This window comes from Mangifera indica, chromosome 4 (assembly GCF_011075055.1).
Source record: "Mangifera indica cultivar Alphonso chromosome 4, CATAS_Mindica_2.1, whole genome shotgun sequence".
NCBI lineage: Eukaryota > Viridiplantae > Streptophyta > Magnoliopsida > Sapindales > Anacardiaceae > Mangifera > Mangifera indica.
In genome coordinates, this window is record NC_058140.1 from 9,337,749 (window position 1) to 9,395,353 (window position 57,605).

A 57,605-nucleotide genomic window follows, 5' to 3' on the forward strand; every position below is an offset into this window, starting at 1 on the left:
AAATCCCAAAACTTTGATTTATGTAGAAATGTAGTTTTAGGTTACCTAATCCTACTCCCGTGCTCATAACACATGATACTTAAATACATAATTGACATACAACATCATCAGATAACATGGTTTACTAAAAACATCGTTAACACCCAAAGTTTGCATATTCTTCAAGATCTCTATACTAACATGTGATTATCCATTACACTAATCACATAACATATGAAATTATTGATGTCGATATATCAATATTTATTTAACATGCTACTGTTCCTCTAATTCTAAAGGTTACACATCAAAACATACGCAATATCTCATTCATGAACTAAGACATCATTATTATTGATCAAAATGAAATTCAAACCCATATAACAACAAATAACATATAATTCAACATAAATCCTCAAATTAACACTAATAATATCAAAATCTTCACTACCAAATTTCTAGCATCAATATCAATTTCATAAAAAAAAATTATTCATGAACACATAATCTAGAAAACCATACTTACCTCTCTTCAAGCGGTGTAAAAAGATACTCACATGACAAGGATTTCCCTAGACAAACTTCTAATGGCTTCTCTTTGGCTATCACTTCACTTGGCTCACTATTACGTTCCTCAATTTTATAAGAATATGATGTGAATATAATCCAATACGTGTTTGGATTCATTTTTATTTTCACTATAATTAGTGTGAACAATTCTTGAGAATATTTTTCTATATTAAAAGAGTGAATTTACATCAATATTTATATAAAATTCTAAATCCTACTCTAGGAAAGATTATATGTACTTTCCTAGTTTACAAAGATACAATCTCCTTAACTATTTGCTTCCTAATTTAAAGATACAACTCATATACAGCTCAACACTCCCCCTTAATCTGGAGCATACAAATCATATGCACCAAGCTTGTTACAAATGAATTCAATACGAGGACTCTTAAGAGACTTAGTAAGGATATATGCAAGTTGATCATTGGAGCTGACATGGTTGGTAGTTATACACTTTGATAGAATCTTTTCTCAAATAAAATAACAATCTATTTCTATATGTTTTGTTCTTTCATGGAATATTGGATTAGAAGCAATATGAAATGTTGTCTGGTTATCACAAAGAAGCTTCATCTGTGATATATATGCAAATTTTAACTCTTGAATCAGTTGTTTCAACCATACAAGCTCATAGGTAGCCAATGTCATAGCATAATATTCTACCTCTACACTAGATCTAGCCACAACATCTTGCTTTTTACTTTTCCATGAAACCAAGTTACCACCAACAAGAATACAATATCCTAAAGTAGAGCGTCTATCAGACGGAGATCCTGCCCAATCAATATCAGAATATCTAACAATCTGAGTATGACCTTTGTCTTCATAGAGTAGTCTTTTTTCCTGGTGCTCTCTTAATATACCTTAGGATCTGAATAGTTGTATCCCAATGGGAATCACACAAAGATTAGAGGAATTGACTGACAATACTAACTGGAAAAGAAATATCTAGTCTTATGATAGTGAGATAGTTAAGTATGCCTACTAACCTCTAATATTTCTCAAGGTCTGTAAGTGGCTCTTCTTGTCCTGGCACAAGTCTAGTATTAAGGTCTATAGGAGAATCAATAGGTTTACAATCCAATATCTCTGTCTCCTCCAAGATATCCAAGGCATACTTACTCTGAAAGATAATAATACTTGTCTTAGACTGAGCAATTTCTATCCCAAGAAAGTATTTAAGTGTTCCCAAATTCTTGGTCTGGAAATGATTAAATAGATGATGTTTTGATTGATCGATACCCTCCTGATCATCACCAGTGATAACAATGTGATCAATATAAACAACCAGATAAATGCACTTTCCTTGTGACGTGTGTCGATAAAATACAGAATGATCCGACTCACATCAAGTCATACCAAATTCTTGAATAACTGTACTAAAGTGTCCAAACTAGACACGTGGAGATTGTTTTAGACTGTATAGTAAACATCAAAGTTTACAAACCAAATCAGACTCCCCTTGAGCAACAAAACCAGGTGGTTGCTCCATATATATCTTCTCTTGAAGCTCACCATGATTAAAGACATTTTTTATGTCTAACTGAAACAAGGGCTAATGACGTATAGCAACCACATATAAGAATAACCGAACAGAGGACATCTTGACCACTGGAGAGAATGTGTCACATAATCCAAACCATAGACTTGAGTATAACCTTCAGTAACTAACCAGACCTTGAGATGATCAATAGTACCATGACTGTATAAATCCAACGACAACTAATAGTGGAGTGACCTAGAGGTAATTTAACCAATTCCCAAGTACCATTATGATGTAATGTAGTCATTTCATCCACCATTGCTTGCCTCCAACGAAGATTAGAAAAAGCCTCACTAACAGATTTAGGAACTGAAATGGAGAACAAAGAGGACATAAAGGCATAATATGATGAGGATAGATGATGATAACTAAGAAAAGTATAAATAGGATTAGGGTTACGAGATGATCTTACAACTTAATAGATGACAATAGGAAATTAGTCATCAAGAGGTAGGACCTCAGTCGGGTTAGATGTAAGAGCAGAAAGTGAGTCAACAAGAGTTGGTGGAGCAACAAAAATGATATTAGTACCTGCAGAAGAGTCAACGATTGAGGAAATAGGTTCCAAATTTTGTGGGAAAACTATAGGACATACATCGAAAGTAGGAATAAAAATAGGTAATAGAAGACTCTCAGTGACATGGGATTGGATTTCAGATGAAGAGAAGTAAAGAGAGAATTCGAAAAAAGTAACATTAGTGGATATAAAGTAACGACGTGTCGTAGGAGAGTAACATTTGTAACCTTTCTGGAGACGAGGGTAACCAAGAAATATACATTTGATAAACCAAGCAGATAATTTATCAAGACTTGGGGAAAGGTTATGGACAAAACATGTGCAACCAAAGACACGTGGAGGAATAGTGTATAAAGGGCCAGTAGGGAAGAAGATTGAATACAAAATTTGATTGTGTAATACTGATGAAGGCATCCGATTAATAAGATAGCAAGTAGTAAGAACTGCATCAACCCAAAAATGTATACAAGCATGTGAATGTAATAATAATGTACAAGCTGTTTCAATAAGATGTCTATTTTTGTGCTTAGCAATCCTATTTTGTTGTAGGGTATAAGCACAAGAAGACTGATGAAGAATTCCTTGTGAAGACATGAAATTTGTGAAATGAGTGGAAAAATATTCACTTGTATTATCACCACGTAATATGCATATAAAGGAATTAAATTGTGTTTTAACTTCGACAAAAAATGATTAAAAATGAGAAAATAACTCAGACCGATTTTTCATTAAAAATATTCATATGCAACGTGAATAATTATCAATGAATGTCATAAATTATTGAAAATTTAAAGTAGACTTGACTCAACAAGGACCCCACACATTTAAGTGAATTAACTCAAATAGAGACGAAACTCGATTATTGACACGTATTGGGAAAGAACTACGAGACTACTTCCCAAGTTAACAAGACTCACACTCAAGAGATGACAAACTAGATAAACTAGGGACCATCTCCTAAAGCTTGGATAAACAAAGATGCCCCAAACGATTTTGGAGAAGAGTTGGAAACTCAATAGTGGTGCAAGCAATGGAAGAGGGAAGCAACAAGTGATAGAGCCCTTATGACTTACGTCATGTGCCAATCGTCTTACTCGAACTTCAATCTTGTATAACAAAGACATCATTAGTAAATGTAATGGAATAATTCAAAGCTCGTGTTAATTTACTAACTGAAACGAGATTAAATAGGCAATTAGGAAGATAATGTGACAGAAGAAAAGGATTTGGAAGGATTAAAATATGAAAATAAACTAGAGTTACTAGAAATATGATTTGAGGCACCTGAATCTAGGACCTAAGGTTTTAGAGTGGAGGATTATGATAAACAAGTGATCGAGTTACTAGACTATACGAAGGAAACAACAGAGGATTGAAATGACTGTTTCGTCGCTTGGTACTAAAGGTATTCTTCATAATCAGCTTAAGTGAGAGTAACTGACTAAGGAATTGATTGAGACTGTCTTGTTGAAATTTCTGGATGATGATCAAGAGGAGTTGATTGAGGGATAGATTGTGTAACATTGACATTGTGTGTAGGTCTCCCATGTAACTTATAACATTTTTCTTGAGTATGTCCCTATCTGTTACAATAACTGCATTTTGGATGACCATTTCTACTCCCACGGTCATCTGACTCTCTAGAGTGATTTGGAGATCAAGAGACTAAGGTAGCAAAGTCAATAACTGAGGGTCCTGTGGTAGAGAAAACTATGAACAGACAAGCAAATACATCACCTAAGGTTAGAATGGTTGTACTTCCCAAGATTTGATCTCTAATAGGAACAAGGTCATGATTGATTGCAGTGAGAGTCAAGACCATAAAAAACTTGTTGCGTTGTTTCAAATCCTCGACTACAGTCTTCCCAGTAGGTAGAATAACATTAAATTCAGCTTTTAAAGATGACATTCGTTCTAGGAAGTCTGGTATACTCATATCTTGTTATTTCAGATTAACCATACTCGAGACAACCAAATATAATCTTTGAATATCATTAGTGTAGAGTAATTTAGCTTGATTCCAGATATCAACACATGTTCTATAGGCCTTGTAAATAGGATAAAGAGATAGATCAATAGATTGCCACAACAAACTACACAATAACGTATCAGTTTTGACCCAACTAGCTTTATCAATCTTAGTTTCTTTTAAATTAGTAGCTCTAACGGTCAAATGGTCTTCTAAACCTTGTCTTGTGAACCATAATTCTACAGATGTAACCCATAATGTGTAATTAACACTTCCTAATAACGTTTCAGTTGTAATAATAGGAAGGGAGAGAAATGGAGTAAATGTACCTGATTTTGAAGATCTTTCACTAGTCATTAATAAGAAATAGCAAATCAGCATTGTTTGATTTTTCTGGCAACGACGACGATAACGGATGGCGAAGAGACAATGTGATGATTACTTATCGGAGTCTTCTGAGTTCAATAGTATAGGTGGTGTAGGCTAACATGCACCAGAAAAGCAGATTGAAGATAGTGATCCGAGACGGAGACAACTAGTGTGTGCAACCGATTTTGGTGATCAATAACGATAGAGTCACCACAAACTGACTCGTCGGAGTCTTCTGAGTAGACTAGAAGAGTCAGTGTTGATACACGCTTATCAGAGAAGCAAATCGATGATAGAGGCTACCGAGAAGTCTAATGGAGCGTGACAGCGCGTGTGTCGATAGATGACAACTCTCTTTTCAGGGTATTGACGACGAAGTTGTTTCAATCACAATGATGTAGACATGGCCACCGAAAAATAACAGAAGTACAGTGGTCAGAAAAAACGTCAAAAAATGACGTAAACTTCATCAGAAAATAAATCAAGATTATTGAAAAAAAATCTTAGAAGCCTAATATTGGCTTTGATACCATGTGAACAATTCTTGAGAATATTTTTCTATATTGAAAAAATGAATTTACGTCAATATTTATATGAAATTTTAAATCCTACTTTAGGAAAGATTATATGTACTTTCCTAGTTTACAAAGATATAATCTCCCTAATTATTTGCTTCCTAATTTAAAGATACAACTCAACAATTAGCAATATACATGCATGTATTGTTCATACACAATTGTGTATGCCATTACACAAAAAATGAAAGTTTTTGAAATCTCTATGGAACTGCTCCTTATCCAAAATTCAAACATGCTGACGATGCAAAGGTATTATTGTTCACACACGACTGTGCATGCTTTCTAAACTTAGCCAAAATTACGCAGAATGCATGGGAGAAAATCGTTTTGCCCTTTGCCATAACATACATGAGCATGTGGTAACCACACATTGCTATGTATTGTAAGTTCTATCAACATATTAATTACACATAAATGGATACAAGCAAGACTGAAATATCCTTAGACATACATGTGGATGCTATAGTACTTATTTACTAGCCTAAAACCTTAATCTCTATGTCTCATAGGTATTGAATAATCTCAAATCTTAGTAGAATACTTGATCTCCTAAAACACTTTCGAACTTATCTCAAGTCCAATCTATTCTTTACCTAGGATTTTCTCTCTCTTTGATCATATCTATTTTCTCCCTTAAGCATCAAATAGACCTTCTCATTAATTCAATACAACAAAAAAAAAAAAATTGGGTTAGGTTTATGATTTTCAATACAAAAAATTGGGTAAGTCTTCTCTTTTCTTATCCCAAATTCTTGGTTGTTGAAAGTTCTTCTCAAGATTATTGGATTTCTCCTCTTCTTCATTTGGTTCTTCCACCTCCCACAACCTTTTTCTCTTAGCTATTTTAGTGAAAGAAAAACTTGTGGTAGTCCCGGTTTAATTAGGAGAGAAGAGTAAGCAACCCCATTTGTTTCAGACTCTTTCAATTTCTTTCTTCTTTTTCCTTCTTTTTTTTCCTTTAGCAATTTAAGCATGTGTAGGCCATCAAACCCAAAATTGGGCACCATATTTGCTTTAAACCATATTGAAATTTCATTTTTGATTTTAACTTAAATTCAATTTAGATCTGATTTAAACCTAAAATTAAAATTTTTGAGAAAGGACACTAATAGCCCTAGGGCATACTTGAGAGGGTTACATGGTGCTCCCTCGTAACAATCTAAAAATGACTCCCTTACATGCCTTATTACTTACCTCTATCTACAAACCAATAAAAAGAAATACGTGAGTAAAAAGACTTAGTAAGTCAATGACCTCTCAACTAGACCTGACAATGCGTATTTTCAGATCGTGTTTGTATCATGTCAATTCAAGTTTTGGGTTGAAGATCTTAAACCCTAACCTGACCTGAAATAAAATTGTGTCGAAATTTTTCAACCCTAAGTCGAACCAAAATATTTTTGTATTGACCTAAACCCACCCAAAATAACCTAAACTATGTAATATGTAAAGTTATATCAAAACAAAACAAATAACGATATGATTTATAGCAAAACAATACATTTTGTCAAATGTCAAGAAATAACACAATTTGTTATAAAATAATATCTAAAAAGACATACTTACCAAATTAAAATACACAAAAAATATTTTGATATGAAACGACATTTTATCAAAACAAAATTGTTTTATTTCAAGTTAATAATAATAATTTGCTTATTATCCCTTGATATGATCAATTATAGAATTATGGGTGTGCATGATCCAATTTGGTTTAGATTGAGAGCTTTTTTAAACCAAACTAAAAAAACAGTTTAAAAAATTTTCAAACTAAACCAAACCATATTAGGTTTAAAACCAAATTGAAAAAATATTGTTTGATTTGGTCTATATTACGGTTTGAACCTATTAAAATCATTAATTTATAAATATTTATTATTTTATAGAATTAATTGAATTATAGTTTTTTAGAACATAATATTAACATGTAAAATAAATATGAAATATATATATAATATACATGTAAAGAAAGTGATAAAAGAAATATGACAAAAAAATTGTACACCTAATTGCTTATTAAAAAATTTAATCAAATATAATTATATATATGTAATTAAAAAAATACAGTTTACAGTTTGGTTTTGTTTGGTTTGGTTTGAAAATCGCCTATACAATAGCACAAAGTGAAAACTATTTTTCCAAAATTTATCAACCTAAACCAAACCATTTTACAAACTAAACCATAATTTTTAAATAAATTAGTTCTATTTTACAGTTTGAACCAAATTATGCATACCTTTATTCATGATAAAAAAATAAAATATTATAATTAAGAATCCAAATAAGTTTATAACTTCAACTTTAAAATAATGTAATTGATAATCAACGAGATTAATAAACACTTGTTAAATATTTAAATTTAATTTTCAATCTATATGATGAATGTGACTGCCATAAATATTAAAATTAGTAAAAAATATATAACACATCAAACATAATAAGTTCAAATAAATAATACTTATAACACACAAAAAAAAAAAAACTACAAATAGTTCTTTATAATTTTGCCAAAAACAGTTATTAAATTAAAATGAATGTCTTCGAGTGATACGAATTTAGTGTTTGGTGATACAATGTTGATTCAAATTAAAGATTGAGATTTTGTGGATTGAAACACTTTCTATCAAATGAAAAAGATAAAGGATATTAGAGGTTTTTATCGTTATGATGTTATGTAATATTTTGTTTAAAATATTTGGGTTAGTTCAGATCGATCTAGGCTGGCTCTGGCTCGACCCATCTGGCTAATGGGTCGGGCCAGGCCGGGCCCGAGGTCTAAACAGTAATGGGCGTTCGAGTTGGGTTGGCCCATTGATATATAAAGGCCCAAGGCCTAGCCCATATAATAATGGGTCTTAATTGGGTCGGGCTATTTAATCAATTTTTTTAATTTTTAATTAAAATTTTTAAACACAAATTATTTTTCAATTATTAAAACCGAGAACAGTATCTCAAATATTTTATTTATAATCTCTTACTTGTGGCGGAGGAATACCGTAATTACATGATGAAAAATATTATAAATTGATAACATAGTATAAATAAATTAATTTACATATTGTATAAATTACAAAACATAAATAAAATATATCTACTATATAACATTTATCTACTCATATTCTATATCTAAATGTCTGAATTCTTAAAAGATAAAGAATTATTATTTGTGAATTCAGATATTTTATAATATTTTGTAATGATAAAATTAAAATAAAAATGAAATTATAAATATAAAGAATTATTATTTACGAATTCAGATATTTTTTGAAAAAAAGTTAATGAGGGAAAATGAGATTGAAAATATAATCAAATAATTGAGATTGAGAGATTAAAAGATTTGTAAACGAAAGTGAAAATAAAGGAAAATAGAATGGATTTATATAAAAAAATTAATTAATTAAAAAATTTAAAAAAAAATTAAGCAGAGGCCAACAGTTTTTGCCACAAAAGGCAGAAGCAGATTTTGCCTCTACCTTGGCAGAAGCTTGCTTCAGCCACAGGGCAAAAGCTTTGCTTCTCCAAGGCTAAAGTAAAAAAAAAAAAATATTTTTTTATTTTTATTTTTTATATACAGTATTGGACCGAGCTGGGCCAGCCAATGAGCTCAATATTAAATCCCTAAACCCAGCTCGATAGGCCCATAAGCCTAGCCCGACACGTTGTAATGTTGGGTCGGGTCTTCTCGTATTGGACTTTTTTTTGTGCTTTGGGTCGGGCCTCCATTTAGCCCAACCCAATTGACGTGTCTACCTGAACTTGACCCGAACTACTTTTTGAGTAAAAAATCATAACTTTAACTTAATTTTTTTTGTGTCATGTTATGTCAAGTTAACAAGTCATGTCAAATTTTATCAAATCTACTCTTGACACCTTGAATACACTTATAAACTGATAAACCTAGTGATTTATTTGTGAATCTAGATGTACTCATAACTTAGCACTCTAGTGCCATGACATAGGCTATCCACATAGGTTACTAAAGTCTAAGCTAAAATCAACATATCTGATGCTCTAGTGAGAATATAAGACACTTGTGTGTCACTTGATGTCGTGCCTTGCACACGTGCCATATGACTTATTAGGCTAGCTAACTGGAACACCCTGGTCACATGAAAAAAAATCTAGTAGTAGCCCATTCCTTGATCACATAAGCTAATCGAAATGTTGTTTAAACCATCTTGAGATGCCCCCTGCCATGGGTACATATGTGATGCATATCACTAACCATATGAGAAATAATTAAAAAGCTATAATCCCTTACTATGCCACCTAAGTTGAGCTAAGTAGCTATGTGTCTTGACATTGAGTACATGATGCATCTCATGGGTATCTAATACTATTGTGTTCACGTATCTTGTCACTTTTGCACACAACTGATGATAAACTAGATGTGAACCACTTCCTTAACTTTTTCTGATTTTTAACCTAGATTCAATTCGATCAAGGTCACATGTCGTCTCCTACATAGTCGAACATTCTTTCTAACTATAACTATCTTGTCTTTCTTATTAGGGTCTTTTATTTTTTCCTTTTTCTTCTTATTATCCTTTATTGTGCTTGAACAAAAGGTAAAATAATCTTTTCAATAATTACTTAGGTGTGTGCCTGCGATGTACCTCTTGTATGCCTCTTTTTAAGCATGACGTCTACTTTTGGAATATCGCACATGGGCGTGTGTTCTATACCGCATGAACATGTATTCCCTTCCTCAAAACAAGCGCACAAAAATTGTGGAATTCTTTATTTTGAACTGATGTCACACGGGTATGTCAAGTAACTTCCTTTACTTTGTGATTTCTTAACAAAACCTTACCCAACCATTATTGTCTATTTTTCTCCTTACTCAACCAAAACAATTACATTCACTAGTATAATGAATCTTACAATATAAATACAAGAAAAAACATTTTCAATTATTAAAATTGAAAAATTGTAAAACAAAATGAGTTCGTACGATTTTTTAAGGGTTGGTGTGATTTTCACGCTATTAGCAGGAAATTTTTGTGTTTGTGTAAAATATCATGCCAACTAGTGAATATGCATAAACCATTCCCTTACATGAAGTATTACTAATAACTCGGTGGAAGTGACTTTCGATAATGATAAAATTCTTGAGCTGGTGAATACTTGGGGCTGATAAAGAAAATATGAAGTTAAATGACCAAAAAAACTGGTGAAATAACCCAAGCTGAAATCAGAGCTGAATGAGGATGTAAGGCAAAGTCTTCCTTAGGAAATAATTACCCAATTAATCAGATGGTAGACGGGGAATATTCAGGTTTTTTCTTCCAGTTCTAAAGTGTGAAGGAGACCTGTGTGGTATGAAGATTATGAAATGAAATAAGGTCATTTAGGAGAATTTGTAAAATGAAGAAAATCCAATTTGTTTCCAACTGTATTGACAAAAATAATTATTTTCCTTCATTGTTTTTCATTAAAGAAGAATTTTCTTTGAGTTTGGCACTGACTCGAAAAGTGCGATCACCAAGCAAATTGAGTTACTTATTAAGGAGGTTTGTATCATTGGTGCTTTCATTGAGAGACTATGAGGAACAAAGAGGTCGTAGAAGCTATGAAGGCAGTGGAAGAGAATTTGAAGCAAGATTTGAATGGACAACTGGCTAAATATACTGCGCTTTTGGAGCAATACATGGTTGCCACCGATCTTTGACTTACCAAGCTTGGGTAGCCATGTCAAGAACTTACGGAGGCAAAACCAGTGTATACGCTTAAATTAGCCAGCAATGGTGGATCTAGCAAAAAGTAATAAGAGAGAACAAGATAACCCGTCAAGAGGATAAGACGATTTCGAATAATGAATTGACTACAATTTTAAAAATGTTGCAAGTCGATGTTCCCCGATTCAAAGGTCACAATGTTGATAATTGGATATATAACGTGGAGAAATTTATCAACTTTCATCAAATCTTGCCTAAACTGCATTTGGAAGTGGTTGCATTTCATCTGGATGGTGAACCAGCTATGTGGTATCAGTGGATGGACGGTAACGGATTTCTTACGAGTTGGCAAGTGTTCTTGGATGAACTAAAGAAATGTTTTGGCGCTTTGGTTTATGACAACCTGTTAGGCCAAATTGCGAAGTTGGTTTAGATAGGTCGAATTACACAATACCCAGCTGAGTTTGAGGAGTTAATGACCGTGATCACTGATGTTTTCGAGTCCATGTTTTTAAATTTTTTTGTGTGGGGGCTCAAACCAGAAATAAAGAGAGAATCACTCATTGTTCCACCAGTGAGCCTTGTAAATGCCATGGAAAAAGCTCAATTATACGAAGAGAGGATTGATGATCAAACTGGAAGGTGAGGAAAGAGGCAAATATTTTGGTGGAAAAGTCGCATTGAAAAAGCCTATTGGAGGATGTGCATTGATGGGATCCATGCTAACCACCGCAGTCCTACTCAACAATCCACTAGGAATTAATCGAAATTCAGTGCCTAAGCTGCCTATCAAGTGCCTCACACTAGCAAAAATTCAGGAGAAAACGGAAAAAAGTGTTTGCTTTAATTGTGATGAGAAGTACCATGTCAACCATTGTTGCAAGAGCCGATTCCTTATCCTAATAGGGAATGATGAGGAATGGCAACTCAACTTAGAAATGGAGGATGAAAAAGTCTAAAACAGGGTGAAGAAGTCTTAGAAGTGAGTTTGAACTCGTTATCAAACTCTACTAATCTAAGGATTTTTAGGATTATGGCTAGGAATATTGTAAATTCATTGGAGGTTTTAATGGACATAGGAAGCAATAATAACTTCATTCAAGAGGCCTTAGTTGAGAAATTGGGATTGCGCAATGAACCATCCAAGCGGTTCAAAGTATAAATGGGTAATGGTCAGTACTTGGTTTATGGAAATATATGTGTTAGGATTTCTCTTGAAATGCAGGGGAACATTTGCCCAGTTGATTTTTATGTATACCCAATATGGGGGTTAGATCTTGTATTAGGAACGCAATGGTTATGCACGTTGGGATCTTGTCTACATGATCATGATAATCCTACCATGAAATTTCAATAGGAGGGAAAAATGATGAATCTAGTAGGGGACAATTCTATTAGAGCTAAATAGGTATCCTACTCTCAACAGAGTGATATGTTACACTTTTGGTCTGTAAGTTCATTATTCACATTAACGACTGTGGGAAAAGAGGAGACTAAGAAATCAAGTTTTGGAGTAGAAGAACTATAAAAAATTACAAGTTCATTGCCGACAAAAGGAAGGTGATCATCGAAATTAATTTTTGAGAAGCCAAAGCAATTCCTACCCATGTGCAATATGGACCATAGAATCCACTTACAACCAAGTTCTACTCCAGTTAATGTACGACCCTATTGATATCCTTATTTTCAAAAAAATGCTATGAAAAAGCTTGTTAAGCAGATGATGGGGTGTGGTTTTATTAGACACAACCATAACCCTTTTTTATTCAACAGTTTTGCTAATGAAAAAAAAAAAGATGACATGTGGAGGTTTTGCATTAATTATCAGGATCTTAACGCATTGAGCATTAAAGATAAATTTTCTATTCCCACAATTGACGAGCTACTGGACGAACTAGGAGGGATGACAATTTTTTTCCAAGCTTTATCTTAAGGTAGGGTATCACCAAATTCAGATAGATTAAAGAAATATTCAAAAAAACAACTTTTAAAATCTATAAATAACACTGCGAATTTGTAATGATGTCTTTTGGGTTTTCTAATGCTCCATCCACATTCTAAATGACCATGAATCAGGTTTTTCACCTTTACTTGAACAGCAATACTTCTTTAGAAAGCTATTGGGGTATGATATCACTTTGAAATGGTATATAAATCAGGTCCTGAGAACTCAGCTGCTGATGCACTTTCAAGACAATTTGAGGGAAAGTCACGGGAAGAAGTCATGAGTTGTATGACATCCATTTCAACATTATGTTCTGATTTTTTACGGGAATTGCCGAAGGAAAATCTTGAGACAGCAGAATTGGAAATACACTAGCAAATAGAGGAAGGCAAGCTGCCAAGTTCAGATTATAAGGCTCAAAGGGGGTTAATGCTTTATAAGGGAAGATATTATTTGAGTGCTAACTCGAAATTGAAAATAGAAATGTTGAAGGAATTTCATGAATACCCTATAGGAGGACATGCAGGGATTGAACACACTTATTTACGACTAGCTACGAATGTTTATTGGCCTGGGATGAAAGCTGCAATCAAAGACTTTTTGAACAAATGTGTTGCCTGTCAAGCAATAAAATACTCTACTGCTGCCTCATATGTTCTACTCCATCCTTTGGAGTTTCCAAATGAGTTTGGGAGGGTTTGGCAATAGACTTCATTGTAAGATTTCCAAATTCTAAAGGATTTACTACTATTCTAGTAGTAATTGATCAGTTGTCTAAATATGCCCATTTTGTATCCTTACCTTCTTATACTGCAACAAAAGTAGCTGAACTTTTTTGCAACATGGTGATTAAGCTACATGGGTTGCCAAGAACTATCATTTCTGATAGGGATCCAATTTTCACAAGCCAATTTTGAAAGAAATTGTTTGGTGCATGAGTACAAGACTCTAAATGAGTTTAGCTTACCATCCCTAAATGAATGGCTAAACTGAATCGTTAAATAGGTGTCTTAAACAATATGTAACGGCGTTCACAGCGGACTTTCCTAAGCAGTCGTCTTCATATTTGGGTTAGGCAAAGTACCATTACAACACTAGCTATCAATTACCTATTGGGATGTCTCCATTTCAAGCTTTGTATGTTACGACTCCTCTATCGATTCCCGCATACATAAAAGGTTCTTCGCCCATACAAACTATTGATGACACCCTTCATAATCGAGATAACCTGTTGCAACAATTAAAAAAACACCTAATGCAAGCTCAAAATCAAATGAAACAATTGGCTAACCGAAAAAGGTGGAAAGTAATTTTCAAGCCAAGAGATCTAGTAATAGTCAAATTACAACCCTATAGGCAATCCTTAATTGCAAAGTGCTTGAACACTCAGTTGTGTCGTCAATACTTTGGACCCTTTCTGATAGTCGCAATAGCTGGTTCGGTGGCTTACACCTTGTAGTTACCTCCCTCTAGAAAGATTCATCCTACATTTCATGTCTCTTTGTTGAAAGCTTTCAAGGGAGATAAACTTGTTAAATGTTATCCTTTACCAGAGTTTAGTATGGAAAACAAGCCAATCATAACACCAATTGCCATTATAGCTACTGGGGTATAGAACGACCAAGGTCATCCAATCAAACAAGTGTTAGTACAATGGTCCCATAATCAGATGGAAGATGCAACTTGGGAGAATCTCGCAGACTTGGCAAGCTTTATCTGATGTTAGACCCCAAGGACGAGGTTATTTTTTATGGGAAGGAAGTGACAGTTTGGTGAAGTGACTTTGGATAATAATAAAATTCGTGAGCAAGTGAATACTTGGGCTGATAAGGAAAATATGGAGTTAAATGCCTAAAAAACTGGTGAAATAACCCGAGCTAAAATGGGAGTTGAAAGATGTAAGGCGGAGTCTTTCTCAGGAAATAATCACCCAATTAATCTCAAGGTAGAGGGGAATATTCAAGCTTCTTCTTCCAGTTCTAGAGTGCGAAGGAGACCGGCATGGTGCAAAAATTATGAAATGAAATAAGGGCAATTGGGTGAATTTGCAAGTTGAAGAAAATCAAATCTGTAATAATCTGTTTCTAGTTGTATTGAGCTATTGACAAAAATAATTATTTTCCTTTATTGTTTTTCATTTGAGTAGGAAATTATATAATCTTGTAACGACCTTGGGGATTTTATGCAAAATTAGAGAATAATCTTCTTTATGAAGTTTGGCACTGACTCGAAGAACAATAACCACATCGACACAAACATGTGCCCTTTAATTATGAACAGTATTATATTTTCATTAGTAAAATAACATAGGAATTGATTATTTAAATTTAATAATCCAAATTCACAGCTTTAATTGACCCCACAAAAGAGTGAATGTTGTCATGAAAGGCCATGAAGAAAATATGCGAGAACAATCAAGTGCAAACCAGCAACAATCATAATTCCAATAAATAATCCTCGTGTATATATTAAAAGCTAAAATACAAAACATTTTAATAAAAAGAATAAATAAGATCTATTGTCTAAAATAGAGTTTGTGCGCTAGTAGTGGAGAGATCCAACCCACCGTATTAATTTATAGAATTTGAATCACAAAATGCTATGTCTTGCCCAGGTTGCTTTGAGAAAAGGGAACAAGCATTACACACCCAATTAAATTTGTTCGTTTTATCATAAGGTCTCCCATTTTGGTGACACTAGAAAAATGGCCAGATGGAATGAAGAAAATCAGGGATTCCCCCAATCTTATACTTATAAAATAATGAAGAAATCAATTGCTTCAATAAATTTTGATTTAAATAGGTTTTAGTGTTTTAAGCATTGAATCAATCACTCAGAAATTGAATGAATGTTTTTGCTTTTTAAAAGTGGATTTTCCACACCGACCCGGTATCGAGAATATATGGAATAAATAAGTAGCACAACCACAACATATATAACATATAGCTATGTCTATACGGAGCAATTATATTTTGTAATATGGAACATGATAGCACCCAAACTAACATGGGTTATTTACCTCATATTTTTCGTTATAATTCTATAAACAAATTTTAACTTATTGATTCATAAATCATATAATTATCACTAGTATCACAGCGATTAATGTTACAAATATGTGATCAATATTATGTATTTACATGAGTTAATTTGTATTTCCTTCTTGGACATATCTCCAAATTAATATCAGGAAACTCCCTTCCTTAAAACTAATCATAGTTTGTAAAATCAGCTAATTGTAAATGAAATGGTCGAATTTAGGATTAAAACTGGAACTTAAAATCATCCCACTATCAAAATATTTTAGTTTTAATTAAGGAAGAGTTTCCTATTATTTGAAATGACATGACAAAGGGAATAATGGGGGAAGCTAACAGGTGCAATTAATTATTAATAAAATTATATACACATAGTTTTAAATACATAGATAATATATCATCATATAATTGGATAATTTTAAATTAAGAATAAACTAATACTCAATTACATAATAACACATAATATTACTCATTAAGTATTAATCTAGCATGTACATGTATAATTACTAAGGATCATTCTTGTTATCAAACTAGTACAATATTATAGGTGATGGAATGAAACAATTGGTGAACCTTTTTATCCTTTTATGTGAGTGTGATGTTAAGAATGGGAAATTTTTAATGTTATAATGCAAATGGTTAATGTTTTTCAAAGATAAAAGGTGATGAAACAAAGTGTAAGTAGCTTTAGTGAGTGTGGTTAGTAGCAACGCCGATTATGGCAGTGATGGCGAGGGAGAATGATGATGGTGGAGTGAAATGATTTTGATGATTGCCTTCGAGGATAATTAGTTATAAAGCAAAAAATTTTTAAATCATACAAAGTAAAACAAAACAACCCAATTAATGACTTATATTAGTTAACTTCTGAAATGTTGGATTTATATATTTATACTTATTCAAATCTGTGTCACATGTCCCACAATCCAAATGTGATGTTAATAAATAATCAAATCTTTTACTTTATTTTGTGCAGGCATGTCGGAAATAATTGCTGAATTTACTTATTTTATTAGAGTTTGGTTTGCCCCATTATTAATTTAGGACAAAACCTGCATCAATGAGATTACTAATTTTCTATTTATTAACAAATCTCAGGTTCAATTAATGGCGATGGAAAGGGAACAAATTAAACTCGCATCACAGTCATCATGGAGAGTGAATTGATATTGGAAATGATTGATTGATTGATTCAAAGATTAAAGGAAAATACAAAAAACTAAAGCTAAAGGAAAGTACTAAGTCATGCTACATTAAGATTCTTTAGAACAGAATAAAAATAATTATTACCTCTGAGTTGTATCATTTCAAGTTTTACATGCATATAAAGAAAATGACAGACATCAACGATACATTTGGGAAAATATCCTCAACCTCCCCTAATAATCATTGACTAACAATCAAAAAAAAAAAATTGACCAAGGTTAAAGTTTTAAATCCGCAAGCATTAAGCTATCCAATAGAAACCCCATCCCTTTGGAGTAGTAGTTGTTGTTGTAGTCATTGATGTTGAAGCCTTCATTATTATTCTCATTTCACCATCGATATCACTTGATATTTCTCATGGTGTTGTTGAAATTCACAACAACGTAATGTTGTCTTATGTTGATGTTAAAACTCACACCAACGAGAAGTACATCGGATCGTGAGTGTGAATTTGATGTAAGGTGTTTACAAGGACTATGGTAGATTAGCATAATATTCATCACTGCTAGGTAAAGGAGAAGATATATTGTTGTCATTTGAAAGATAACAATGCCTATGTAAATTTGTGACAATAGTGGGATTAAGTTGTTGCTCAATCCATGTTATCTATAAATAAAGACTTAACTAATTGTAGATCAATCATAATTTTATTCATTGCCAACATGACATAGAACTTATGAGTCATAGACCATAGAGAGTTGATTATATGATCCAAAAGTTATGGGTGTATAGAGTGAATCACATGTAATTTTTAGAATGGTAACTTAAAGCCCTCTCTCTCTCTCTCTCTCTCTCTCTCTCTTTCTATATATATATATATGATGTTTTGGGACCTAATGAGATTTATTCTTATACTAAGGAACAAATTGTGATAACCCAATAGTAGAAGGATTGAGATGATATGTTTGAGGACTTGACTAGGTTTTACCTACAACAAAATATTTTAGGGTTATTAAACACCGGCTTCATCATTTGGAATAATTATTCTGTAGGTTTTATTCAGATAGATTATAAATGTTATAGCCACACGAGAATGATGTTTTAAATTTCTTATTGAGGTCAAAACCTTACTTATTCACGATCTTTTCCATATAGACACCCTAGTGGACATTCAAATCCCCTCAAAGCTTCATTTTTTTAGTGAATTGATCTGTTGCTACTGTATGGATATAATAAGTATTGTTCTCTTCTTGAAGGGACAACAAATATCATTATTAGAGCTCATATGAAGTAAAGGATTCGTCCATGTGAGTAAGTGTTCCAAACGCATCTCTATGTTACCTTAAATGCATATTACCTCCAACAGTCTAATCTTAAGGTTTTTGGGTGAACTTTATTTATTATTTCTTATAAGTTTGTATGAGGTTTTGATCCCCAAAAGACTAATAGTGGTATTAGAGCTTGTTTATTGGATTTAATATGCATATATTGTGTTCTTGGAATTATTTGATCGATAAATTCTTATAGCATTATTTGATATCTAACATAAAATTGGATGATTGTTAACATATTTGTTGACATGTATTTGAGATTGTTTAATATTTTATTATGTATTGTTATTGATTTTTGCCTCTATTTAGTTATAAATTTTGAAATTCCATTTGATTGAACAACCATTTGATTTCACATCTTCTTATGACATCACATCCACCATGCTTTTTCATGCACGTTAGATGTCTCCTATTGAGATAGATAGGGTGTTCATTGAAAGTGGATTTGAATGTCATAAAATAAAATTGTAAAGAAAATTAAGCATAAAATATAAAAATACTAGATCCAAAAATTCATCCATAGGATCAAGGGAGACATTATACATGTAATAAACATGATTTAGAACCAATATCCACTTTTGAAGGTTCCACTAAGGAAAGATTGACCTTAAATCCATTTACACTATCCTCGTAATGTAACAAGACTCTTACTCTTTCATATAGAGGTGCTAAGACACCAATACAACAATGAAGATGTTAGGGATATTTCACAGGTGCTAGCCTCTGATTTGGGTGAGTGTTTGAATCAATTAATTAAAGAAATCGAGAGAGAAAATTTTTTGCACTTTTTATGGTATGCGACTAAGCTTCTAGGTTTATGAGAATGGTTTCAATATATATATAAGACACACTATAACCCTAATGACATAAATTTCACCCTTTAGCCCTAACTTTTAGCTTATTTATTTGGCCTCCAAATTTTTGGTTTATCTCACTTAGACCCAACAATGTGTCTTGTACTTATTCCTAAATAACAAGTCACATTAATAGAGATCTAATAAATTCACCTTGTTTAGGTAAACCTAATCTATATATAATAAAATATGAACATCTTAATCTGAGTAGACATCCCCTTATTATATATGACATATAAGTTCTCTATTAAGTTGGTAATGAATAAAATTGTAATTAATATATAATAAATCATCCATTTATTCACAAACCATAAGTGATTTATATAAGACATCATGACCACTCAATTCATAGAGACTCAACTTTAAATTGATTTTACCTTTCAACAGCGCGGTTTTGTGAATTCAAATCCTTTCATCATATTGATATCTCATCAAGGCTAAAAGCACTAAAGTAGTGTTTAGCTCAGATTCTCTTGACTTCATGATTTAACTTTTGAAGCAATGACGAAATATTGTTAGACTTGGGCACCAACCTAATCCTACTATGACCATATATTTAATTAGTCGTAGTCATCTATTAATTAGTACCACAAGATATCTTCACTTGTTCACAAAAGTGATGGATCATATGTTGATCTAGCATACTATTGATATATTTTTCAACATAACCAACAATTATTATAGTGATAACCCTTAAAAGAAGCTTATGTTAGACTATTGTCAAACTAGATCGATTAGTGCATGAGATACTCTTGTGATCTTAAGTCTATGGATCATATGTATTACCATCTATTAAAAGATTTGTACCATAAACATTAGGGTTACCATCTATATAGAATCCTCTAGTAGGTTAGTCTAGTGAACATACAGTCAACATGCCCCTATGTGTTACATTAGGTTGACATAAACAACCTTGATATATGAGATTTTTTGCTACCTTTTAGTATGGTCATTCAACACAATGATAGTCTTACCACATAATTTGTGCCCATGATCAAAATAATGTTAAGGCTATGACATTTCTAAATTAGCCACCATACGTGATTATAAGGTCTTCACTATCAAATTAAACATTAATCCTCTTGTCATAATTCAACTTATTTAAAGACATTCATCACACACACACACACACATAGAAATAGATAAAGAATGTCTTTTATTTATTATTAAAACCATGATACATCATTTGAATGAAATTAAAAATTTAGCCTCAACGATTGGTTTTAGAGTACCTACTCTAACATTCATGCCATGTCTTCTAATTTGGCAACAATTTTGCTAAAAAAGGTGTTTCTAGCCTATGTTTTGTCACCATGATATGTTGGAAGTCACATGGAAAGATTGTTCAAAACATGTGGAACTCTCATTATACATGCATAACACTCATTTTGGATTATGAAACACCTATTCTACCTAAAGGGATATCTATTTTGCATGTTGATGTATGATAGAGTCACATGGAGAATGACTTTTCCAAATACCAAATGGCTATTCTACTTATGGAACACTTGTTCCATAAGTTAAGGAACACCAATTCCACCTCTAGGAACCTCTTTCCTTTTGGAATGGGCTTGTTCTTATTTGTGTTCATAATTTTGAAATTTTGGTGAAACAAAAGCAACCATTCCAACAATAGAATAGTGAAATGGGAACCGTTCTGAGAATGGTACACTAATTCTTTGGTCAAACTACAACTATGAATCAACTTGACATGTGGGAAGGACTAAACTACAAAGTTTAATACCTTTAGAGCTATTATGTAAATCTTAAAATCTATAAGGTGCAAAATGATATTTTAATAAGTTGGTAAATAATGAAAATTTTATTTATTTGTAATAGTTTGTTTGCAATGTGCTCTATGGTTGACTATGAATAATGTTGGTATATGAGTCTTAGACCTGTGGTAGATTGTATGTTTTTCATTATTTTAGAAATGAATGTTTGTAACGTTGATAAAATATGATTTACTTGTTTTGTCTTGCTCTCTCTATAGATTTTAGAGCATCGTTAACTGGCAACATCGTGGAATTAAAAATTTAAAAAAAAATCAAAGATCCTAAAGCCCATCTAGGATAACCATTTTAATGCATAAGCTCATGAACATATTAAACACACATAAGGTGTTTAGAAATTATATATGCGTTGTTGGCTCCTCCAAGACTTCACATGGTATCCATACGGAGCATGAATGGAAGGTGATATAGAAAAAAAGTTGTTCAGATTTCTATCGATTGAATCTTAGAAATTAGATCAAGACAATGAAAGCTTGCGTCAACAAGATTCTAGGCGTAAAGATGTGTGTTTAGGATGTATATGTTTTTTATTGTTGTGTTAAAAAATTTGACTCAAACTAAACTCTTTTATTTATAAGGTGTGTATGAATCCTAAGTTAGTTAGGGTTTTAACTACTTAAGTGATAAAGTGTCTAAGAGTTCTTGTTAAATTAAGACTTTTAATTTATTGAAAGTTTTAATGCATAGGAATGTTAATTAAATTAGGATTCCAACTTAACCTAAACTTTCTATCAAACAAGGATTTTGAATTTATTAAAAGTTTTAAAGTATAGGAATCCTAATTAAATTAGGATTCCAACTCAACCTAAACTTTCTAGGATTCTTCAAAGTCTTTGTTTAACTAAAACACCATACCCACGGGTTAACTTAGCCAGTTGACTCGCATCCATCATTTGGCCTTGCTCGATTAGACTTCTAAGTGGGTTCAGTCAAAACCATACAATGCATTTGCACGATGCCATATGGCATTGTACATACCAAATGATTCTAGTCAAAACACATCTATATGTTTCTTTCTTCCCATAATCTTAAGATTATTGTCAAACGATCTTTGCCTATTGGTTCGTATCAACCCCTTAATACGTGTGACCTATAAGTTCTTTACCGAATCAGTAGTTTCTAAATTCAGCTAAAATTTATACATAGACCAATATTGGCCTTTAGCAAAACATCATGACCACCTGGATGATAGAATGTTAGCGAAAATGTTTATAAGTTTTTATAATATCACAGTTACATGCAATTCAATCATTTTGTCAACCGATATCTTTTGAGGTTGAAACATAAAAGTGTGTTTATCTCAATAGTTCCTTGATATAAACTGATACAAATTAATGACTTACACAGATTAGGCTACAGTCTCATCTCACTGTAGTCATAGATTCAAGCAGTCATGAATGTCTTTTAACATTCGGATATGAGATATCTATTCCTATACTTAAGAGTGACGAATCTTTTATTCATCAATTATAATCTTCATGTATCTCACGATATGGTTATTCACTACCTTTTTGATACCCCTATTATGACGATATGTTAGATAACGCCAAAGCACGTTGATCCTTACGCAAGACAATCTGGAAAACTTAAGTCCAAGGATCATATACACTTGTGATGTTTAGAGGATTTGTTCCATATGACCATTCATATAGATATCCTCTGGTGGGATCAGTTTGATGATCATGTCTATAACATGCACGCATGTGTTATACTAAGTCGTTAGTAAATAGCTTTAACACGTAAGAACTATCATCACCTTTTGGTGGGGGTGTTCAACACTATGATAATCTCATCACCATTACATATGCCTTTGGTCATTGTAATGTCGGGATTATGAACATTTCTAGAATGACCATCTAATGTGTTTATATGGTTCCCACGATTAGTTGTTTGATCCTTTCATCACATTTCTAAAAGGTCTTATTATTCACACGATCATATAATAGACAAACATATGAACTAAATAACTATAAATCCTTCTATTAATTAATAAGATAAATTACAATTACAAATGTTAACTCAAATGGTTTTAGGGCATCTACCCTAACACTCTCTTTCTCAATGTACATTTCTTCTCATCTTACTCCATTTAAATATAACTCGAGGTTTCTGATCTTATTATTGTAAAACAAGAATAAGAATTTTATTATTGTTGTAATAAAATTTTAAAATGTGAATTTGTAATATACTTGAAGATAGAGTGACTGAACTCAAAGTAACTTTTAAGTGTCAAGATTTTGGAAAGCATGACCTCTAAGTTGACCTATTAACACCTTTAGGCCTAAGTGTCTTAGTTTTAACAAGAAACTCTTTAGAATTTCACTCCATTAGAATAACTAGTTCTTCAACTGATACAAACACAACCTCTCTCATTGTCTTAGAGCATCCCATTGTAACAAGAACTATGGCTAAAATAATCTCTACTTTACAAGCTCTTACAACCTCTTAATTAATACCTAAATCAAAGAAGTAGTAAATGTGAATAAAACAATAACTAGTCTTCTTGGTATGAAGCAATAAATGAAGAATTTGATGCTCTTGTAAGAAATTAGACTTGGATTTAAATACCTTTGACCTTATAAATACATGTAATAGGACACAAATATGTGTTTAAAACTAAAAGAAATGCTAATGGAAGCCTGAAGAAATTAAAAGCTAAGTTGGTGGCAAAATGTTTTCAAAAATTTTAGAGTATATTATCTAAAAACCTTTAGCCTTATAGTCAAACTAGTAATTATTAGAGTAGTTTTGGCTTTAGCAATTTCTTATAATTGGACTACTCATTAGGTGGATGCTAATAATGCATTTCTAAATAGGGAATGAAATAAGGATGTTTACATGACACAACCATAATGGTTTCTAGACTTTACAAAACCTATTTATATATATGTATGCTTGTAACCTTGAAAATGTCTTATATGGATTAAAGCATGCTCTTGGAGTCTGGTATGAGAAGCTAAAACAAACTTTAATCAATAAAGGCTTTAATAATTTAATGAAAATTTCTAGTTTGTTTTTCTTCGTGAAAAGATGGTTAATAACAATCTACATTTTTATGTATGTTGATAAGAATGAATGGTGTTTATATTCATAACTTAGTTTTGTAGTTTAATTTTGCTTTTCTTTTAAAGATTTGGGATATCTAAATTACTTCTTGGGTTAGAATTGCTAGGGTAGTAACTTAAAACCAATCATCACCATTCTATTTATTGCAATCTTTGACATTTTGATTGATAAAGATGTCATTACATTATCTTTTATTGTCTTTACAAATTAGATAATTGTCCTAAGAATGGTTGAATCATGATGAGAGAATCATTGTGCAACACCTAATTGTGAGAATCATATGTGCACATTAAGGGGTTATTTTTAGAAACTTCTATGGTTTTGATATTACTATGATCAAAGGCACAAATATTAGTGATAGAGCTATCATAGTGTTCAATGACTTTATCGAAAGATGATGACAGATTTCACATGTCAAAATTGTTCGATGATAATTTGATTCAACACATGGGTGCACGTTATACACATGTTTACTAAATAGACCCATAAGATGATTCCATATATATGATTGATCTAGTATCTATGGAATATATTCTCTTAGTGAATGGAGATACATATATCACTAGATTGTCTTATACGAAGATCGATATGGTTTGATAATAGTCTAATATAGTCCATTAAAACATACCTAAAGTTTTATCCACTACTTTAGATAGGATATGGTTCAATGTATAGGTAACAATCTCTAGGGCATGTCCTCAAAAATACATGCTAGATCGGTAAAACTCATCGTATACCTAAACATTTCCATCCAGGTCCTATTCCTCTGTTTAGGTACACCATTATGTTATGGTGTACTTAGAGGAGTGAGTTGAGAAACTATTTTATGTTTTTTCTAAGATTTTTTGAATTTAACACTTAAGTATTCACGGTCACTATGAAGGATTTTAATTTGTTTCCCAAGTTATTTCTCTACCTTATTATTGAATTCTTTAAATTTATCAAAACATTCATACTTGTGTTTCAACAAAAACACATAGCCATATCTATTGAGATCATTAGTAAATATGACGAAATAAGCTTCCCTATATCCAGTATGCATTGTCGTAGGCTTATGCACATCATTGTGAATGATCCCTAGTTGTTTAGTTGTCTTTTCATTGTGTCTAGTGAAGGGTATTTTGGCCATCTTATCCAATAGACATGATTCGCTTTTATCATAAGATTGGAAGTCAAATGATTGCAAGACTGTTTGTTCAAGCAATCTTGATATGCATTTTGGTCCTATGTGGCCTAGCCTATAATGCCATAGTTATGTGATATTCAGTTCATTTGTTTCAAACTTTTATTATTTTTCATATTGAGAATTTCATTATCCAGTTTTAGAATTTACAAACCATTATGCAAATCATTCATTCCATAAAGAATATTATTAAAGTTAATGGTTATAGTACTACTAACAATAAAAAATGAATATCCTTCTTGATTTAAAATAGACAGAAATTAATTTCTAAAAACATATGCAATATAATAGCATTTATTTAATTATAAAACAAGCCTAGTAGGCAATCTTAGATAATAATTCTTATGGCTAATGTAGCAACGCATGCTTCATTTCCAACTCATAGGTTAACCTCTTATTTGGCAAGCAATTTGTTGTGTCATAGTTTCTGCATATCAGAACAAATATGAATACCACATCTCATGTCTATAACCCAATATAAACAAAGAGAATAGTTTATCTCAATGACAAACATGCTTGAAGTAGAGGTTTCAGTTGCCTTCTTCTTCTTGTTTTCTAAAAAGATCTTACAATATCTCCTCCAGTGACCAGTTTTGCCACAATAGAAACAAACAACCTTTCCCTTCCCCATACTATTTATTGGCTAAGTTGAGGTATCTAGTTCCTTCTTTACTTTGAGCTTGGGCTTAGCCTTAGTTTTGCCTTTACCTTAGCTTTGCTTTTGCCTTTAGCCTTAGATCTAGGTGTATGGGTTTCAACCATAAGCACATTAATTGAAGCTACCTTTCGTACCTTCTATTCAACCTGTCTGAACATATGCAATAATTCTTTAAAGTTTTTCTCATTTTTGTTTAGGTTAAAGTTCATGATGAAATTAGCTTACAATTTAGGGAAAGATTTTAGCACTAGGTCAATGGAAAACTTATTATCCATGATGAAGCCCAAGCTCATCAATTGCTCAATATAGCTAATCATCCTGATCATATGAAGGCTAACTTATTCTCCCTCGGAAAGTTTGCAATCAAACAATGCACTTGACATGTCATATCGTTTAGCCCTCACATGAATGGTATATAACACTTGTAAGTGTGCAAGTATGGATGAAGTATTTATTTCCTCATGTTGTTTCTAAAGCTTAAGTGACATGAAAGTTAGCATGAGGCGTTGAACTTCCATAAAGTCATCAAGATACTTATTAAAGGTATTTTTTTCCTCATAGTGGTAATGGAACCAAGCTCACGAGGTAACAACCCCTAAAGGATGTACAACCTTTTTTCCTAACATAGAATAATCTGAAGATTTCTATACCAATTAACAAATTTGTTTCCAATGAGTCTATTTTCTTTTTTAAGAATTGATCGATATGTTGGATTTGACATGATGATAATTTGACCTACAATTTATAGATAAAGATAATTAGTAATTATATTCATAATTAATATTCATTTTAATTATGGACTATTTTCCTTAAACCAATAACTTTCACTATTGTACTCGAAAAGTTCCAATGAACTTTCTAGTGGTCTGAAACCCTATCGCATTAATTCTCCTCCTCGCTTTAGCAAAACAGTTCAAATAATCAAATAGGTCAATTTCAAATGGCCCATGATCTCAAGTTAGGTTTTGGCCCAATAAATCATGTAGCCTTAAATATGACTTTTGGTATCAGTAGGGTGGATCCTACATATCACTTTCCATTGACAAATGCATTCCATACTCATGCCTCTAATATACTTCACCTTCACTTTGGCGAACAAGTAAACTAGTTAAGTCAAACCCAATATGAGCATCTCCTAATTTTTCACCTAGTAGAAGTATACCTTTCGTTTTAGTAAACAAGGTTCCAACGAACAAGGCTTAATTAAGGCATCATATTAAAAGACACTAATTTAATCTTAGATTTAATATTTAAATTGAAGGTTTTTAATTAATTGGTCTCATAAGATTTTATGTCGCATGCTAGATGACATTTGGAAAATTCAATCATCTTAGTACATAGTTATAACTAATGTGAAACCTCTCGAGCCAAGAGAGGTCTGACTGGTCAGCTTAGGTGAATATTTTGTCTTTGTACTTGTCATTTTAGCCTCCAATCTTCAATAAATATATGGCTTTGTTTCTTAGTTATATTATTTTAAAAAAATAAAATAACAACCTAAACAAAAGAAGAAAGAGAATTAAGGTAGAGCACACAGACCTTATTTGAGAATTATAATCCAAAAAAATAAATAAAAACATTCACATCAGTTCATTAGTTGTGTAGTAGGCATTATGCATACATACATCCAATTAAAATTAAATTTTAATTATTAATTAGCCAAGTGTTAAATTACATTTTTATCCTTAAAACTTTGTAAAATAATTGTTCAACCTTAAGACTAAAGAAATTTCAGTTTTGGTTCTAATTCAATGAAACCCGAACCAAAATCTAATTCAAGTCTCAAAAGGCATGTAAGCATCTGGGGAGGCATGTCAAGGGCATGATAGAGGACCATCGTATATAGTTTGCACCAAAAACAATCATGGCTTAGGTAGAAAAACTACCCAGCCATGCACAAGTTCAAGTGGTAGTGAGTGCATTAGTAGCAATGTGTAGCCTGGATAAAATTATCAGACGGGTGTTGTCTAACAATGTACCAATCCATTCCTTAAGAACCGGATAGGGCAGAGGCCACCCTACCACGTCCAAATGGTCAAAGCTTAGGCTACCACCCTCGTTGACCCACGAAACAAGTTCTATCTATGCGTATGTTATAGAGTGGTGCAGCCTTGTCGTGCGCAACACCACCATACAGCTTTGTCATACACAACACCACCTTATTCAATTTTCATTCCAATCGTGCAAGGTGATGCTTTCAACCTTAATTTATGGACTTTCCAATGACGAGAAATCTAGGAGCCTTTGTGCAAAAGCAAGTCAATCATTGTGTGAGCAATAGTGGTGTGTAAATCACATACATGTGACAAATCAACTATCAACCTTAAATTTAATCTTGTATCAACAATTATACTCAAGAAAATTTTAGGAATAATTACTCAATAAATTTAACACATCTTGACATTATTGTTGAACTCAACAAATTGTGCAGCAACACGATTACAAATCAATTTTACTAATTTTAGGGTTTTGATTATTTATCAATTATATACAACAACATATAAAAACAACCAAAACGTGCAGGTATATTTTCAAGAAAGTATGCCAAAACGGTGCCTCTAATACTACTGTAGGTTTTAGGGTACCGTTAATTGGTAGTGTAGCAGAATTAAAATTTTTTTAAAATATCAAAGATCTTAAAACCCATCCATGATACCCATTTTAATACATAAATTCATGAACATGTTAAACACACATAGGGTGTTTAGAAATTATACCTATATTGTTGGCTCTCCAATACTTCACGTGGCAAAGTAAAGATCATTATCAAACCTTCTTGAACACGAATAAGAGGCGATCTAGAAAGAAGACTAGTAGGGTTTCTATCAACTAGACCTTAGAAATTAGATCACGATAATGAAAGCTTGTGTCAACAAGATTCTAGGCATAGAGATATGTGTTTAGAATGTATGTGTTTTTTATTGTTGTTTTAAAAAATTTGACTTAAGCTAAACACCTTTATTTATAAACTGTACATAAATCCTAAGTTAATTAAGACTCTAACTACTTAGGTGATAAAATGTCTAAGAGTTCTTATTAAATTAAGACTTTTAATTTATTGAAAGTTTTAATGTATGGGAATGCAAATTAAATTAGGATTCCAAAACTTTCTATCAAACAAGGACTTTGAATTTGTTGAAAGTTTTAATACATAAGAATCTTAATTAAATTAGGATTCCAGCGTAAACTAAACCTTCTATCGAATAAAGACTTTGAAGAATCCTAATTTAACTAAAACACTTTAGCCATGATTTAACTCAGCTAATTGACTCGTATTAGTCATTTGGCCTTGCTCGATTAGACTCCTAAATGGGTCCAGTAGAAACCATGCAGTGCATTTGCACAATGCCATATGACACCATGCACACCAAATGATTCCAGTCAAAACACATCTATACATTTCACCTTTTCTATGATCACAAGATTATCGTTAAACGATCCTTGCCTTTTAGTTTGTATCAATCCCTTAATGCATATGACCTATAAGCTTTCTATCAAACTGATAATTTCTGAATTCGGGTCAAATCTAGACATGGATCAAGATTAACCTCTAACAAAGCGTCACGACCACCCAGATAATAAAGTGTCAGTAACATTTTTATAAGCTTTTACAACACACAATTATAAGCAATTTAATCATTTTGTCAACCAATATCTCTCAAGTTGAGATATAAAAGTGTGTTTATCTCAGTAGTTCATTGGCATGAGATGATACACATTAATGACTTCTACAAATTAAACTACAACCTCATCCCACTATAGCCACAGATTTAAGTAGTTATGAATGTCTTTCAGCACTCGTATATAAGATATCTTCTTATATGCTTAGGAGTGATGAATCCTTTATTGATTAACTATAGTGTTCATATATCTCATGATATGGTTGTCCACTACCTTTAAAATACCCCTATTGTGACGATATATTGGATAGTGTCAAACCATACTAATTCTTATATAAGACGATCTAGCAACCTTAAGTCAAAAGATCACATGCACTTATGGTGTTCAGAGGATTTGTTTCATAGATGTGACAGTAGCCATCTATATAGATATCCTCTGGTGGGATTAGTCCGATGAACATGTCTATAGCATGTACCCATATGTTGAATCAAACCGTTAACAAATAGTTTTGACATGTGATAATTGTCATCACCTTTCAATGAGATTACCTACCACAATGATAATCTCATCACCATTACATGTCCACTTAGTCATTGCAATGTCTAGATTATGGACATTTTTAGAATGACTATCTAATATGTGCATAGGGTTCCCACGATCAGTCGTTTGATCTTCTCGTCACAATTCTATGATTCTAAAGGGATGCTATTCACATAATCATATGATAGACAAACATATGAATTGAATAGCTATAAATCATTTTATTAATTAATGAGATAAACTATAATTACAAATATCAAATCAAATGGCTCTAAAGTATCTGTCAATGTACATTTTCTACACATCTTACTCCCTGGAAATGTAACTCGAGGTTTCTAATGTTGTTGTTACAAAATGAGAATAAGAATTTTATTATTATTGTATCAAAATTTTAAAATGTTAATTTGTAATGTACTTGAAAATGGAGTGACTAAACTCGAAGTACTTTTTAAGTGTCAAGATTTTAAAGAGCAAGACCTCTAAGTTGACCTACTGAGCCCATTAGGGTTAAAGGTCTCAGTTTTAACAAGAAGCTCTTTAAACTTTCACTCCACTAGAATAGTTAGTTCTTCAAGTAATACAATCACAACTTTTCTCACTATCTCATAACATCCCATTGTAACAAGATCTAAGGCTAAAATACTCTCCACTTTACAAGCTCTTATAACCTCTTAATTAATACTTAAATCAAAGAAGCACTAAATGTGAATGAAACAACAACTAGTCTTCTTGGTATGAACCAATGAAAGAAGAATTCGATGTTCTTGTAAGAAATTAGACTTGGATTTAAATACCTTTGACCTCATAAATGCATGTAATAGGACACAAATAAGTGTTTAAAACTAAACTCAATGTTAATGGAGGCTTGAAGAAATTAAAGCTAGGTAAAATGTTTTCAACACACTTCAAAGTATATTATATAGAAACCTTTAGCCCTATAGTCAAACTAATCATTATTGGAGTAGTTTTGGCTTGAGCAATTTTTTATAATTGGCATATTAATCAAGTGGATGCTAATAATGCATTTCCAAATGGAGAATCAAATATGGATGTTTACATGGCACAACTATAAAGGTTTCTAGACTTTACAAAACCTGTTCATATATATGTATGTATGTAAGCTTGAAAAGGCCTTAAATGGATTAAAGCATGCTCTTAGAGCTTGGTATAGGAAGCTAAAACAAACCTTAATCAATAAACACTTTAATAATTCAATGAAAAATTATAGTTTGTTTTTCTTGTGAAGAGATGGTTAATTACAATCTACATTTTTGTGTATGCTGATAATAATGAATAGTGTTTATATTCATAACTTAATTTCGTAGTTTAATTTCACTTTTCTCTTAAAGATTTGGGATAACTACGTTACTTCTTGGGTTAGAATTGTTAGGGTAGTACCTTAGAATCAATTGTTAGCATTTTGTTTATTGTAATCTTTGACATTTTGATTGATAAAGATGCCATTACATTATCTTTTATTGTCTTTACAAATTAGATAATTGTCTTAAGAATAGTTGAATTATGATAAGGGAATTATTGCATGGCACCTGATCATGAAGACTATATGTGCACATTAAGGGGTTGTTTTTAAAAACTTTGGTAGCTTTGATATTACTATGACCAAAGGCGCATGTATTAGTGATAGAGCTATCATAGTGTTAAACAACTTTTTCGAAAGATGATGACAAAAATCACATGTCAAAATTATTTGGTGACAACTTGGTGCAGTACATAGGTACACATTGTACATATGATCACCGAACAAACCCAAAAGATGATTCTATATGTGTGATTGATCTAATGTCTAAGAAATATATTCTCTTAGTAAACAAAGATACATATGATCCTTAGACTTGAGGTCACCTGACCATCTTATATAAAGATTGATATGGTTTGATAATATTCCAATGTAGTTAATTAATTAGATTGCCAGAAAGATGATAATGATTGTATTGAGATATGTGCAAAGGCTATTGTGGATCAATAGATTATTTGTCACTCATAACCATAAGAATTGATATCTTAATTAGGGTTATCTTACAAATGACAATGATCAATTAAACATATGGCCCTAGTGGATTGAATTGGTGCTCAATCCAATACCATTCGGTCATTAAAAGAATTTCGTCTATGTAAATCGAAAATCCTTGATGGAGATATTTCATCTATTACTTAACCTTGAAAAGATATTGTATGATAAATTAATTGAATTATATGAGTAATCGTGTCACAAATAAGTTAAAAAGTCAAATACTAACACTTCAATAATCATGTGGTTATGATATCTTATTAGAGGTCAATCTTAGTTTGTGTATAAATAGATACCAGATTAGGAGCTTGATACAAATCTTATCACTACTAACTTTGTGAAAAACTTATAGGTTATACACCTAATGAGTTGATCAAACTTTTGAGGCATAAGATTATTTGAGTTGGATCTAGTCTAAATTTTAGATAGAGGATTTTGAGTCTCTAAAAGGTTTTTGGCCCAAAGTGTGTTTTATAACATTGAGAGACTAAATTATGATAATTCTAATATGAATAAGTGTGTCTGATCTGTGTTAGGCTAAATTAAGCTCGGTTTGATTTTTTCATAATTGTACGACTGTACATGTGACTATGGATGCCCACACATGGCACAATGTATGGTTGTACATGTCACAATGTTCACTTGTACATCTTTGTTAGATAAGGATGATCATCCTTATCCATGCCTAAGAATTTGCTTCAATCACGTACTGTACGGTATAGGAAAATCAAGGATGTGCGAGCGTATGAGATGTCTACATATACAAACATATTTTCATATAGTTTCAAACTTTTAAGTTTTCTAGCCACTATTCATATGCAAACAGTACCATGCCTGTACACCGAATATACATTCCTCGTACTCAATGTTCCAACAAATTGTTGAGTGTAATTTTGACCTTTGATCATTTGAGTTTGGTATGGATATCATGTTCCAAGCTTACACTTTCTATGAGAGTGGCTCTAACATCATCCTAGCAATTGTGAAAGACGAAGAAGCCGCTAACACAGGTATATGTTTTGAAAACACCCTATATGTGTTTTCTATATGTTTGTGTTTTAATCTATCTATGAGGAGATCTAAGTGGGGATTTATGGTGATTATATGTTTTATTAAAATGTTTTAATTGCCAATGCTACTGCCTGAAGGCCATAAATCCCAATAAGAAGTTCATAAGACTAATAGTGATTTACTTTAATCCAAGAATGCTTTTGACTTGCTTATAAAGACAAAATGAATGATGCAAAGAGTTTTCCTACACCTAAAATAGATAGAACCAGGTTTTCATAGATGACAATAAGTTTTTGATAATTTAACACTATATAAAAGCATAATAGGTGTTGTTCAATACTTAAGTTAAATAAGACCTCCTATCTCCTACATTGTCAATAACTCAACCAATTTTTGAGGCCCTTTCATAGTTGCAATGACAAGTTTATAAAAGGTCTTAAGGTACATCAAAAGGAACCTTGCAACATGAAACAGTGTTCACACCAACTTCAGTGTATAATATGGAAGCTTACACATATGTTAATTAGATTGGCAGTATAGTAGATAGAAGATCCACTAGTGAATTTTATATCCTTTTGGTAATAATTTAGTTCAGTGGAGCTCTCGAAAGCAAAGAGTGGTGGTGTTCTCTTAAATAAAATCAAAATATAAAGCATTGAGTTAGGTTGCCACAGGTTTCTTAGCTTAGGAATTTACTTGATGAAATTTAGATCTCTTGCTTTGAACAAGCTATTATATGGTATGATAGTCAAAGTGTCAATTCTTTGCTTCAAAATCAGTGTTGCACAATTAAACTAAACATATAGAGTTACATGTACTATATTAGAGAGCAATTGGCTGCAAAAGTAGTTGTTTTTCAATATGTTCATTCTAAATATCAAGTGATGAATATCCTTATAAAGCCATTGGCCACTATAAGATTTGAAATGCTTAAAAGCAAGCTTAATGTCACTAAAATATATGCACAAGATGCTTTCAAATAATGACATCTTTTCTAGCAAAAAGGTTCGGTGTAAAACTTTCGTTTTGTTGTTTGAAAGGTAAAATAATACGCTGTTGAATTTCAAAAGATGTTTCAATTTGTGTGGATTATTTTTCTTTTGGTAAAAGAATCAAAGTGTGAAAAGCTTCACAAAGGATCTTCTTTGTTTGCTCTTGACGAATGTGTTAAGCTTAATAGAAGATTTTTTTTCTAGCACCTAATATTCTTCTTCACTAGCAAAATAAGTTTGAGGGAGGATGTGAAAAATGTTGGATATAGAATGAATTAAAGATAGTTGAGCTTGTTTAGTTTCGTTTAGAGATTAATGCAAAGTTTAAGTGGATCGATTTGAAAATTAGAAAGCCATGACAACAATTAATTGAAAGGTAAGACAACATATTTTTTCGGGATATTAATTAAAATAATCATTTTTTTTTTTTGTCTTTTATACATATAGAGGAACTTTTTTTTAACTATACATATATAACCTAAAATATAAAATATCCAAAATACCCTTAGTATTTGTAATCACTAGTCAAGGCACTTATCCAGCCAACTCATAAACCTCAACCACCCAGTCAACTCATAAAGCAAAATAATTCACCCAGCCAAGGCAAAAATCACTCACTTACCCACCTATCCAACCCATAAAGAAAAACACTCACCCAGCCAAGGCAAATCCACTCATTCACCCACCTAGCCAACTTATAAAAGTCACACATAAAAATTAGTTACCTAACCAAGGAGAAAACTCCCACTACTGCCAAGCAGCCAAGTCACCTTTGGATGAGTTCTACTGGCAAGTTTTCATCATCTTCACGGATTTCGATCTTAAACACCTAAAAAGAGTCAAATGATATGATTATTGGTTTAAAAGTTTAAGATTTGCTCATTTTATTAGGTTGATTTTGGTTTTCTTAGATTTGATTTTATTAGATTGAAATAATGTTTTGCTTGGTAGAAATGGTGTATGTGAGTTGGAAAAATGTTTGAAATGCATAATTTGATGGATTTGTTAGGAAAATATTTTTCGATAGGTGGTTGGCTAGATGTTGGCCAATCGACCAATCATCCAACCAACCAATTTTAAATTTTAAAATTTTTAAAAATTGATTGGCCGAATGGTTCACTGGCCAGTAGGCCAACAACTCGGCCAACCAATATTTTAATTAAAAAAATTGGTTGGTCGGGTGGTTATGCCAACCAACCAATTTTATTTAAAAAACTTTTAATATTAGCCAACCAATTTTAAATTATTAATTATTTTTATTTTAAATTTAATTTTTTAAATTGTTTTTAACTTTGTTTTTCACTACTTCTATAATTTTAATTAGTTAATATTTTATTACTTTGTTTCAGAAATTTCTAATGAACAGATAGGATAGTGAGTATAGGTTTCACCCTGTGCATAAATTCCTAATATTTTATTACTTTGTTTCAAAAATTCCTAGTGAAGGGAAATGTTTTTGACAATTTTTAAGCATGCGAGAATATTGGAATAGCTCGGTATTCATGCACTTGATGTTATTATATTTGATTAGCTGTGGAGATCGTAGAAGAGAGTTATGGTTTCGAGTAAATGGTGTTGATGTTCGGTTTAACCCAATAAAGTTTGCATTGGTGACAAGGCTAATTTTTTGCTATAATACAGATGTGTCATCATATGTACACATTTTAGGGGTCCTTCAATTAAGGCGACAATACTTTCCAAGAGTCATATCAATTAATTATACTAATATGAAAGCAACGATTGAGGCATGTTGTTAGGGCACTAACGATGAGGATAAGGTAAAGCTAGTTGTATTGTATTTTGCATATAATGCTTTAATAGGGGCATACACTAAGAAAGTAATCCAAGATTGGTTCATATATTTAGCAAACGACCATGATGCATTTAGTAGGCACCCATGAGGGACTATTATGTGGAATGCAACAACGGACTCGATTTGGTGAGCGACACACATGAGGTATGAGCACATGATGGATAATTATCCACCGTTCCTTATTGTACCCTCATTTATAATTATTTGACAATAGGATATGCAATGGCCTTCTAGGTAATCATGTTATTTACTTGTTAAGGATTTTTTTTTTTTTGGTGAAAATATAGTTCTAGATTTACAAGGCATTGGGCAACATTGATGACATTTCTGAATTGGGCATTAACCTATAGCATATTGACCAAGTGTCATGTTTTACTTTCCAACATAACATATTGATAGTACTTATATATCTTGAGGCGTGCGTACAGGGAACAAAATTGGACGATTATCTCTACATTCTTTGTTGCACATATCATTCTGCAAGTACAAGAGTTTTTTTAGACGGGGTTTGACTGTAAGTGGTCACCTCTTTTTATCAATCTGATAAGTGACATTTCTGAATTAGGCATTAACCTATACTTTTGCCTATGGAGCACAATTGATAAGATAATAAAACAATACATAATTATTAGTTATATTACATTGGCTTTCATAACATCAATAAACAATTTATTGTATTGTTATGTGTACCAGGTGTACTTTCCCATATGCATTGGAATGACCATTAGGCTTGTGGTGAGTTTAATTTGCATGAATGGTCACTAACGGTGTCTGATTCTGCCAGGTGTACTTTCGTAGCTTAAAAGATGCTATGAAATTTAAGGAGTATATGTGACCATTTAGGACATTGTCGTATATGATGAAGGCAACCGGTTATTGGGAGAAACTGGGTCATACTCCACAGATAAATGAGTTGGTTATCACACATTGTAAGACTGGCGTTCCCCAGCAAAAATCCGATTTGACAGATTGTTGCATCTATATGTTTCATATTATCAAATGTCTTGCACTAAAATGTCCTCTTGACTTTAGTGCGAAAAATTAAGCAACTTTAAGGAGTCAAGTGGCCATAAGTATATTTAACAGATGTGCAATGCGTACAGATTGCAGTGTCTGTATGCTTCATATTATCAAATGTCTTGCACTAAGATGCCCTCTTGACTTTAGTGCAAAACATTATAAAATGCCAATGTATAAATATGGTTATTGTCATCTTTCGTAACAACAATAAATAATCTCCCTAGCTATCCTTTTTCAAATGTGTAGCATCGATACAAATAACAGAACAAAATTGTTGAAATGTTGTATTGAACACCCTAATGCCATGAAAAAAAAAACTTAAATCGGTTACCCTTATCTATATCAATTTGTGTGATTGTGTCAAGGTTACGTAACGTAAGATTATGACAGTACTTCGGTAAGAGCATGAAAAAATCTTCTAATGATCCTCTTAATGCATTTAATGTCTATGTCTTCACAAGTCATGTTTATGTGTATGATATGTCAATCTTATATCTATTGGTCATATTCACGATAATTGGTTAGTAGGTACTGTCAACCACAAATATTGATGTAAAGATCTTTTTCAATGCCCGAGCACCAACTTGTCTATGATAAGGTAATATTTGATCTCTAGACATGTGTGTATTTCATTGAAATGACGTAATTGCCACAATTTAGCCTGTGCCTTCCATTTACAATGCTCATTCAGCCTACCTCTAATTTCCTACCATTTCATTGTTGACTAATAAGCTCTGTATTGAAAACCTTCTTTTAAAGCAAATCTTGCATTTCTTTCTTAGTATTATGATAGCCTATCAATTTGATCCTCGTATTGGGTTGTCTTTCAACACTACCAATTACCTTGTTTTCAACATCCACAACTATAGTTGGGACCCATTGAAATAGATTAGGGACATCTATATTTATCAAGGATGCCTCATGATCAACCCAACTATGACATGTTATGCTAGACTCGCTCCTAACATTATGAAAATTACTTGAACTTCTCTTAATGTCTTCTATATCATGCAACTCAAATTCTTCCCCATGAACTTCATTCATCTCATTAACATCTATAAATCTATAAAAATTTTCCTTAACATCTTCATTCCCATCATAACCATCATCATCATCATCATTGTGATTACCCAATTCTTTATCCTCCGAGACACTTTATTCATGTGCCAATCATATGTTGGATCATCCTGCAATTGTTCTTCTCTAACTTGCTCTTCATCGAGATTACTTATTTCTTCAATTTGACTCTTTGTAATATAAAAATGGGTCGAAACTTTTTTTCTAACTACCATCTTCAGAAATTCAACATCCTTATCATCTTAGAGCTTATACGGGTTTTCAAACACTGTCGAATAATTTTCTGTATATATATGAATATTTGATCGCTTTTAGTTGATTCTCAAACAATAGCATATTTTTTTCAACTAATCCTTCAAAATTAGCTCTTGTATCAACCATTATCATTCTTTCGTTGCCACCAACATGTCATAATATCATTACCTCTGGTAACCCAATATCTTTTAAACTTAGTCATAAATGCAACTTTGGCCATTTTGAAATAAAAATAAATAAAACCTGTAAGATAATTGATTAAAATTAGCAAGGAATATTTATTAAAATTGATTTTAAATAAGAGATTGACTTGGCTTGATTTAAGTAGGAGATTGATTTGGCCGGCCGGCCGACCAACCAAAAAAAAACCTGTATCTCACACACCCAAACAACTTAAGCACAAGAAAACATTTGCAAATCTTGATCTACTTAACTTTTTCGATTATTTATTCAATATTTTATCTAATTTTATTTTGAAATCATAATTTTTATCAAGCAATCTTGAATTATCTACAAATATGCGCTCTAACAAAATTAATAACATAAAAAAGTTGTCAATAATATTTAAAATGTGTAGATCTAAAACTCATTTAGATCTTTTTTGTGTTTAATACGATATTTTAACAATTTTTTTTATTTTTTTTTTGTTGGAATGTTACTGAAAATGAACAACTTTGAACCATTATTGTTTTTTGTCTGAAAACTTTTGTCCCTTGTAAAAGAAAAGTCACACTAAAAAATGGCTATATTTGTATAGTGAAAAAAAAAATTATATATGTATAAAAAACCAAAAAACCAGTTATTCTAATTAATATTCCTATATTTTAAATTATAAATGAGGGAAAAAGAACTAACGGAGTTACGCAGTTACATTTAATGATAACTTTGCCTTTTTGTTAACGAAGACGGCACCGTTCTACTCTCTTTGAAGATTCAGTTTGAAAGGGTTTACTGTTGTCATTCAAACCCATTTTTGGTCAAGAATCAAAGTGACATCAATTATCACCGTGGACATATTACATATGTAAATAAACATTGTCATCAGTGAATAATGAAGTTTTTGAGGTAGATTTGTAAATAAATGACTGCATGCAGTCTGAAGCACAAGACAACTCCGTGATAGGCAAAATAAATATCAAATAACAGGACGAGAGGAAAGAAACAAAATTCAGGATATTGCTAGAAGTTGCATAGATTATATCAATTAAGAGTTGAGATCGGCCGATAGATTAATCAATTCCTTATCATATTCATCAAAAGTATATCGATAACGTCCGGAAATGTTTATAATGATGCAAGTTATTCAGACGGTTTTATAGCTGGTTTTCAACTCCTATCAAGTCACTGCAGACTTAAGACTTCAATCTCAAACTCCAGGACTGAATTAGGTTGAATTCCCCATGCTGGAAATCCACCAGCACCATAAGCATAATCTGGAGAACACTGCAAATTCATACAAGGGGATCAGCAGATATTGAAGAAGATGCAGTACAAGTTACACCAACACAAACGGCTTTTGCAACTAGATGATAATTCTTTCTCAAAGCAAAACAAATGCTAATTAGCATAGCAACAAATTCAAACTATTATTGAAATTATCTAGCAATGAAAGATTCTATGACTGAGAACATAGTCCAGGAAATACTTTGGAAGTAGAGAAGACACTGGCAGTGGAAGAAGAAACAAAAAAGGAACACTGTTGAAGCCAAGACCCAGTATACAAACAAAAATCAGGGCCATGAATCAAATATATTTTGTATCTTTGCAAGCATCCTACAGTTGTAATACCATTGAAGAACTATGTACCCATCTGATAATTATTAGGCAAAAGGTCCAGATGCTGATAGGTTTGGGAAGTACCCACCTACGTAGCATGGCTAAGTATGGGCACCAGTTAATTTGTAACAGAGAAAGCTACACTCGTTGCAAAATTTAGGCTTTGATTTAGCAACAATAATTTTACAAATATGTCATGATGGAAATGAATTCCAAACCAAAAAGAAAATGAAAATCCAACGACTAGATTTAAGGACCGGGGACATCCACAAAATATAATAGGATCAAGTTATCTATTAAAAAAAACTCACTGAATATTTTCTTATCACCTAGCATCATAAACAGCAATGTTCTAAGTACTGCTCCCATATGCTTTCGTTAGTGTTTAAAACCACAGCCATTATATTCATGTATAAAACCAAAGCATAAGAAAAATGAAAATGGTTAAAAGAATGCAAAAGTACCCGCAGACGAGCAACCTCTCCTACTTGCATTCCCATCACACCTTCATCCCATCCTACAAATTAATCAAACACATTCAAAAAGTTCACCAAGTTAATGAAAATAGCATATCAGAGCACCAGCCATTTAGTCTAAAATATCTAAAACTTAATGTTTAGAAAAGAAAAGAAAAAGATAGTTGTGACCATCTTAGAGAAGCACAACTCTTAACTCGGGATATTTTGAAAACAGAAGATATCCTTCAAAAAAAAAAAAAGAAATTGTGTGACCATAGTGCAACTATCAAATATAAATTAGAATAGTCTAAAAAACATTATTTTCATGTAAATTCAAATGTCAAGAAAACATTGGAAGAAGTTGCCAAAATCATCATAAATGTTGATGAAGATTAAAAAAATACTGAAATGGAACTGATGTACGAAAATGTTTCTAACATATGTATTAAAAACAAATTGGAGTACATTAATATTAAGATCCTCTAAAATTTCATAGAGGACAACAAACAGGTCCTTTTCAGTACAAACAAAATGACTGGATCTACAGCAAGATAAATTCCTCAGGTAAAAAAGCTAAAGTTCACAAGAGATTGGTTTCTTGCCTAAGCAAATAATCTGAAAAATGGTATATGCATTAACGAAAAATATACCTCCTAACTCCCTTCTGAAAAGTAACCTCATCTAATGCCACCAAGAAATTCAAATGCAAAGACATAATTGAAGGGAATGATTAAGGCAAACACTACCAGTAGATTCTTCACATATTAAATTTTCTTTGCCATATTTGTAACGCTGATATTATAGAAACATACTGATAACTGATATTGAAAGAAAATGATGCAAGTTTTTAATCTTTAATGGGGAGAATTTAGCACTAATATAGACAAGAAAAAGTAGGCAAAGAATATAACATGAGTTACCTTTTATAACAGAACCTTGGCCAATTTTGAAACTAAAAGGCTGCTGCCCAGGATCCTTAGTGCTGAAATAAAAGAAATTTTGAACATAAGTAATCCAAGTCACAAAGGGTAACCTTGATGATTTGATATTCTGGATGCATTAAAAGTATAATGGAAAAATCCTGACCTCCAGAACTTGTGAGAGAGATCACCATTTTTTCCTGTAGCAAAGTAAACTAATAAGGTGTAGCAAAGACAAGGAAACTGACTAGTCAAAACAGTTCTTTCACTGTCATTTCTAGCTAAGGCTGAAGCTCTCCACCTCACAAAATCCCTCTGCAATCTTTCTGATGATCTAAACTCATTGCAATTTGCAAGGATACCTATGCCTGCCCAGGTTATAACACTAAATGCGTTTTTACAGTCAATTGACATGTAATAAACCCCAGTATATGAACATAAATTAAACGCACCACCATCATTCCAGCTTTATAACATAGCAAGACCGAACTACAATAACACTCAATAAAGCATCTAATATCTTCAAGTTAAAATGAACTAGTTGACAAGTCCCAAATAAAGGCCACTAAAGTTACATTTGGCAAATCTTATCGAAATCTCAAATTTTCAACTCTAAACGAAAAGATCTGGCCTGATATTCTCGCCAAAGTAGTAATAAAGCGAATATTACAAAAATGAATACTGCAAACAAAAAATCGAAATTATTTTAGCCTACTATAGCTTCTTGGCAACCAAACAGAAAGGACTAACCGTAACCGGTGCAGTGAACAGTGACCTTCTGGCCGGCTTTTGGTTTGGGGCCCGTTCCGGGGGTCAAAATTTGCTTCTCTACTCCCATCGCTGTTCTAGGGCTTTAGATTTTATATACTCTTTTTTATTTGGATATATGAAAGTCTGTATTGATAATATATATATATATATATATATATATATATATATATATATATATAGAGAGAGAGAGACACACACACAGAGAGAGATAAGGCAACTATTTGTGAAATTTCTGAAAGTTTAGGAATACAAAATAATTTAACGATCTTTAGGGGCTTTGCACCGGCAGCTAAACCGCTTGCTTGCAATCTCAACTTGCTTTGGCTTGACTCTAATTCAAACATGAGGAATAAATTGGAAACCTTAGCCACATAACATCACCCTTGATATTTGATTTCAGATCTAAACTCCCCCATCTGCTTTCAAATTCAGATATGTTTTCTCATCCAGTTGTTTATTATTCATCGATTTATTTAGAGATTTTAATGGGTATAGGGTTTATCCTTTTATTCAATATGTTAATTTAATGGATTGCATGCACATTGAATGAAATCTATTATATAGTTTCAAGTAGGAATTCATGGAGAATTATTATACATGGTGCATGAACACTTTCAACTTGAAATTGCATGCAAATGTTTATTCAAAATTGATAGAAAACTAGATAGCAAAAAATGAAACTAAGTCCTAGAAAGATCAAATTTGTGATTCAACCAGATTCCACCATGAAATGTAAGAATTCCAATAGATATGAGATTTAATATAATTGAACATACGATTATTGAAAGAAAACACAGCAAATGAATTCTAACATGAATTCATTGCAGTAAAACTCAATCAAATTCCACACATGCGACGAACATGAAACAAAAATTAAATCCCAGAACTGGATAGAAACCATACACGCAGCAAATGAAATTTGTTCAGGTCACTAATCCATTCTCGCAAATTTAAAGAGCAATCAATAGATAGACAATGAAATTATGCAAACTAAGAACATACAATGAAACAAACATGAAATCCAAGAAGTCTAGTAAACTGTAGACTTAAAACAGTCAATGAACAAATAATGAAATCATGCAAAGTTAGAACAAATGATGCAAAAATCAATCTATGCAGACTTAAACAATAGAAAATAAGCAAACTACAACAATGAAATTTGGCAGAGACATCCAAACCCCAACAAAAACATGCAGTCAACATTACCAATGCAAACTATTTGATACAATAAACAAAGTACATCAGAAACCAAGAAAATATTTATTGCAAAAGATAAAAGACCATAAAGGCTAAAATTGGTTTATATTCAAGAGAAAAAAACCAGCCTACTCCATTAGAATAACAGCTTAGTAGTACTAGAAAAAGACAAAAATTACACAAGCATGCAATCATACAAGCAGTGCTAATATTCAATTAATTAGACGAATTATGTTCTTGAGATATACTTTCTCCACCCTTCAACTACCTCGTACAGAATCAGACATCAAATAATCACTAGTTTTAGATACTTGTGAAGAAAGAAACAAATTTTTCAACCTATTGATAATGCATTTCAAAATCAGAAGCTTAAAAAAAAGGGATGAAAATGTCTTCTACTACATGAATACCTAGTTCACATATGTTGCAGTTGGAGGTTGTTTGGAAGAAACAAATTATGCATATTGTCACTTTGCAAAATGAGTTATCATTGTGGGAATTCTCCTTCTCTGTTTATAGAAAAATTGAGAAATTGTTAGGAGGAAAAAGAAACCATAGAATATGTTAAATGAGAAAAGCAATTTGAGAACTACTTTTTCTTTTGCTCTGTTAGCATTGTCAGGAATTTTTTTGCTCAACCTCTAGTTGTGTCCCATTTCATGGCATAGACTGCATCATAGTGTGGACATGTGTTTTCTCTTTCCCTCTTCATTAGGGTCTCTCTTCCTTGCTTTTCTTGGCCTACTAGGTTTGGCACGTCTAGATGGTGGATCCAGCTTATCTTCAATGTTTTCTTTCTAGTTTCTCATATTTGGAACAAGATAGATCATTCCAACATAAGTTTTCATATATGCTGAAATCCTTAGTCTCTTAACAAAGTCTTCAAAAGAGGAATAATTCATATGAAGAATGGAGCATACTACTTGCTAACATGGGACTCCAGAAAGCTGCCACATACCACAATCACATTTTTTTTACAGATCCAATGTATAGCTTCTGTCTGGTATAACAGTCATGTCAATCAGTTCAAACTCCAACAAACTAGCATGTAGAATGCTCACATTTCTTGCTGACTCTATATTTTTATTCAGCTTTTGATAAACCAGGGGAGGCACAGGGTTATCCACTCAGTTTTAGCTTTTAATCTAGTTTGAAGTCTCATTATTATCCTACTCCTATAAAGCTCTAATAGACTATGGATTGACAACTTTCTATCTTTACCTAGCCAACTGTTGAAGGTCTCACTCATATTACTTGTCAAGTGATCTCATTTTGCTTCTGTATCAAAGTTAATTCTAAACCATTGATCAGGTTGTTTTTTAATAATCCACTTATGTACCCTCTTTTTCACCTGTCTAACTTGACCCAAGGCATTTTAGAAATCAATTTTATCTATTGCTTACACACTACCCAAAAGAGGTTTCTAAGGGGTACACCAGAAAATTTTTTCTAAAATAAGCATAAACATGCCTAACACAAAATCTACTTCTTGCACTAGGCTATTGACTATTTAAGACATTGATTAAACCTTTTATCTATCACTATTGGCATATATAGCTACAACAGATAAAATTACTCTCCTAAAAAGTCCTTAAATTACTCTCCTAAAAAGTCCTTTAAGATGACACCAATCCACCCCAACAAAAGGCCTACGTCTCTCCAAAAATTCTTTCTTTTCAGCAACAAAACTAACAAAAAATTTATAAAATCTTGGATTGGTTAGGATTTCCTCTCTTATTACTTTAAAATAACCATTAAACCTAGATTACTAACCAAAAGTATGTCACAATATTTGAACAACTAATTGAAGGAGTCTACATGCTCCTTCAATGTCATCCTAGTAGTAATTTTCCTTGTCATATAGAGTTTTTGCAATGAATTTTCAAATAATGGTCCCTAGCCAACTGGTCAGCTAATGACTTAATGTTTAACCTTTTTTGTAACCTAATAAAACTATCCATTTTCTCAGTCACCGAAGAAGAACATGTATTAGGGTTATTTTGAACCCTCATACAAGTGTGCGTGTGCTTATATTTCCTAACTTGGTAAGACTACTTATCTACTATCATTACTACATAAAGATGGAATGGGCAGCTTCTTGTTGTGTAGACCATTTTGATTCATCTCCTTTCATTACAAATTTTCTTTATACTAAAACCCTTTTGTATATTGTAATCCTTCAACAACTTCCTAAAGTGATGTACATTTTAAAAAATTTGACCTACCTTAAAATAGATCTTCCCATCAGCACCATATTATATATTGGGTCTACCAATATGCATAAGAGTTTTCTTCATCATTGTCATCTTTATAGTTTGATAAAACACTTGTATCATTGTTTATCCGTTTAACTGTGATGGCATTGCTACTGTTCCCCTCATTTATATTGATATTCACATTTATATGATCACCATCCTCATCATCGTTCTAATGACAATCATCATTGCTACACACAATATGGGATAGTTGTTGCTTATCTTCATCAGAATCATCACTAAAGTTACATGTTTGGGATGGATAGGCAAACTATTGTGATGCTTCAACATCTTCTTGTGATAGGTGGGCATAAGGTTCAATATCTATAGGTCGTAGAGGTGGTCTATAGTTCACTATGTCTGCTAGAATAAATTCAATAAACATTCAATATTTTTAACCCCAATTTTACTATATTGTTTAAACATATTAGACATGCCCTCATCACTGTCAATTACTTATCTACCCACCCTATTAAACATTTTAGCCTTCACCATAATCTACTCACCAAGGTACAAAAAGGCTTTCTCATTTTTATAGGCAATACATTTCTTCATTTCCTTAGTGAAGACAATATAACTGTACTCATTTGGATCTACATTTTTTATTTCATACATAGTATCACATGCTTCAAACCTTAAATTAAACCTCATTGAAGGCAACATCCTACATATACCATATCATAAATCAAATGACAATGAATCAGATATCCAATGCATTAAGTATATTTAAACATGTACCACAATTAGCATCTAGCATATGTTATATACAGTCAACCCTTAAGCAACTCAGCATGTAACTCATATAACATTATTGGTACGAGGCATTGCTAAACTAGGAGAATAAAGGTGTTTCCCTTCCTGTTGCACCAGTAACACTACATTCTGGATGTCAAGTCGATATACCAAATAATGTTGCAAAACAATCATCCAAGTATATAAATTCATGTAAGCATGTAAGGAAATTAGCATTTAAATGAAATAGTAAATAATGATCTAATATAGACAATATACAATCAATCATCTATTATGCATATAAGCATGTAAGAAAATTAGCATTTAAATCATGTAAACATGTAACTTAAATGAAACATTGAATAGTGATGTTATCTTGTGCATCATTATGCAAGTAACTCATTATGCAAGCTAATAGTAAGCATGTAAGCAATCAAGCATGTCATTCATTTAAACAATAACCAAGTAAGCATGTATTCAGTAAGCAATTAAACAATAAGTAAGAAATTAAACATGTAAACAGTAAGCAAGTAATTAAATAGTAATCACTATAATCAAGCATGTAAACAATAATCAATTAAACATGTGAACAATACGCAATTAAGCTAGTAACCAGTAAAGAATTAAACATGTAAGGGATAAGCCCTATAATTAAACACTCAGCAATATACACTAATCCAGTGCAAACGGTAAGAACTATAATTAAAAACTCAACATTATACACGATGCAGTATACGCTAATCTAGTGCAAATAGTAAACATTCAACAATATACACTCATCCAGTGCAAACAGTATACTAGCAGTCAATTAAACACTAAGATGATATTTTCAAGTTATTCACTATAAATAGGTCATAACATATCACTATATTCAGAAAACAAAAATCTATTTTTTCGATTATTCACTATAAATATAAACTAATTAAACACTAATTTGATATTTTTTAGTTATTCACTATAAATAGGGCACAACATATCACTATGTTCAAAAAATAAAAATCTGATTAAATATCTCAACAATAGTAATATATAAGATAAAAACAATAAACCCTAAAAAATATAGCAACAATAACATGTTTTCATGCAAAACCCGCACGTAAACTTTTTAACCCTAACATATACGTATATTACACCAGCCTAACAAAAACCCTAGTATATCATAGAAGAATATTCGACAAACCTTTAAAAACCATAAACATCAAAAATCATCAATCGTATAAAATACCTTTTATATACACACAATACAGTCAGAAATATTTTATAAGAAAGTACACAAAAGAACAAAGCTCAACATTAACAAAAAATTGCTAAAGCCCTCAGTTAGTGTAGTCTTTGTTGTCTTTGATGTTAAAACCACTAGGATTGTTGTCAGTGTTGTTGGTGATAAAACCAACCATACACAACTGCTTTGGTTGTCATTGGTCATCACCACTGGTTCAAAAACTACTTTATCCAACTTTGATAACATCATTGGAAGTTTTGTTATCATTGTCTTTGGCGTTGCTGTTAACAGTTCACCTATTTCTACACTCATAGTACACTCAAACTTGAAGAGAAAACTCAAAGGAAATGCATAAGTACTGAAGGAAATTAACAAACTTTCCTTCTTTCCTTTATATTTTCATTGAAACAAAGATTGAAATGTGTTGCACAATGATTTGTTCTCAAATATAAATTAAATTATTATATTCATTGTTTTTTCTTTCAAATTCTTGTGAAATGATTAAAAGCGCCTTTATCTACTGGCTCCGCTTTTCTACACTCATCCATTGTTGTTGGATCCCTACCAAAATTTCCCATTGTTGATTTTAAATTCATCATGACAGATTTATTAACCCTGCACGCATGTCGTTTAAGCAGGGCGAACTGCACCGCCTATTTGCTTTTTAATCATCCAACTTTTCTTATCTTCAACACATGTCATTGGTTAAGGAAGTTGTGTCGACCTTTATCAATATATCATCTCACAAATTGCCACAATGCATCAAATTTTTTATTACGTTAATAACATTTATAATAACGAATCAAATTTACCTAATTATCTTTTTTACAAATAGAATATGGTAACGTTAATGGCTTATGGGTGGGTTGTTGGGGTTTTTAAACTTAACAGATGCAACTTTATCTTTTCATCAAACCTTGGGTGGGAATAAGTACTTTGCCCTTGATATAAATGTCCTACTAGGAGAGAGTTATAAGTTTGGATGTTAATGCCCATTTCATGAATTTATAAAATAGCATTTTGTATATACTTTAAAATGTAGGAGTTTGATAATAATTTTGAACATTTTTGGATTTTAATATGGGTTATGTTGCAAATTAATGTTTTGCATAGACTTTAAAATCCAAGCTTTACGATGATCATTCTCTAAGGCAGCATAAGATAGTAATTTCTCTTGTGAACTTGAATTTACAATTTCCAACCTTGACTAGCTCAAGTTTGAGCTTTGTATCTATCCTATCAAACCGATCTCAAATCTAACAATACTCATTTCAATTTGAATTAAACCTTATTTTGTATGAATTAAATATTTTAGATAAAATCTATTGCTGAAATTTTTTACCTTACAACAATGTTTTAATAACTAAATTAGGCTTAGTTTGACTAGTTGGAATGATGTGAAAAAAATTTAAAATATTCAAAATAATTTTTTTTATTTAACTTATTAAATAGAAAATCTAAATTATAATTAATCAAAATTAAATTTGGTTTAGCGGTTACTCATGCCGACCATCATTTGGATTGAGTTCCGATAGTTGTAAAATTTTTTAGAAATAAATTTTTACTTCTATAAGGGGAATCGTATTTGAGTCTCACTCTTAACAGTTCTCTTGATTTTTATAGTGATATCAACATAATTATTTGATGGAAGGTGATTCAACAGTTGAACCATAAATTAAGAATATTTGTCCAATTCAAACTCGTTTATCTGTCATTGGGAAATTCTGATAACCCAAGGTATATTTGGTTTTATGTCTTAGTCAATCTATTAAACCAACTGATCTAATTAGTTTCAAACGATTGTTTTATAGTTTTGAGTGAAAGGCCCCACAACCTTCTACAAAATGGATGGAAAATCATTGCTAGATTAAGTTTTTTTCCTTTTTGGTTTGTTCTCACTCCTTTCTACATCACCTTATTAAATGTAACACCCAATAACCTTTAAACATTTAAAGCTCTAACTCTAATTTTTAACCCTCGTCTAACTTACTATAATTCAGACGGCAATGGGATAGTTTAAAGCTAGTTCGGGATTACTGTAATTTAAACAATTTGAAAAATAAGTATGTTTTGTAAAGACTATATTAAAATTATATTGATTTTCTAAATCTATAATTTTATATTTGGTAAATTATTTTTTATATTGCTTTTGACGTAAAATGATAACAAAGGACATATCTATTTAAATAGTCACCAGTCCCAAATCACCTTTCATGGTGTTGTTGGCACAAGTGACCTACAAACTCCTACCTTGTGTGTTCGTGACATAACCAATATTAGAAAGATCAATCATTGCTAATTTTATAAACAATTTCTTAAATAGTTTGTTTAAGCTATTAAATTTTTATTAAAATGTATGTTATAATTCAAGTTTTTATATAAGAACATGTTTATCATGTTGCACATTCTAAATCAACTTTGGAAATGTGAAGAATGAAGATTGCTTCGTTATATGAACAAAGGGAAGTTCTGCTCTTTTCTGTTGGAAGGAGTTGAGAATATTAATAGGTACAATAATGGAGACAGTTAGATCATGAGCAATACGACATGGATTCATACATAAAGTATTTAAGAGAAGAATGATTTTGCAACTCGTTTTGTGGTTGTGTTTTATATTCTACTTCAGTAACAATTTTTTCTTTACTACAATTTTATCTCACTTATACAAATATACTCAACTTTTTTTCTCATTACACATATATACAACAAAGTGACCTATAATAACAAGTTTTCCCTCGCCTTTGACTTTAAAAACGCAAACTTCAGTTGACTTTTTATTACAAAATAATAGTTGTTTTATAAAAACTCTTACATAAAACTCGTTCTAATCCAGGTAAATATTGATCCAAACCTCTAATTTTAACTACCTTTTATTATATAATTGAAAACCTTAGAATTTAAAGTACACAAACTTTAAGATTTTGTCAAAAAAATAAGACATTTTTAATAAATGTTGCTTTTTGTTAGTTAAATTAATTAGAGTATTGATAAATCAACCAAAAAAATTTATTAGTTAGGTGGAGTACATGTTTATGATGTGTTTGGTGTGAAATTGATATTGAAAACATAACTGTTGAGTTTGTTGTTTTTATGGTATCAATGTTTATTTAAAAAAAAAGTTGAGTATATTTGTATAGGTGGGGGAATTCCCATCTTTTCCTCTCAAACAGTGGATGGACAAGATTTTAGCTATTGTGTTTCTTCTGTACTTAATCGAACAGAGGATATTCAATATAAGTTATATCTAGCCTACATTCTGAGATTTTTTGTATAAATGTAAAATATATCTCTTTTTAAATTGTTGATTAATAAAATCCTCTAGAAATCATGTTATAATTTTTCGTCTTGCAGTAATTAAAATATTTCTTTTTAATAGTATTAGAGATATGTGATTAACCTCTGATGACTGATTTTCTAAGGAAACTCAAGTTTATCTAAAGGAGTCAATAGTACTAAATGTAGAGATATAACTTCATTGATTCAAATTAGGTGTTTCTTTGCCTTGAATCTCTAAGTTGTTAATCTAAAGCTGAAAAAAGAGATTATTGTTATTGGCAAGCACAAATCTTATTTACATTAAAAGCCTAATGATTAGAGGGACATCTCATAGGCTCTTCTTTTTGCCTTAGACCTTTCATTAATAATGAAATCGATATTGTAATTAGTGGAATTAGAGGAGTTAGTCCTCAATATAGTTTGTGAAAACAAATTGATAAAATTCCTAACAAGTTGGTTGCTAAAATCAATCTTAGAGAGTATGTTTGGTCATATAACAAAATGTAGTTTTGTCTAGAAGGTTTTAGAGGATTAGTTTGTGGAAACAAATTGATAAAATTCCTAGTAAGTTTAGGGTTATACGCTTGAAGAATGTATTGCGCACTCTAAAGAAAGGAGGTATAACAATCAATGAATATATTGGAAACATGGAAGATGTATATGATGTTTTAATAGCTAATGGTTAGTCAATTAGTGAAAATGAATTGATCAATTTTATAATAGATGGATCAGGTTCAGGGAATGACCCTGTGGTTGTCTATATAACATCCAAGTTAGATTCTCCTAAGGAAAAAATTTCTCTAATAGAAACTAGATTTGTTATCCAAAAATATGAACAAAGGCTTAATAAAAAAACCACTATATGTTCTTTTATGTGTTGAGGAGCAACTTATTTAGCTACACAAACTAGACCACTAGCCCTAGGCAATTAAAGTTCTATAAATCAAAAACTCATAGACAATGTGGAAGAAGTCTTTGTTGCTGTATAAAATTATAGTTCTAATTTCAATTAATTCTTTGTTGAAATTAATAAAATGTCTCTGGATAGAGGTAAAGGAAATTTTTTCTCAAAGCCTAAAATAGTGTGTCAAATTTATGGTAAAAGTGGTCACATAGCCTTGTAATGTTACCATCGTTTTAACTTTATCTATATTAGACATTCTCCTATCAACGATAACATTTCTACTCATTCAAACATTGAACCTAGTGCTTTTACAAATATTGATCATTGCTCAAATAAGCAAATTCACACAAACACACCTCTTTATTCCTTTCTAACAAAGTATACTTAACCTACTTACCAAAACAATAGTACTCACCCAACATATCCATATAGTCCATACAATCTTCCTTATCAAGTACAATCACAAAATCTAATGTCAATCCATCCACTGCCACACTTAAACAAAGCAACATCCATGCACCACACAAAAATAATTTTTCAATCAATTGTTCCGAGTTCAATTAATCCAGCATAACCAACCAAATTTGCAAGCATTCCAACCAATACCTTGGTAGACACTCCTATCAATGTCAAAGATCCAAGCTAGAATATGGATTTAGGTGTCACAAATCATGTTGTGGCTTATGTCAATCTTCTTAACAACAAAACTGATTACACTGGGGATCAACAAGTGCAAGTAGTAAATGATGACTGTCTAAACATTATTCTTATAGGATAAGTTTTAATACCTTCATTAGTATCATCTAAATACTTGTGTTTATTGAATGTTTTTTGTGTGCCTTCATTTAACAAAAACCTGATTAGCATCTTAAAATGGACTGGAGATAATAATGTCGATATTGAGTTCTTTCTTGAATTTTGTCTAGTTAGAGATAGAGAAACACACAATTCTTTTACGAGGAGCTTTTAAAAGTGGATAATATCAACTGTGCATATTTAGTCTTTGTCATTTACCTACTATATTCAACAATTCAAATTGTATATCAATCAAAACAATCCAAGATCAGATAACACTCTAAATTTACGAAGCATCACAACCTTTGTATTAAAAACAAACAAAGTTGAGTTGTTCTTGTGGCATAAAGGGTTTGACCATCCATGTAATTAAACACATTGTAGAGTCTATTTCTTTATCTTTAGTGTCAGATCTAAACAAAATACCATAGTATATAGTACCTATCAATATGGCAAAATGATTTTCTGTTATCATTCTTTAAAGCTCTCACTCCCTTAGAACTAATACATTGTGATGTATGTGGCCTTTCAATGATCACTTCAAAAGAATGTCACAGTTACTACCCACATTTTTAAGATGATAATTACCTTGTAGATTCTACTAATCAAGTAATAACATGTTAGAGTCATTTTGAAGAATTTTATAGGTTAGTAGAACTCAACTTGATAAAAAAAAATAATAATAAAAACTATTGAGGGAGGAGAGTTTAGAACCTTACTACTTTCTTTACAAAATCATGGAATTCATTTTAGACGCTTATGCCTTCACACTCATCAACAAAATGGAAAGGAAGAAACAAAACATAAGCATATTCTGAATTAGGTCTGTATCTCCTTGCTCAAGCCTCAATGTCTTTTTCTTAAACAATAGTTGGAAAATTTTTGGATCTGTTTGCTCTTCTTTTTTTAAGACACTATAATAGACACAATTTATTAAACTTGACAAAACGGTCTATCCTTCATATTACTTATAGGTGTCTATTTATAAAACAGGTACAAGTTTTATATTTTTGAACTTATACCCATATAACTTTGTATTTTGCAAGTGTACTGAAGGACCCATGGGTCCACCCAAAAAAATTAAAAATAATTGAAATTGTTGCAATGGAAATTTTTTTTAAAAAGGTGAAATTGCTTGGGCAAAAACATAAGATTTCCTTATCTTTCAAATGTACTATTTAATATTTTATTTCAAAAAAGAATTACACTCTCATCCCCAATGTCAAGACTCTCACTTTTTGTTTCGTATTTTCAAACAAAACGTTGCATCCAATGTTTCTCTCTTCCTATGTCTCTAACTCTTAACTTCAATTTGGAACACAATCAAGTACATATTTAACAATTATTTTTATGTATATTTTTGTTTTGTCTACAAATATATATCTACTACTTAGAGTATTAGGAATTGATAGAGGTTAATAGTGGCAGCAAGAGAAATTCATTTTTCCTTATAACATGCATAAAATATGGCATATTAGGTTAATTACACAAATCCATACACAATATTCATGTAATTAATCAATTAAATTGTAGTAAACATACAAGTTAAAAAATACTTGAAATTAAAAGATTTAGTGATTTAGACAAACTTGATATGCTACAACTGATGTAGAATCCACTTTGAATATGATCAAATATTGATCTGGTGAGGTTGGTCTCCCTACCCAATAACATGCAGAAGCTGAATGCGATCAACATGAATGGGGACATATATTGCTTTTGTATGTTTTGGGAAGGGGACATAGCTCTTTTATAATAAGTTTATTGGGCTCTCCCATCAAAGGCCCAATACACTACGATGGGCCACACTTGTCATCCAAATTAAAAGGCTCAACATGAAATGTAATTGACATTTACAATATGATTGTACAATGCCCAACAAATTGATTTTAGATTATATATTTATTTGATTTTATCTTAATCAAATAAAAATATAATCAATATATGTCAACATGAGAAATTTCTAACATACTTTAACTTTTGATGAACTTTTTAGAATATTTGAAAGGAACCTGGGTAGGAATAGTGGGATTTTGGCATGTTGCACATTTTGGGATCCATAGAAAAACACAACTAAATTTGGAAGTTTATTGCCATTTGGGTTCATCTCCTTTATATATTTAAACTTTTCACTCCCAGACATTGGTTTTAATGATTTTGCATACAAGTAGTAATTTAGGTTGGTGAAGGTGTTGACCCTTATGGTTGTGAGAATTAAGAGAGACAATTAAGAAAATTTTGTCCTTTGTTGATAAAATTTCATTAAGTGCACATTTGTTTTTTCTGATTATAAAACAATATGATAATTTTAAACATGAAATGAAACAACATTTGATTTTAAGAATAGTATCAATTTTGTTTGATATTAGCGGCCTACTTAGAGGAGGCAAGCCAAGAACCTGATTTGGGAGCAAAGGTTTATTCTCAAATCATAATTTATTTGTATCCCAATAAAACACCATGATTGAGAATCCATGTGTATTAATTTCTAATTGAAAATTCAATCAAAAATTAATACATTCTATATTACTAGTTTTATTTATTATTTAAATTGATTATGTTATAACTAAACATTTTAATGATCACATAATCTTTTTATTGATCTTCGATCAAAATATTTTTATCTAAAAATGTATTGGTTTCTATATATTTATGTGATTGGATCAATCTTTGTATAGATAATCTCACAACACAACATTCAAGTATCCCTATAGAGAAGTCTCAATCTTCAAATACAGAAATAAAATCTCCTATCAATAGTAATGTTACCTCTAAAACTAAAAGTAAACGTAAAAGTTTTGGTGTTTGGAAACAACTGAAACATATTTTGATAAGAAAGGGAGTGAAAGGGCAAAGGGTATATATTGCAATAAATCTTATACATATGGTAGTTCCTTGCATGGGACTAAAAATTTGAAGCGTTATATGGAAAATTTTCCTAAAAGTGTCAACACTAGTGCACATCAATTAATGTTGGATTATGAAAATAAATTGCAAACTAAAAGGATTTGTCAAGAGACTTATTGCGAGAAGATAGTAGTGGGAATTATTAAACATAATTATTTACTTTCAATAGTGGAGCATGAAGGAATTAGGGATGTGTTTAACAATTTGAATCCTACTATTAAGTCTTATACAAGAAACACTGTTAGGGTAGACGGCTTAAAAATATATAAAAAGAAAATATTAAACATGTTTTAAAAAATGTTTCTAATAGGATATGTTTAACTTCTAATATATGGATTTTTTATACGACTAAAGGATATATTTCTTTGACCACTCATTACATAGATGAGAATTAGTTGTTACAAAGTAAAATTCTCAATTTTTGTCATATTCCATCTCCACAATCAAGGATGTTTTGTCTAAGAAATTGTTTGGCTTATTAAAAGAATGGGGAATTGAAAAGAAAATTCTCTTTTACTTTGGACAATGCAAGTAATAATGATAAGATGGAAGAAATTTTAAAGAGTAAATTTGTGTGCAAATCTATGGTTATGTGAAGGTGATATTGTACACATATTTTGAATCTTATTGCTCAAAAAAGGTTAAAAGTTGCTATTATGGTTTTACATATGATTCAAGAAAGTGTAAAATATATCAAAGGAAGTGAGGGTAAAAGAATTAAATTTGGAGAACTTGCTCAAGAAGTTGGTATAACCAGTGTAAAAGGATTGAGAATGGATGTTCCCATTAGATAGAATTCAACCTTTTTAATGCTTGAAAATGTTTTATTGTATCGTCATGTGTTTGTTCATTTGTCTTTGATAGAGTCTACTTATACTTATTGTTCATCAAATGAAGAATGTGACAGGGGATAAGGATATGCAAATTTTTGAAGCCATTTTATGATGTAACAACTCTTTTTTCAAGTATCAACTATCCCACTATCTTCAAAATTTATGAAAAATTTAGTTGCATTTGAATGAAAGAGATAGAGAGTGAGGATAAAGTTATTAGTAACATGACAACACAAATAAATACAATATTATACTAGCTATTACAGTTGTTTTTAACCCTTATTTCAAGTTTGAGTTTGTGTAGTTTTGCTACAAAAAGGTTTATGACTTAATTATTACATAAAGAAAATTGGAGGTTGTCAATCAAGAATTGTATGTGCTTTTTTAAGTTTATGAGGTTCAATTTTGTAAAGAAGTTTCCACCACCCCATCAATTGCATCTTTTGGTCCCAATAGTCTTAGAGATAATATATGTGTAAGTCACTATGCTTTTTTATATTCTTATAATTAATAATATATTAATTATTAATATTTACATATATATATGTATATTGCAATTCAAATTTTTATATTTAAATGGTGTAGGAATTCAACTACTATAAGTGTTAGTATACAACTACTTCTATTAAGAAGTCAAAATTAGGCCTTCACTTGGTAGAGCAGAGGTTTGATCGCATCAAGTATTGCAATATAGGTATCATGACTGTTATTCGATACTAGTCATGATTGTTATGTTGGTTTGTGATATCATAAGTATACCAATAATAGTTGTTGTTTCAGAGTCCTCTTTTAACATTAGTAGTAAGGTGCTCAATAAATATCGAAACTCACTTCAATCAGATAATATAGAATCTTTAATATGCACTCAAACTTGGTTGTGGATATGAACTTAAAGGTAACATGTTAATATAATATTTCAAATATTTTGTTATTTTCTATTGTTAAGATATTGTGATTGTTAATGCTATAAGATGCTAAAATTTT

The 57,605-nt window shown here is 31.5% G+C and overlaps 1 protein-coding gene across 1 annotated transcript; it reads right to left on the reverse strand.

The window, feature by feature from the left end:
• Positions 1-39,751: 39,751 nt before the first annotated feature.
• On the reverse strand, positions 39,752-42,639 carry LOC123213099 (peptidyl-prolyl cis-trans isomerase FKBP12). The gene is made up of 5 exons (XM_044632457.1): positions 42,480-42,639; positions 41,896-41,929; positions 41,730-41,791; positions 40,816-40,868; positions 39,752-40,018 (listed from the first exon to the last, which is right to left on the reverse strand). The coding sequence occupies exons 1-5, from the start codon at positions 42,565-42,567 to the stop codon at positions 39,917-39,919; spliced, it is 339 nt and encodes a 112-aa protein (XP_044488392.1). The 5' UTR covers positions 42,568-42,639; the 3' UTR covers positions 39,752-39,916.
• Between the last annotated feature and the right edge of the window lie 14,966 nt (positions 42,640-57,605).

Bases quoted from the DNA above. Each gene is read 5' to 3' on its own strand.
- LOC123213099 (XM_044632457.1), bottom strand. From the start codon at position 42,567: ATGGGAGTAGAGAAGCAAATTTTGACCCCCGGAACGGGCCCCAAACCA. The intron at 41,930-42,479 runs GTTAGTCCTTTC...ACTTTGCTACAG, and splicing joins TGTTCACTGCACCGGTTACG to GAAAAAATGGTGATCTCTCT. The intron at 40,019-40,815 runs GTACTTTTGCAT...ATGAATTTGCAG, and splicing joins GAGAGGTTGCTCGTCTGCGG to TGTTCTCCAGATTATGCTTA.